Genomic DNA, 72,089 nt, shown 5'->3' with positions numbered 1-72,089 from the left:
ATTAATTCCACATCCATAGTTTTTTTAATATCTTGTTTTGTCTATAGATTCAGTTAACAACAATATCAATACGACCACTCATTTCAAATCCGTTTCAGTAAACAACTATGTTCATGCTTCCAGCAACCATCATGAACAGTGGCTCAAAAGTATCCCTCAGGACAGTTTCATCGTCTAGAAAGAAATTGTTCTAGAGAGAGCGACTTTCTTTGTCAATCGATGACTCTCAGTGATAAATTCACTGCTAAAGGTTTACGAACCAAAACTTATTACAGATTCTCTGAACAAAGTTCTGGCTTTAGATAGGTCCCCTTTGCTTATTAAGTCCAAGCAAAATAGAAAATCGCATTTTGGTTATGGTGAACCTAGGAATTCGGTGGATAACAACAATTCCACGGCGCCAAGGTTCATAACCACTTACAATCAATTCTCCAGGCCCATTGGAAGTATTTTGAATGCTCACTGGAATATATTAAAGTGTGATCCTCATTAAGGACCTATACTTCCGGAGAAAGCTCCTATCATTTATAGGAAAGCCAGGAACATTAAGAGTATCCTGCTCCCAGTAAAATTAGGTCAACTGATTCATTGGCAACTGTGAGCGAACTGGGTAATCACAGGTGCGGCAGAGGTCGCTGCATCACTTGCAGGCATTTAGTCACCAAATCCAACTTTGTTTCTTTCCAGAAAGGTAATACACACAAGGTCAAGGGCAATACTCTTCGCCCCCCCCCCCCCTCCTTGCCTACCCACTTCTGGTTTTCTATTAGCCGTGGGATGTTAAACATGGGCAAGTGTCACATGGGAGGGCTAGGGTATATAATGCAACCGAAAAGTGACAATCACAAGCACATGGGGAGTATTCTACTCACATCCCGTTCCTTTCTTTTCAAAGGAGGTTCGTAATGAGGTGTGCTTTTCTTGGTTAATGTTGTTATATTCCACCACGTGGTCTTATATCTTTTATCTTCTTGTGGTAATGGACCTTCTTATGAAGACATAAAAGTTCGCATAGTATAATACTGTTTTAATATAAAGATAAAAAATAGGGTTATTGCGCGCACAAATGCTCCCCTTGGTTTTTATGCATGAAACGGGACAGAGTTGTTGCTCACAGCGAATGGCTCCTCCACACTTTCCTATGTTCGGTGGATCAATCCATCAGGAATTTGGACAGTCAGCGCACTGTTGCTTTCTTTGCAAGCCTTGACTCCAAGAGATATTTTATCCTCAACTATGATAATTTGTTACAGATTAAATATTGAGAAACATCACATCTTTCAAAATTCCTCAAACAATGATAAATGTAACATTAGTTACTATCATACATTCTCTATTGCATACACAGACTATTGGTATATAGTTATGCATTATATGTGGCATAGATAATTTGCTGCAGTTCAAGCTGCCGTTTAAAAAAAAAAAAAAAATATATATATTTTTTTCCCCCTGTTCAATATGTGCATCAATACAATCTGCACGCTGACAAGTGATTAGCTAAGCTGCAGATCGATCCGTTCTCATGTAATCAATCGCTTGCACGGGTTATTTAATTCAGTACTTGCACAGCATTGTGGGCAATGTAGTCCAGCAATATTATGTGACTGGGCAGTTACTAGATACAATTGGTGCACAGCTAGAGAGAGGGTGGGGCTCAAAAGCCAGAGCCTATCAGAAGGGGAAAGGGGCTGTTACTTTGGAAATGTATCTTACATTAAAAATGTCTTTAAAACATTTTTTTTAGATGCTACAAGTATTTTCTCATAGTACAGAACTGATTTATTTTAAAAAAAAACACACACGTAGGATATTGCCTGACCTGCTGCTTTATTATAATATCTGAACATGTGTTGATGCTTTGAGGGTTGTACTTCCTCCCAGCTTGCCACAGCAGAGGATCTTCCCACATACGCTCCCTTTTTGGGTCAGCAGCAACATTGTGTTGTCTCAGTAGTACGGTATCTCACAGGCTTACTGGTCTTGTCAGTATGTTGGTCCGTAGTTTTGTATATGTGTTGTATTTCTCTGTGTGTGTCATATGTACTTTCTCTTTTTTTTTTTTTTAAATGGAAAAAGATAAAGAAAGTGGAAGTATGTTACTCCGGGTGTCGTTCTTGGTTATTTAATTGTCACAGCTGGCAGGGCGTGTTGGGGGGCGCCAGACTGGGACATGGTGCTGGTGGATAATGCCTTGAGGATTTTGGGGAGGTGACGTAATGCCCAGTGTAGATATCAGGAAGTGGTCGTTATCATGTCGGAACATACCATGATGGCTGAGCCAGTGATCCGTGTCACAAGAGACCAGGTACGTGTAACACGATATATGTATTACCGGGATCATACAATAGGCAAAACAAGGTAGTAAAAACAAATTCTGTTTATTTTGGTAAACCCACGTACAACAAGAAGAATTACACAAGAAACAGTTAAAAATACACTTACTGGGATCTGAGGGAAAATCTAGGCATTCTTGGTGCAGGGAGCCCGCTTGGATGAGCTTACCCTGACCGGGATATGCACCCGGTTCTCCTGGTCCTCTTTTCGGCTTCAGTTCCCAGTCGTGACCGCTATGTTCAATTCGCAGAACTTGGTCCTCGCGTCTGACTTGGTCTCTGCGAGGCAGACTTTCCTGGCTTCAAAACGAAGCCGGTTGCCTTGTCATTCGCAACAGAGCAACTTTGAAAAGCCCGCCTTAGCTTCAGCGACACAAGTCATTGGATGTTCTGGTTCTCTGCCTCGGCTGTCTCCTTACATACACTCCGCTAAGCTATCCTTAGCATGGAGGTAGGAGGAGCGGCCAATCAGAGCGTGGGAACCCTATCCCACTAGCCAATAGAAACAGGGGCTCATCTCTTGGCTGATGTCAGAGGAGGGGGCATGTCAAGCCAGCTCGGGATGCCCTGAGGGCGGGACATATGAATCGACCAATGGGAAACGCGCCGACATTCTGCCGCTTCCCATGGCCATTGCCACCTACTGGGCAGGCTCCACTAAGTCTGGCAGACCAGAGGGTCCTCCCCGCAGGGGGTCTCTGTTCTCCGGATTCTGTACTCTGCCCTGCCCCAGCCACTTAGCACCCCGACACCTCTCAACATCCCATCTCCTCATAACTACGGACTTTCTGGCACCTTAAGCTGATGCCCGGGTAGATGTATCAAACACATAAAACATTTTAATACATGGGGGACCTTGGGGAGACTCATGACTGTACGGGATATAGGACTGAGATATGGGGGCTCGAAAACCAGGAGTCTGAGGGACACGGGCGCAGCCCTAGTGTAATTCCACTCGTGTACCGGCAAATCATGCCTGCTCACCGGGTAGAATTAAGGTAGTACCGGTAGCTCCGGTCCCAGAACTCCTGCAAACAAAATAATTGCAATCTTACCCGAATCTCCCACCTAAAACTTACACACAGCAAGTTCCATTAGTCTGGGGTAAAGGGAACATGGAAAGTGGGAAAGCATGGGGCACTTTAACTTTGCATGTAATGATACCTGGCCCCTGGCTTATTGGTTTAGGTAGCTGCCAGGGGCCCAAGGGCAACCAGAGGGCTTAACCTTTATTGTATAGCCCGGTTACCCTTGCCTGTCACAATCCGGCCAGCAGGAGGGTCACGAGTTACGTGTATACGTGGGCTCAAGACATAGCCACGGGCTGTCCGACACAGTTTGGTTCATTGGTTATAAGATAACGGTTTTATGTTTGGAGTTTAATAAAAGCTGTGCCCTTTATACCCCATATATCGTGCGGCATGCTATGTGAGTCTGTGTCTCTTATTGGGGAGGAAGGGGGAGGAAAATGTGACATCTATAGGTGACCATACATCTCTTTATAAGCCAATTGGATAGTGGCTAAATAGTCCCAACTTATTATGGCTTCTTGGGTTACTGTCTTTTTTAAACTGGTTACTGGTGTTACTTAATTGTGAGCCACTTAGCCACCTCCTTACTCTTCTATGTATGGAATATTCCTTGGCTGTTCTTTTTATCCATCTTCTGAGCCTTAGCACAGTCTCTGTATCTCTGTGCTGAGACTGCTACTAGGTAAGCTTTGATATGTTTCTGTTATTATGTGACTGCTCTTCTGTCCTCCATCAATGATTTATTGTTTTTTTTTTTTTAAAGACAATTACAAAATAGAAGCAGAAAACCATCTTTTCATATCTTTAATATCAGAACGAAAGAGTAATTATAAAACAGGTGCACCAGCAAGAAAAAGGGTGTGATGTCAAATACTATCACACAGTATAGAACAGGGGTGGCCAGTCCTAGTCCTCAAGGGACACCAACGCAATGACGGAGCCACTGATTGAGCCACCTGTGCTGAAGCAGGGATATCCTGAAAACCTGACCTCTTGGTGGCCCTTGAGGACTGATCCGTGTATCACAAGGCCCCGGGGCACTAGATAGTCATGTGACCATGTTGCTGGACGCAGGGAATCACTCCCAGTTTTCCCACGGAGTCTGTGGAGAGCCACACACAGCCAACGCGTTTCACAGCCTTTCATCAATACATACAAAACAGTCCAAGTGTCCATAGATACCATCTATTTTTGACAATTTTTCTTTTCTTTATCTTAAATTGGTTTGGTGGTTCACGTCTACTATTGTGGGTAATTGTTTCTTATAATGCGTTTTTGTTGTTGTTGTGCTTTTTTCTTTTTGATTATCCAGACCATTATGACATCAGCTCGTAACATATAATAGCATATATTGCTATTTAAACACAACATTGTTTCCTTAATTATATTATTGTCACACTATAAACACAAACTGTCTCACTGTTTTACTCCTGTTTATGTTGGAGGAGGGGGGAGGGATCACACTGTAAATACGGCTAATTTAACGGTCTATATTCTGGACACTTTCTTTTTCTGCATATGTTACTCCAGCTATAACACCATTGTCCTGGGCTGACGAGCGACATTGTATTACTGCCGTACTTTTATTGGACATTGCCCTGTTTCTTTTTTTGTTTAACTCTTTTTTTTCTGCCCCCTTATTGGACAATTCCGCTGCTTATCACATTTGGGGCTGTATGTGTCATGCTCGATATGTAATGCACTGTTATATATCTTTGTAGTCCTGATGGCAGTCCCTTACGGGCACCGAAACATCTGTAACTATGCAACTATGTCTTCTCTCAACCCCTTTTGTATCTAAAGCCCTCTCCCGCCTTAAACCCTTCTCACTGACTGCCCCGCACCTCTGGAATACCCTTTCCCTCAATATCCGACTAGCACCCTCTCTATCCACCTTTGAGACCCACCTTAACCCACCTGCTTGAGGAAGCATATGAGTAGCTCCGTGGCTGATACTTTACACCACATACATAAACCTTGGCCCCTTGCAGACGCACTTACCAGAACGCCCGCCTACTGTCTCTGTACGTTCTTCCTACCAACCAATTAGATTGTAAGCTCTTCGAAGCAGGGTCTCCTTTTCCTAAATGTCACTTTTATGTCTGAAGCACTTCTCCCCTTTATGTGTTATTTATATTATTTGTTATTTATATGATTGTCACATATATTACTGCTGTGAAGCGCTATGTACATTAATGGCGCTATATAAATAAAGACATACATACTAATACATCATTTTTTTAATTATTTTTCATTGGTACACTATACAGCTACGTGGGTGTTACTATGTAATCCAACAAGACAAGGAACAGTATTCCTGATTAGATAGAACAGTATGAAGAAGGTCACAGATTCTGAATATGTAATATCTAACCATTCTAGTTAATGTAACACAAGACTGAGTGCTATTAAAAGAACAAATAAGAAATGTTACCTTTTGTACAGTCCTCATGCTGCACTGTTTTGTGTGATTCTTTTGTCTGTTGCAGACTGCATGGTTCAATATGCCTTTAATACAAATTACACTTTATTATACCTTAGAATATTAGTAAGCTACATTATTTGCCATGCATTATCCTCTAGTACATAGGGAATTCGAGCAGAATCACAAACGCCTGAGAAAAGAATGAGTAGTCTTTGTCTTTTTCTTCCTGTTCATCAATGGAACAATACATGAGTTTGATAAATCGCAGCCTGGGTAAATGATAAAACACGTTCAGTCCTAATATGGTTATCGCCCATTTATTAAAAACTGTTAAGCTGTGTAATGTTAACAAGGAGCTGAACTGGTTCAATAATTGCCTCATAGCTTGTGAAATTGGACCAGGAGTGGCCAACTCCAGTCCTCAAGGGCCACCAACTGGCCACGTATTAGGGATATCTCTGCTTCAGCACAGGTGGCTCAATCAGTGGTCAGTCAGCATGACTGTGCCACTGATTCAGCCACCTGTGGATTAGACAAAGATTAGGGTTACCTAGAAACATGAGGGGCCAAACCTACTTGTTATTTTACACGTTTTTCATTAGCTGATCAAAATGACAAGTTAATTCCAATAAATGATTAATCAAAAACAGATAAATAATCTTTAAACAATTTGTCAATCTAAAATGGGTTATATTTTTAATGAGCATGAATAGGTGGCATCAAGCGCAGTGCATGGCGATACCGTAAACATTCCCTAAAGATTATAACAAGGAGTCTTGTGATGTACTAACATAAAACAGCTACAGTATAACAACTAATCAACCAATACATGAACCAACAGGAATCTTTCCAACCTTAAATATCAATATGAATTAAAGGCTGGTGGTGGCGTCTTATATATGTGACACACACCTCTCCGATGAAATAATAACCCGAAATATGTCGTGTGTGTCCTCTTGTTTCTCATTTGTTCACGTCTGTCATTTCTGACTCTTCTGAGCTCTCTTTCACACCTGGAGCCGGTCTCTCTTTCACACCTGGAGCCGGTCCCTCTCTCACACCTGGAGCCGGTCTCTCTTTCACACCTGGAGCCGGTCTCTCTCTCACACCTGGAGCCGGTCTCTCTCTCACACCTGGAGCCGGTCTCTCTCTCACACCTGGAGCCGGTCTCTCTCTCACACCTGGAGCCGTTCTCTCTCTCCCACCTGGAGCCGGTCTCTCTCACACCTGGAGCCGGTCTCTCTTTCACACCTGGAGCCGGTCTCTCTCTCCCACCTGGAGCCGGTCTCTCTTTCACACCTGGAGCCGGTCTCTCTCTCCCACCTGGAGCCGGTCTCTCCCACCTGGAGCCGGTCTCTCTCTCCCACCTGGAGCCGGTCTCTCTCTCCCACCTGGAGCCGGTCTCTCTCTCCCACCTGGAGCCGGTCTCTCTCTCCCACCTGGAGCCGGTCTCTCTCTCCCACCTGGAGCCGGTCTCTCTCTCCCACCTGGAGCCGGTCTCTCTCTCACACCTGGAGCCGGTCTCTCTCTCCCACCTGGAGGCGGTCTCTCTCTCACACCTGGAGCCGGTCTCTCTCTCCCACCTGGAGCCGGTCTCTCTCTCACACCTGGAGCCGGTCTCTCTCTCACACCTGGAGCCGGTCTCCCTCTCACACCTGGAGCCGGTCTCTCTCTCCCACCTGGAGCCGGTCTCTCTCTCCCACCTGGAGCCGGTCTCTCTCTCCCACCTGGAGCCGGTCTCTCTCTCACACCTGGAGCCGGTCTCTCTCCCACCTGGAGGCGGTCTCTCTCTCACACCTGGAGCCGGTCTCTCTCTCCCACCTGGAGCCGGTCTCTCTCTCACACCTGGAGCCGGTCTCTCTCTCACACCTGGAGCCGGTCTCTCTCTCCCACCTGGAGCCGGTCTCTCTCTCCCACCTGGAGCCGGTCTCTCTCTCCCACCTGGAGCCGGTCTCTCTCTACCACCTGGAGCCGGTCTCTCTCTCACACCTGGAGCCGGTCTCCCTCTCCCACCTGGAGCCGGTCTCTCTCTCACACCTGGAGCCGGTCTCTCTCTCACACCTGGAGCCGGTCTCTCTCTCCCGGGGCCACTTTTCCTTTTAAAGACACTTTATTTTCATTACTACAAGAAGAAATAGTTTTAACAAAACTTATGTAAACAACAATATTACAGTGGGGGGGGGGGGGGTACAAAATGCGGTCTAGGATATTTTGACGTGACCTAATGACCACCGGAGCTTGGCCACAAATCACCACGCTGTCGGGATCCTCCAACGCTTCGCCGTTAAGGTAAGCGCCTAACCTTACCCCTAAACCCTGTAATCTTAACCCTGAACACTAATGCTAACCCCTACCCAAAAATAACCTTAAATTAACCCCTTACCCTAACCACTAAAACCCCTAAAATTAACCCCTTACCAAAACCCCTAAAGTTATCCCCCTACCCTAACCACTAAAACCCCTAAAATTAACTCCTACCCAAAAAAACCCTTTAATTAACCCCTTACCCTAACCACTAAAACCCCTAAAATTAACTCCTACCCAAAAAAACCCCTAAAATTATCCCCCTACCCTAACCACTAAAACCCCTAAAGTTATCTCCCTACCCTAACCACTAAACCTACCTTATTGTAGAAGCATCCAGCGACGGATGTTCCCGCGGCAGATCGTCTGCGGTGGAAGGTCCGCCTCCGGCGGTCATTGGGTCGTGGTGAACCGCCCGCGACCAGAAGTCTTACTCTGTCCAAAATGTGCATGAGGTTGAACTCGTATTAAAAGAGTAAGGAAAACATTGTTACAATATTAGAAACAATTGGGGTCAAGCTCGTGTAAAAAGAAAAAGACGAAAAAGACGAAAGCCAAGTTCTGGGCCTGGATCAGTAACGGGCGAGTCAGTGACAATATTCTCTAGTAAATGTTATTGTGGAGTAGGGATATTATTTTAGCGGCACCTATAGAAAAAGAAAATTCCCTATATGTTATATTTTCCATGGACTCTACAAAGCAAATCCCGGCCAAGACCGAGTGTAAGAAAGGCGAGGGAGGCCTTCTCCAGCTTTTGGCAATCTGGCGATAAGCAGCGTTACGGGCCTGACTGATCAGGAAACATGATGTGTCTACCCATCCCCTCCAAGGGTTAATAGAGCAAGAAGCGCCAACCATCCCAGAGCAATTTAATCTCAACAATCTCTTAAATCATCTGAAATTCATCCCCAGAAATGTTGTCATTGGACAAGAGACCACCCGAGCTGCAAAAGAAGAAGCTACCTGGGCACCGGTTCTCCAGGACAACGGGGATGAGCTACAATATATTGTGTTTAGTTGGCACGAGGTACCAGCTGTATAGTATTTTATACACATCTTCTTTAAAGACAATGCAAATTGAGCTTTTAGAGCTACGGTGCCAAATTTCTTCCAAGTCATCATGATCCGGGGAAGTTTTCATGTCTCTCTCGCACTGCTTTTATCACCACACTTCTTTTATCTTTCATCACTCGCCTTCTCCACGTCGTTTGTGCTGCAAAATGAGGTTTATGGCTTATATTTGAAATTAAATGTTTATTATGGATAGGAAACACATTCTATTCTTTATGTGTTCTTAGTAATATGAATATTTAATACAGTAATATCTGAATTGAACATTAACTGGTATTGTATATTGTCACTTAAAATCAGCTGTAAAGGTTTCTGGAGCTACTTAAAGCTACTATATTAATGCAGCCATGTAGCTTGTGCTCGGTACTCTGTAGTAAACTTTTCCTGTGTTGTCTGTTACAGTATCTTCCAGGTGTTGATTTCACAGCTGGGTGAGGTGATGGGGGTGATTAATCCCATGTATAACCTTACTCGTTGCCACATTACAATGTAAGCGACTTTGGATGCCCTTCCTTTGGACATGAGAGAAGATTTCTACCTGCCCAAAGTACATGGTTTATGATTGATTTTTCTATTAAAAACAATTCTGACTTTCAGATTTCTAGTACCACGGTATGAATGATACCCTGCCCCTCTCTGCATCTGCACACTCCCTACACCATTTCCCCTGTGCTAATTCTTTTTAGAAAGTTATCTTCAGAAGATTGGGGCAGGGCATACAAGGGGGATATAACGTTTTGTCTTCTCCGGTGGCAGAAAAATCCACCAAGTAATCCAATTATTTTAAATAGACAAGTTTGTTTAAAAAAAAAAAAATTGTTTTGTTCACATTACAATAACATCCTGCAGGTGATTATTACAGTAAAATTCCTATTGTTTTTTTTTTTGTTTTCTTGCCAGCACCAATTATGGGTAGAAATTCTTATAATTTTACAAAAGAACGTTGTGTCCCACCTCCACTCCCCTGGAATAAAGACGCCGCTTTGACACTGCTTGACAGGGCCCTCTGCTTTTCCCCCCTCTTCTTTTCTTTGCAGGCACAGTGCTTTTGACTTTTCTTTAAGAATTCTGTTGACACCATTGAAATGTGACAGGGCGATATTTAACCTGAATAGAGGCATGTTGACTCCTCTTATTAAAAGTGACAGTTAAGGACATCTTTCTCTTTATTCTTTGTGATACCGGCAGACAACTCTTCAGTAATTACTAGTATACAAAATGAGAAAACAAAAACTACTTGAAGAGGAGATGAGTACCTTATAAACAATATATAAATGACAATTGCAAGTTTAATCTAGCAAAGAAACCTTTTCTATCCATTGAAAAAAATATTCAAGCCCTTTCAAATGAGTTTGATGAAAAAGACAGGCTGCCATTGTTCCCATTCAGTCGTCACTGCTTTCTTACTCTCTTTCTTCCATCATTTCAGAAGAACTTGTATGGTTTTGCTCCACAATGTACAGCCTCTTGCAGGGGTGGGCACCTCCAGTCCTGAAGGGCCACCAACACATCATCAGGTTTTCGGGATATGGAGTAGGGTTGGAGTGCGCCCAAAGTCACTCTCTGCTTTTGACCAGCGGGGAAAGTGTGAGTTGTCCCCTTTTCCCCCCTGTGTTGTTTGTCAATGAAAGTAAAATGTGAATGCCCCATATTGCAGGTATCTGTGCTTCCTTTTCTACATGAGGTTTCTCAGGGAGGAACCACTTCGGAGGATCCTGTTCCATGGAGCTGCAGTATAAGGGATATCAGTGTTTATTTGTATTCACTGGGGTTATTGCACTGTTATATTCACATTCTTGTTTGCGCCACGAACACCAGTTTGTTTAGTTTCAGGATATCCCTGCTTCAGCACTGGTTGGTCAACCAATGGCTCAGTCAGACTTTCACCTGTGCTGAAGCAGGGATATTCTGAAAACCTGACGTGTTGGTGGCCCTTGAGGACTGGCGTTGCCCACCCCTGGTCTATAGATACATGGCCGGCAGTGTTACCATTATTATCCCTCTCAAGAGTCCAGATATAACCAATGGATCACCAAAGCAAGTACATATGGTTGTCAAGAACTCATGCATCTATGTTACAATGATATTCTTTGGCATCTGCTCCCACCATTAAGTTGACAATACTTGTGCAGTCATAGTCATCTTACCATTACAATTACTGTGGCCTTGGTATACAGTTAGAATTATTGCTTAGTTAACTATACAACGGATATTTTATAAGATATTGGCGAGACACTAAACAAACTATCTGCTATTTGGGGTACATGGCCGAACGTAGACCGGTTAAAGCTGGAACGGACACTGTTGCACCTTTACCTCTGTTGTACTTTTCCACACATAACAACCTCTTCTTTGCCGTTATCACTATATAAAGATCATTTGAGTACTCTCAGCAAGATTTTTACATGCTTGTGAGAAGTTCCAACAGCAGCGATTTGTTCCATATCAGGTTGCTTTAGCAGAACATCACTCATTTGCCAGTAGAAATTCAGAGGATTTCTTCCAAGTTTTATAACCAAGTATAAGGACTGCGACTTCTTTAAAAAAATAAAATAAATTAGAAATGGATAGAAGAATGCTTGTTTATCTAATATATGGAATTATCACCAAAATTATCAATATAAAACTTAATAACATTCCATGTGTGTGTGTGTATATGTGAATATATATATATATATATATATATATATATATATATATATATGCAAATACAACTGTATGCTCATCTGCATGTCTTAGGCAGGTCTGCAACCCCGCCTTTCCCCATTATCACCCAGCATACAGCACTTCCACTGCAGCAAGGGATTCTGGGAAATGACATGCAAATGAGCACACAGTGTCACTTTTTATATATATATAAAATATATATATATATATATATATATATATATATATATAGCCAGTCAAACCACTCACAGACATGTTTCAACCTTAATGGGTCTCATCAGTGTGAGGTTGGTTTATACTTGCTTTGCAATATTTTTAGGCTGGGTAGCCTAGCGAGTATAAACCAACCTCACACTGATGAGACCCATTAAGGTTGAAACATGTCTGTGAGTTGTTTAACTTGCTTTCCTAGTCCCATGCTGTGCTTAAAAGCGGTGTAAACAGCGATGCATTTGCTTATTTGGGCTCCATGTGAACGGATATTCCAGGCAAAAGGTGACACATTGTGTGCTCATTTGCTGTCATTTCCCAGAATCCCTTGCTGCAGTGGGAGCACTGTATGCTGGGGTGATAATGGTGAAAGGCTGGGGGGGTGCAGACCTGTCTAAGACATGTGAATGTGCTCACAAGTGATATTCTTTATTGGCTATATGCTAACGGTGGAGGTTTTTTGTTGCCTTTTTCACCCACCATAACCTAAAATGTGTATGATATATATATAATCGCCAATAAAGAATATCACTTGTGAGCACATTCACATGTCTTAGACAGGTCTGCAACCTTGCCTTTCACCATTATCACCTAGCATACAGTGCTTCGTCGCCTTTTTCACCCACCATAACTTTAAAAAAAAAAAATATATATATATATATATATATACACAGAACATTCGAACCTGCTGTATAAAACACCAGCAATGCAGAAACTGTAGACATATTAGTAATACTTAATTATCTTTTCAGAGAGACCAGCGTAGTACTCCTGAAAATAAAGGCAGCTGTCCAACCTGACCGCGGTTATTTGTCATGTTACATTTGTAGCTTTAAAGCAAATAAAATGACCCACGTGTGCACACATTCACACGTCCCAGACAGGTCCGCAGCCCTGCCCTTCCCCACTATCTCTTTGCCTACAGTGCCGCCATTACAGCCAGGGATTCTGGGAAATGACATGCAAATGAACACACAGTGTCACCTTTTTGTACCTGGAGCTTTACAGATTCCGATACAGATGTTTAATGTCTTTTTGTACAAGTCGATAAATGTTATTATAGGCTAAAGCTGGTAAATTCAGGGCATTATTGAAATCCCTGCTCTGATTGGTTAAAATTCCTGGCATTATCCAATCAGTAATGGCCGGAATTTCAGCCAATCAGCTGTCAGGTTTCATTCACAAAGAGTGAAATTTGCACATAGACAGGGGATGAGATTGGACAGTAGGCACTGACTCCTCCCTCACCCTGTCTGCAGAGAGCTCCGCACAGGAGAGTGAAGGGAAAGGTTTGTGTGTCTGTGTGTGTGTTGTGTGGGTGTTTTACCAGGCAGTAATACATTGAGAGTTACCTAGGGGGACCAGATTTTGAAAATGAAAAACCGGGACACAAAAAAAATACAACAAATAACATTACTAAAAAAGAATATTATAGTGATATTTATCTAATAGTGTCACCATTGATGCAGTATTATTCATTCTACCTCTTCCCATTCTCTCCCTACCTTCTCCCCCATCACAGCCGCCAACAGAAATCATGCGCGCCCCCCCCCCAAAAAAAAATCTACTCGCCCAACCAAAAAAATCTACTCACTACTTAGCCCCGCACCTAACCCCACCCATTTAAAAAAAATTGAATAAATTCCTAGTAAGAACTAATAACAGGATTCGTTTTTTTACATAACAGTTTATTTATTGTATTACACTTATACTGTACTACAATTAGTCCGTGTTACGTGTGTGTGTGTGTGTGTGTGTGTGTGTGTGTGTGTGTGTGTGTGTGTGTATGTGTGTGTGTGTGTGTGTCGGATGACGTCACTAAATCGGAAAAAAGTCAGATGTGAATGATTCTGGACCCATTAACCAGTGGTCAGGATGCCCCCTCCTCACAATTTCTAAAGCAGCAATCCCGCCTAGTGTAGTGTAGTGTCCTCTGCTCATACTCTGCCCCCGCCCCTCGGCATTCTCACCCAATCCCCTGCAGCCTAGCATTCTACTATGAAGGAGTATGCCGGGGCGGGGCTTTGTAGAACGCCGGCCGGCACGCAGGGGATTGGTTGAAGGATGTCTAAAGCCCAACCCCCCCCCGCATTCTATTCTACAAGTGAAAAAACTCACCAGCTGAGTCCCGCATCCTCCTCGCGCAGCTCCGCCGCCGCAGACTAGCGCACTGCCGCCCGCTCCACATCACATCTAAGTACCGGGACAAAGGCCAAAACCCGGGACATTTCCGGGACAGGCAGGCAACCGGGACAGTAATGAAAAAACCGGGACTGTCCCGGCAAAATCGGTACAAGTGGTCACCCTAGAGTTACCGCTCGTTTTCAAGTATGTCCTGGGCACAGAGTTAAAATGACAAATAATACATGGTTACAAATACAGTTACATATTTACAGCTTTGGATTCTCTTGTTCAATCTCTTTATTTTTCATTCACTTTTTATTCTAGACTGCATTTTTTTAAAGATAATTGTCAGGCTGCTTTACAAAAGAAATGTGTAGCACGCTGGGTGTGTTGTAAATTTGATTGGCCATGTGTTTTGTCAGGTTTACTGTACGTTTCAGAAGTCACTGCCGCCTTCTCGCTTAACTGATCTACAATTGCCCAACAAGAAACCAGAACAGAGAACGATTTTATCAGCCTTTCCTTCACACCTTTCCAGATGCTGCACTGCGATTAGCCCGGTGTAGCATTTCAGATGTACAATGTTTTCCGATTTAAAAAAAAATAATCAACTGTGATATATGGTTGTTGTGTAATAATATACCGTACTTTGCAAAGCAAATACTCCTTTTTGAAGAGCATTGAGAGTTCTCTTTTCTACATCTCAATGTATTTATAATAGTGAGGGTGAAGCAGAGGAGGGCACTATTCTGATAAAATGAATCCATGTGTGCATCAATGCTGAACTGGAGTAAAATGCTACAGCCCCACACCCTTTTATTGTGATTACTAGTCAGACTATCGGGTTGTGTTGATCTTGGTAAATGTTGAGTTGTGCTGAGATGTGAGGACGGAGTTTTTGCTCGTTTATAGCGGTGCTAATATTATTATTCCTGTTTTGTAACAGTGTTTTTTGGGCAGCTAGGAGCTTTGCTTAAGTTAGAAGTCTGTGTAGGTGCAGACTACAGTAGTGCAGTGTATATTAGTGCAGTGTATATTAGTGCAGTGTATATTTGTGCAGTGTATATTTGTGCAGTGTATATTTGTGCAGTGTATATTTGTGCAGTGTATATTTGTGCAGTGTATATTTGTGCAGTGTATATTTGTGCAGTGTATATTAGTGCAGTGTATATTTGTGCAGTGTATATTTGTGCAGTGTATATTTGTGCAGTGTATATTTGTGCGGTGCAAATATTGAAACCACTGATTAAATCTTTTATCAAGGGCTCCTAAGTGGTGATGCTAACAAATGGTTTTAAAATAATGCAGTACCATTCATTTTGTATTGTGCATATTTATGTAGCCCCCTTTCCCTATGCGTATGGGAAACCGCGGGCGATAACGCATGCTGCTGTATCTGTGAGGCTTACAGGAAGCCAAAGCCTCCGCTCCTGGGGAGCCTGGGATGCTATCTGTCGCGGTGCAGCGCCTCCACCTATGAGGATCCCAGCGTAGGTGGGATTGAGTCCTCATAGAAAACAATACTCACTAATAATAATACAACCAATGTATATAAACACATTTTACTCATACATAATCTAATGACACCAACATAGCAATACACTGCAATGCATAACAATAATAATGGTGGATCCCCCAAAGTACTGAGGGTGTCTTGGCTCAGCTCAAAAAGTTTGATGTAGAGACTGACCTTATAAGAAATCTAATGGGGAGTCAAACAGAAAAAGTGTATGCTGCTGATTATCAATGGATGATTATACTAGATCAGCCAAGTCCAGTCCTCAAGACACCCCAACAGGTTAGGTTTTCAGTATATCCCAGCTTCAGCACAGGTGGTTCAATCAGTTGAGCTAGCTCAACTGATTGAACCACCTGTGCTGAAGCAGGGACTGATTGAGCCCCCTGTGCTGAAGCAGGGACTGATTGAGCCCCCTATGCTGAAGCAGGGACTGATTGAGCCACCTGTGCGGAAGCAGGTGTAGCCCTTTTTCTGAACACCTTCCTAAGGGACTACTAGTGCTGTACTTAACCTGCGGCTCCAGGAGATCTGGGCCTCCGCTAGCTGGGAGCCTGGGGTAAGGATTCTAGCGCAGCGCCTCCACTTACCCAGGATCCCCGTTACGTAAGATCGCCCTGGGCAAGAAACATACCAACAATGCGTGCAACCAAGATTACTGTGTCTAAGTAACCACGTCTTACCCCTATATAACATCACACATAACTTATACTATACGTTGGAGTCCTTGTACTACGCGGCTCGACCGCATCCCTAGTGGAAGTGTCCTGTACAACAGTGGCTCGGCCACGCTCTAGAGAGTGTTGTCCTTGCAAGAGGGTAGCTAATACCTCAGTCCACTAGCCACTTGCTAATGTCCTACTAGAGTTATTCCTAAGGCGGGATCAGCGCCTGATGACCGGTGTTGGTGCACTTGATTTACAATTGTACCTTCCGGTCACGGCGGTGACCGGCGCCTCTTCACAAAGGGCCCGCTGCTCCCGCTCGGATCCTCCGGACGTCGAGATGTCCAGCCGTCTGATCCCAGATGACTGTCCACAACTCCGTGCGCTGTCCCTATCTAAGGTGACAATACTTTCCACTACCGGGCATCCCTACAGTACCGCAGCCTACGGTGACTCGGGAAATCTCCTATGGGCCTGGGGGGGTAATAGTTGGCCTATGCAGGCGGGTCACGGACCCCCTGCACTCACACTACCTCCTCTCGCTCGGTCCCGAGCTCCTCTGCCTAGCGTGGTCGCTGCCCCCACGCTTCCTGTTCCGTCTCCGTAATCCCGCCCTCTCATTGGCTCCTAGCATCAGGTGATTGCCCCAGAGCTCGCGGGAGTTGCCGTCCATTATCAGAGCCTTTCCTTATTGGCCCCGCGTTCGCGCGCTCCCCTTACGCAGGCTCGACCTTACGACCTTGTCAGTGCCCTTAGCGATATTGCGCAACAACATGGCGGCACCCTGTATACCGTGCCGTCGCGGAACCAGCCATACACACGCAACGGGTTTTAGCACACCCTTACACAGGGATAGCCTTAAAACCTGACCTGTTGGGGGGGGGGTGGCTTGAGGACTGGCGTTGGCCAGCCCAGACTGTACTAGATTATTTGAGGAAAGTGACAGCTGATAATGTGGACGTCCCTGTTATTAAAACGCCCTAACATTCTGTGCACATCGCTCTTCCGACTGTTGGCCAGAATTCTCCACGACATAACCATGGCTTCCAACCAGCTTTTGTTTTTTGTTTTTCCGAGGCCTACGGATGGCAAACACACTGATCCCTGTCCTGCGCCAGGACCCTGCTCTGCTGCCGCCTGAAACCTCCTGGGTGGGGAAGAATTAAATTAAAGCAGCAGTGCTCGAAAAGGCAGCTTTAACTTGTCACTTGAAGAGGTCCACACAGGTCACCTTCCGTAATCAAGTCGCGTTACCTATTAGCTGGTTATTTCAGCCACTTTACAAGCCAAGCTTTTCCTTCCAGGCCAGTTTTTCCTGCACGGCAAAAAATAAAATAAAAACCACCCCTGTTCCAATCCCGAAGTCTGTTCCCTTGTGCATTTGCCGGAGAGGTTCTGGAGACTGTGCAGTATGGTTAATAAATTAATTCTCCACATGTGCACAACACTCTCCACCAGAATGTTTCCTTTATTCCACTATATTATTTTACAAATTGTGTTTGATATATTTTAAATATTTTCTTTGAAGTTTTATATTTTTCCTTTTGATTTAGCAGTAAAACAGCGGCATTTCAATTTCACTCTTTTTTTTTCCATACAGTAAAGGTTTCTGTGCTACATAATCTGGTTACCAGCTGTAGACACACTGACACTAATGAAGAAACTGCAAAGAGCTGGTTGAATACGAAACGCAACCTTTTGGTCTACGATTTAGCTCTTAATAGGAAAACCACTAACAGGACATTCCAAGTAAATACACTGTTAGTTCCAGAGAACTGCAGCATGTTGCATTGGTTGAATTAGCAATTGTAAAGGGCTGTGTTACATTTCACATATGCTGCTAACTACGCCTTTTTCATAAGAAAAATGGTGTGGTGTACAGTGTTTTTCAACAGGGGTTCCTAGGAAACGTTGGGTTCCCAGGCATTCCTAAAGGGTGCCCTGCAATTTTGCAAATTGTACCTGTAACAGGTATTCCACCCCACCCAATTGCAGATATAGGGCCTCATGCAGAGAGCATCGTTATTTCAAAATTCGCCATTTTTTGTACAATTTCGCGCAGGATCCGGCAGAAAATGGCGAGTTACGAAAAACGCGCCATTTTGTTTTTTCTATTGCTAAAACTCGCCTCGCGGCTGGCGAGAACCTCCATCTCGCCATTTTTAAAACTCTCCGAATGCAGAGAGGTACGAACGGCATGTAGCGGCTGTTCGCGCCAGGGAAATGGCGCGATTTTCTCAGTTTTGCCGCGCCAGGAAAAGTTGGCAATAAAATGGCACTCGCCGCCTATAGCAAAGGGGAAAAAAAAGCCGCGATTTTTTTTTCCACATTTCTGAAGCGCGCATCTTTCCCATTCAAACTCGCCACACGCATCCATGTTAAACATAGCAGAATTCGCACTTTTCTGCATACGGAGAATAAAACTCTCCAAAAAAGCTACTTTTTATGAAATTCGCCAATTTGAAAATTCTATGCTCTCTGCATGAGGCCCATAGTGTGGGTGTGGAGAACATACAGTGTTACCAGGTGTGGTGCTTTACCTGTTAGGCTCAGAGGAGGGCTGAGCTTCCGCCACGGGGAACCTGGGGCAATGATATTAAGAATAAGAGTAACCTTGTACTCGGTGCAGCGCCTCCACCTGCGATGGGTCCTAGCAGAGCAGGAATTGTTCCTCGCAGGACACATACAAATACCCACACACCATAGGTATGATAACTAACACCTTTACTTGGAAACATAACACACCATTAACATGCACAGAATGACGGGTGTCCCTCTCTGGAGGAGACACTAGCTACTGCGCCTCGCAGGACGCTTCCCTCAACACCGGGTGATCCCACCCCGTGTCCATATGATCCCCACCCAATGTCCCGCCTCTTGTAGAGAGATAGGATATGGGTGACTGCGCAGTCACTATTAAAGCTAATGGCCAGTTGGTGCACTTGTGGCTTTAAAGTACCTGCCCGAGCACTCTAGTGCTCGAATCAGCATCGGCTTCACAAAGGATCTGTCGCTCGGTGATCCCGTCTGATCCCAAGCTGGTTCCTTGCACGCAGACCCCAGGGGCGATCCCACCCTGGAGATAGTCTCTGTGGGTCCCGACTTGAGCCCGAACCTCTTCACGGGAAACGCAGCGTCCGCTGTGTCCCTATCTAACTCTAGCGCTACTGTGACAGGGTCCCTAACCTAGGGCCTGTCCCTGTAGCACCACAAACTGGGGAGTGAGGACCTATCTGGTACCTAAGGGGTTAATAGCCTGCTCCGCTCCCCTAACTCTTCCCAGTCCTGACTCTAACTGATAACTCCCAGCGCCTGCAGCAACGCGCCGCAACCTACTGGGTGCGTACAGCAAACTTGCTGCACAACCACTGTGCCTTCTTGTCAGGCCTCACCGCAGATGCCAGCCGTGACCCTGACAAGACAGCACTCACACACTCACTAAGGGCAGGGTCCCTATCTTGGGCCGTCCCTTAGCATTTACCCACTAACCTGGTGGGGAGTTGGGGCCTACCTGGGATGTGGGGGACCTTACACGGTGCAGGAGCTTCACTCACTCCCTGCACCCTTGTTTCCCCTTCTGCTCCCCAGCTCCAACTGCCGTTCTCAGCGCGCAAAATGTATCTTATCTGTCCCCAGAGCAGTCCTGCAGCCCTATTGGCTCCTATGAGGCACCTGGTGCCTGCCTCGCTATGCCCCATGGGAGTTGTAGTCCCATGGAGGCTATAAACACATTGAGGCCGCGTGCGCGCCTTCCCTGCGCATGCGCGAGTCCCTAATGGCCGCTGCAACCTCTCCTGGGCTGTCCCTAACTGTCTCGCTAGTCCTGCGCATGCACGACTCTGTCGGGCCGCCGGGGGCTTAATGCGCATGCGCGAACTGGCGCAACATGGCGGCGCCCTGCACAAGAGCCGCCGGGGATCTCCAGCGCACCGGAGCGCTCCCGGCTCGGCCCCCACCCTCCGGAAGGGCCGTCGGGTCTGCCGCTTGCCTCCGGCAGCACCCGCCATCGATCCTGGCCACAGAGGTGATGGGGGTCGCAGGGCAAGAGGGGTGACCTGGCTACATCCCTAATACAGAAAAATTTACAATGCATCTGATCTCAGACGCGCTATTAGTGAGTTTTGGGGGTTCCTTACAATGCACCTGATATTAGATGCGCTATTAGAGAGGGTTGGGGTTCCTTACAATGCATCTGATCTCAGACACGCTATTAGAGAGGGTTGGGGTTCTGCAGAATTTTATAATAAATACTATTATAGGGTTCCTTAACAAAAAAAAGTTTGGAAACCACTGGTATAACAGAACAAAATGAATGAGTGTATTCAGATATTAATGCTATGTCTAGGGTTAAAATATATTTAGCGTTGTCTGGACACTAATATCATATAGCTTAGATCGTAAGCTCTTTGGGGCCTTTTTTTCTAATCTTACTTTGTCTGAAGCGCTTGCTTACTTACTTACGCTTTGGCCAAAGGGTTAACTAAACAACCCTTTTTTAAAGAAATATATAGGTATTTCACTGTGTATTTTTGTCACATTGGATGTTGCTCTGGACTTCTATTTTTCTTGTTTTATACAATTAGCCACGTCCAGTAGCACTCCTTTTGACACATACACACAGACACACACACACATATATATATAATATATATATATATATATATATATAATATATATTATATATATATTGCGGTAATTTTTGGGGGGTTTCTGAGAGCTTGCTGTGTATCTGTGTGTCTGAAGCGCTTATTCCCATTATGCGTTATATTATTATGCCGTGTGTATTACTGCTGTGACGCGCTGTGTACTTGGATGGCGCTATATAAATAAAGATATATACATACATAGTTCAAAACTTAGTACTGCAGCATATCTTCGAGCTGTGTGCGTCCTGCACTTCACATCTGAGTATACAGGACGGGCCCCGGGCATGCGGCCGGTTCTGTTCTACGGGCCCGCCGCAAAAATCACTGGAAAGCGGAACCGGCCATTTTCGGCGTGTGCGCATGCGCAGACCAGCAATTTCCTCTTCTGCACATGCGCAACCTCCGTTCAGCGCGTGTGCAACCTTCGTTCTGCGCATGCGCAACCTCAGCACCACCCCCCCCCCCCCATTCTGCCCATGCGTGACCTCGGAATTCCCCATTCTGCGCATGCGCAGACATGGCGGCCCCCTTCTCGGTACCGTCGTATCCCCAAAAGGCGGGAAGCTGCTGTATATGTATTTTACTCTACTCTCTGGTATACCTCTCGTTTTCTCTTCTGGCACATCATGTTTCATAACTCTCGCGTACAGAAGGCTATAAAGTATGTCAGTGTAGAGTGGGGAGGAAGTAAAGAAGAGAATTAAGGGAATAACGCTGGGTGAAGACTCCTGGATTTGTGCGACTACAACAGAGGGATCAAAGAACCCTAAAAGCTTAGCAAGATCTTCCAAATGAGAGCGATAAATTGGAAAAGGAAGTTTCATGATACGAACCTCATGAAATCCTAACCAGAATACTATAAAATCACCTTCAATTAAAACATCCCTCTCCCTTGCAACATGCCTCATAAATGTTGCAACAGTCAGGGATTTAAACACAGCTGCTTTTCTGTTGTAGTCATATTTCACCTAGTGAAATGACCACAGAATCCCAGTTTCTGCCATAAAACTCAAGTTCTCAATGGAAGCATATTCTAGGCCCGGGGCGGCCAACTCCAGTCCTCAAGGGCCACCAACAGGTCACTTTTTGAGGATATCCCTGCGTCAGCACAGGTGGCTCAATCAGTAGCTCAGTCAGATGATTGAGCCACCTGTGCTGAAGCAGGGATTTCATCAAAACCTGACCTGTTGGTGGCCCTTGAGGACTGGGAGTTGCCCAGCCCTGGTCTAGGCACTACTCAGCAGTTCTCAACAAGGTACCCATGAAAATACTTACTGTGCGCCTCTGTGAAAGGAAAACTGGGAACGGCACCCTCCCAGACGCACTTATCATTGTTATCTAATTGTTCAAATACACATCAAACTCTGGTAGAGCCGATCGGGTCACTATTGCCACAGAAACTCCCATTGACGTTAATCGAAGAAACAGCCTGTATTGCATATCCAAAAAGTATGGTACGGGATTTCTTAGAAGCAGTTTTGTTTTCGCTGAGCAGTTCCACACGATCTATAATCTATAGTAAATAGTAAATAAATAAAAGCCTGTCACGGGAGACCAGGCCATTTACACCTTTTTATCCGGATCATGCATCGAGCAAAACAAGATAATGAAATAAATTGTAAATGTATTCACAGCAAAAGGCAGACATACCATGTTACACAAAATACTGGCAAAAAAACACACTTACTTGGGAACTGGGTACACAACTACACTCTCCTAGGTGCAGGAAAACCTACCAAAGTATTTTCCTCTAACTGAGATTTAGTCTGAATGTCCTGGAACTGAAACCAGTCTGCAGTTCCAGACGCCACCCCTCACTTCTCTCCAGATCTGGAATTTGACTTACTTGACTTTGGTGCTTAGAATTTTAGAGAACCTTGAGAGAATCTATAACGATCTTGGTTGCTAGCATCTACCGCCCCCTAAAGCCCCTCTCCAGTCCCTGACTGATATCACCCAGTTTCTTTGCTCCATTTCCTCTCTGAATGAGAAGAGTGAGCTGCTAGTTCTTGGGGATTTCAACTTCAATTGGCTCAACCCTAAAAACCACAAAATCCAGATACAACTCAAGTCACTTAACCTAACGCAACTAATTTCCCAACCTACACGGACAAACCTGAAATCTCACAACCATTCCTTGCTAGACTGGATTCTCTCCTCAAGTCCCAGAAGAATCCAATCCTCTGGCATCCTTCCTGACATTTTCAGTGACCATGCAATAGTATACTGTGTAAGGAAAATTAAACCACCCCAATTAAGCCCTAAAGTTCTCCTCACTAGAACATTTAGAAACTTTAACCCACAACAGTTTCTGGCTGACCTTACCAACTGCCCTTAATTCCCGACCCTGATTCTGCACTCGACTTTTTCCAATCCGAGTTCTTAAAACTCTGTGATACCCATGCTCCACTACGCAGAATAAGTTTACGGGGTGCCCACTTTCTGTGGGTTACAACTGACCTTATAGCACTCTACCAGTTCAGGGATGCCTTGTGGAAAAGCTACAAAGTAACTGGCACTACCAAGGATCTCAATCACTACAGATGCCTGCGGAACATGTGCACAAGGCAAACAAGGCATGCAAAAGCACAATATTACTCTGACAATCTTCACCAGAATATATCAAATCCAGCAAACTTCTGGAAGGTTATCAACAATATATTCCAGCCTTCTAACCATCAACCACCAAAGTAATATCACTAAGGAGGCTATTACTCTGACAAACCCCACTAACATTGCAAATGCATTCAATGATTACTTTGTGGGGTGTGCTACTAACTTATTAGCGAAACGCAACCCAAACCACAAACATGAACCTCATTCTGTGAGTACCTCTATAGCCCCAGCCTCTCCCAACACTGCTCACAATTTTCAATTTGTCCCAGTATCCAAAGAGCAGATTACAACTAAGCATCCAATGTGGACCTGACTTACTACAATCTAGGTTCCTACGACTTGGTGCCCCAGCCATTGCCGAACCAATTGCTTCAATAGTCAACTCTATCCTGTCTGCAGGCCATATCCCTAAGACCTGGAAAACTGCCAGAGTTGTCCCAATCTTCAAAAGTGGGGACAAAAACACTATCTCAAACTACAGGCCAAACTCTCTTCTCCCAATTCTATCCAAAGTCATGGAAAAATGTGTTCACTCCCAATTAAGAGATTAGTACACCAAGACAAATTTCCCTAGCCAATTCCAATCTGGCTTTCACCCCAAACACTCCACGGTAACTACCCTGCTAAAAGTTTGCAATGAAATCCAGTGTGGAATAGAACGGGGACAACTCACTGGTGCAGTATTCCTAGATTTTGCAAAGACTTTTGATACTGTTGATTATGTTATCTTTCTTAACAAACTCCAGTGCTCTGGAATAGGGAAGCATGCTTTAAACTGGTGTCATTCCTACTGTACCGGCTAAGCTCAGTCTAAAGCTTGCCAGGAGCTGGCCGGGATCGTAGCGAGCTAGCCGCGGGTCCATTCTCCATTTAAAAACGGAGCTTTCCTGCGCGGCGGCCGCTTCAAAAGATAAGCGCTAATGGCGCTTACTATTGAATGCACCCGAGGCGCTGGAAAACCGGCCAAATCCCGGCATGGTTTCGGCCGGAGACTGCCGCGCACCGCCCGCGCTATTTTAAAACTGTACCTATCAGGTAGATCCCAACATGTGTCCATCTCAGGCTCTAATACCAACCCCCTGGATATCACCTGTGGTGTCTCACAAGGCTCTGTTCTGGGGCCCCTACTCTTCTCAGTGTTCATCAATGATCTTCCTACAGCTTGTAAGGAAGCCTCAATACACATGTATGCAGATGACACAATCTTATATGCACACAGCCATAGCCTCTCCGACCTTGAACACATACTTCAATCTGACTTTTTGAGACTTGAAAATTGGCTTTCCCAAAACAAACTGTTTTTAAACACTGACAAGACTGTAGCAATGGTATTTGGGACCAAGGCTAAATTTTTAAAGCTTCCAATGACTGAGCTCCAGATCAGAACCAACACTAACACCACCCTAACTCCTGTTACTAGTTTTAAATACCTGGGCATATGTTTTGACTCCCACTTAACATTTGGGATGCACATTGATACCCTCACATCCAAAACCTATGCCAAACTAGGTGTACTTTACAGGAACAAATCCTCCCTAAGTCTGCTGGTCAGAAAGCGTATCGCACAGCAGATGCTAATGCCAATTATCGATTATGGGGACATAGTATATGGCTCGGCACCCCAACCCCACCTTAGCAAACTTGACACCCTCTACAATTCAATATGCCGTTTTGTTCCCCAATGCAACTACAACACACATCACTGCGAAATGCTCAAAGAACTAGTTTGGTCATCACTTGTGTCTAGGCGCAAAGTTCATCTTTCCTGTCTCGTCTTCAAATACTTTCTGGGCAAGCTACCCGTCTATCTGAACAAGCTCCTCACCCCTACCACATGCAGCACTTATCACCTGAGATCTGACTCCAAAAGACTGTTCATGGTCCCAAGGTTCAGCAAAGTATCCGGCCGCTCCTCCTCCTCTTACCGTGCACCCCAAAACTGGAACAGTCTACCGGAGACTCTCAGTGCCGCCACCAGTCTAAGTTCTTTCAAAACGAAAGCTGTCTCACATTTTAATCAGGTCTGTAACTGTTACATACGCTTATAATATATATTATCTCTAACTGTGCACGCAATGTCTTGTATATAATGTATACCCTGTTCACTTATGTAACTGTATTTGTTACCATGTATTATTTGTCATCTTAACTCTATGCCCAGGACATACTTGAAAATGAGAGGTAACTCTCAATGTATTACTTCCTGGTAACACATTTTATAAATAAATAAATAATCATTGTACAGAAGTAAGGGAAACTTGCCAAATTTCATTTTCACAACCTAGCCATGAAGCTACGAGTTGGCAGATGGCCAAGAAAAGCATAGCCAGAAATCTCACATCCCTCAAAGCAGGTGAAATAGGTCTTTTGCTATAAACGAAAGTCGCGATACTTCTGAGCATACCTGAGATACCTGAAAAATATGTTATTTTAAATCATTGTAATACATTTTTAGATTTATCAGATTTTCCAGGTATCTTCGGTGAAGACCTTGAATGATTAACTCAGAGTTAACTTTCATTTGAAAAATACCTATGTTTCTCTGCCTTCTGGGAGGTTACCTAAGTTAACATGGTATCTGCATTAATGGGCCAATAAAGCTATATGTTAATAATTGGAGTGACTGGTCACAGTGTACAGATGTACCAGATATTTAACCTGATCTGGCTTGGAAATCTTCAAAGCAGTCACCCTAAAACTTCCTGAGTCTTCTCTGGCTGGCAGACAGAGGTGAAGAGAGGTTCACTATATTACTGATTAAAGATCCCCAATAATGTAAAAATAATTAAAATGTGGTGCAATTCCCAGGGATAAAAAACAATGTAGATTTGTGATACCCGGTAAGTCAAAATACAGAATTGTAGTAACAGTAAACAAGGCAGGGTGTCTGGGATGGGTGTCTGGGATGGGTGTCTGGGATGGGTGTCTAGGCAGGGTGTCTGGGATGGGTGTCTAGGCAGGGTGTCTGGGATGGGTGTCTGGGCAGGGTATCTGGGATGGGTGTCTGGGCTGGGTGTCTGGGATGGGTGTCTGTGCAGGGTGTCTGGGATGGGTGTCTGGGCAGGGTGTCTGGGATGGGTGTCTGGGCAGGGTGTCTGGGATGGGTGTCTGGGCAGGGTGTTTGGGATGGGTGTCTGGGCAGGGTGTCTGGGCAGGGTGTCTGGGATGGGTGTCTGGGCAGGGTGTCTGGGATGGGTGTCTGGGCAGGGTGTCTGGGATGGGTGTCTGGGCAGGGTGTCTGGGATGGATGTCTGGACAGGGTGTCTGGGATGGGTGTCTGGGATGGGTGTCTGGGCAGGGTGTCTGGGTTGCATATGTCAGATTTTTGAGTCCCTCTGAAAACTGGAATTAGCCCTGTCAAGACAGATGTCCAGGCAGGCATTAAAGAGGCAATCCAAGCCTGCAAATTTGTTTACAAATGATTTAAATATATATATAGGAGGGGGTTTGCTGAGCTGAACCCCATTAACTTCAGCTTCAGGGACCCCCTGCTTCAGGAGATACAGACCTCCAATAGGAAACCGTGACATCATCGGTGCGGCTTCCTATTGACCCATGTGACGCGGGAGCTTAAAACTTTAAGCCTTGCTTGCTTCGCCGGAGCGTATTTAATAATTAATGGGGTTCAGCCCCAGAGACACCTTGCTTCAAACCTGTAATAATTGTTTTTTTTAAATTTGCAAACTAATTTGCAGGCTTGGATTGCAATGATCAGGGTACTATTATTCTAGGGGTTATAGGGAGAGAGTTATAGGGCATTGTATGCACTCATTTGGGTTAATTTGGGTTTAAAATCATTCTCTCTTCAAGCCCATTGTTTTCTTTGTGTTAATTACATCTTTTGTTCTTTTTGACCTTAAACTATTCTTGGTGGAGGAACCTTGATTGAGATAGTAGTGTGATGTTTTTTTGTGGAGTTTTTGCTATTTTTTTAGTGCCCCGTATAGCTGGATGTTTTAACCCCTTTCACATACACGTCGCGTGCATACAGGTGTGGCGTTCATGACAACCCATCTACAGTGAGGTCCTCTAAGGTCTTGAAGGTCAACGAACCCCTGGAGTTACGGTATATGGATAATCCATGGGGCCGATGCCCAACCATAAAAAAAACACACCAAAAATAAATCCAATAAGGTTATAAATGTATCCAGTCTGAAAAAAATAAGCCATGGCATGCAATCCACTGCCATCCGTATCCCGTCATGAACGATTCTCAACTTTGATTGAATCCCTTGCGTCTGTGTTGATTGAAGACTAATCCTCTTTGGATATTTCTTTCAAATCTTACTTTCTTCTTTACAGGCATACCCCGCATTAACGTACGCAATGGGACCGGAGCATGTATGTAAAGCGAAAATGTACTTAAAGTGAAGCACTATCTTTTTCCCACTTATCGATGCATGTACTGTACGGCAATCGTCATATACGTGCATAACTGATGTAAATAACGCATTTGTAACAGGCTTTATAGTCTCCCCGCTTGCGCACAGCTTCGGTACAGGTAGGGAGCTGGTATTGCTGTTCAGGACGTGCTGACAGTCGCATGCGCGAGCTACCATTTGCCTATTGGGCGATATGTCCTTACTCGCGAGTGTCCTTAAAGTGAGTGTACTTAAACTGGGGTATGCCTGTATCTTCTTTTTTTTTGTCACAAACGGACACCTGCCTTCCAATTCCCCACTCTGCCAACGACCGACGTGTTACATATTTTTAACATGTCTTAGACAGTCAGGTGGTAAACCAAATGAATGAAGCCATTAAACACGTGTTCGCCACACTTTGCAACGACGCCAGGTGTTTTTATTTCATTTAACACCTGACCATCAGAGCTGTGTTATTGGCACTGCAGTAAGTCTCAGGAACGGCATGTAATTGAGATATTTATTGGTAGCGACAATCCTTAATACGGTAAATATTCCAGATTTAAATCGCATGCCATGCATGTACTGTATGTTTTTGCATTGGCAATAGCCGAGTTGAATAAATAGGCCCCTAAATCTGTAACCTTTTCCTGTGTCAGACCCATGCCTAGGTTATGTGCATCCCTTAGGCAAGCACTAATAAGGATGCCAACCCCCTCCCAAAAGAAAATGTTTCCCCGCCCCCCCCCCCCCCCCAAAAAAAATTCTCCCCAATTTTTTTAAATCAAATTTCATCTTAGGTAGGAAGCAAGGGGTCTCTGGGGTGGAACCACATTAATTTCGGCTCCGGGGACCCAAATTCCTACGATACTTACCTCTTTAGGGGTGCCGGTATCTTCTGCTCAGGTTTAGCTGTCCCATCACATAGGCCAATAAGAAGCTGCGATGTCATAGGGGCTTTAAACCTGAGCAGGATATACCGTCACCCCCTAAGGAAGTAAGTATGTCGGGAAGCATGGAGTTCCCAGAGCCGAAATTAATGCGGTACAGCTCCGGAGACCCCCTGCTTCAATCCTATATATATATATTAAAAATAAATAAAAGGCAAGCAGCAGCGCTGTTACATTTTCTCTCTTGCCGCCCCCTGACACCTGCCGCCCCCTGAGACCTGCCGCCCCCTGAGACCTGCCGCCCCCTGAGACCTGCCGCCCCCTGAGACCTGCCGCCCCCTGACACCTGCCGCCCCCTGAGACCTGCCGCCCCCTGAGACCTGCCGCCCCCTGAGACCTGCCGCCCCCTGAGACCTGCCGCCCCCTGACACCTGCCGCCCCCTGAGACCTGCCGCCCCCTGACACCTGCCGCCCCCTGACACCTGCCGCCCCCTGACACCTGCCGCCCCCTGACACCTGCCGCCCCCTGACACCTGCCGCCCCCTAGGCGGACCCGAGGTATGACTACAGACGGGCCTGCCTGTGTTTGTCACTATATTCCCTGTACACACAGTGACTGCAGACTTGGCATGTTCGTAGGTTAGGGATAAGTGGCGCGCCTATATACCTCAATCACTTGAGCTATGTGTTTGCTGTGTGTATATATGGAAACATATGTAGCATATATAGTTACAGCATACGTTTTATACACTATGCAGGCTGCATTTTTCTGCCTTGCAGGAATTATAGACAGGATTTGTTAGCCATGGGTTGGCTTAATACATGTGCAATATAGGTCCACGTTTACTAATTGGTGCTAACCAGTTTATGGCTCACTCAATTCTAATGGATCACAAAATACCTTATGGCTTAGAACTGCTTAGTATATTCAGTATGGCCCGTCATATATAAAGGCAGGTTAATATTGTAACATCAAAGAAATGTGGATAGCAATAGTAACATTGCTTTATTTACTGCCCTCTTCATATTACTCCTGAGTATGTATATGTAGCCAGCCATTTGGACAAGAATGGGTTAACCCTATAGTTTTATGAATTAGCCCCGCCCAGTAGACGTTTTTAGCCAATCGGAGCTTGGTGGAGGTGGTTTTAGGTGAGACTATAAGTAGCAGTGTCTGTTGTTTGGTAATATGGCACAACTAGAGGAAATTAACAGGCTATCTAGGGTAGCCCCCCAGTCAGCAAACTGTGCCATAAGCCAAAAGAGCTGACCACAGAAGTGGGCCACAGAGGGAATATTGTGAGTAGGAAGAACCTTGAACGAATAGAAGCTGGTCTCAGTAGAGAAGTATAGGCCTTGTCCAACACATGGGATAAGTCACCAACCCTTAAACACCCTAACATTGAACTGTGCCCCTGGGCAGCCAGACCTGGAACTGGACTGGTGAAAGTTAATTGTTTGCATCCAGTTTAATAAATCCCCATGCGGTTAGGAAGAAGTCATCTTTCAGTCCTTCCACTCACACTGTCCCCGTCCTGAATCCCCAGACAGTAGCACGGGGAGAGGACAAGTTTCCACTACACAGGATATATATATATATATATATATATATATATATATATATATAAATAATATATTTATATATGACTATATGACTCAAAATGTGATGTGCAAATTGTGCAGAGACAGTAGGACATCTTGGCCCTTATTATAGTAAAAATCGATAATGCTTTCTGTAAATTGCTCCTCCCAGAGGAGCTGAGCAAATGCTGGAGAGAAGGATGCCTGGCCTGTGAAATCTGGACCAGTGCAATTAGGAAACTGCTTTATTTTAGCAGCATGAGAAAAAAAACTAAAAGCGAGGGCGCTTTTTAAAACGAGCTGAAGGCTTAAAATAAACTCCTTACTTTTATGAGTAAGGGAAAATGAACAAAAGTTTCTAGGGTATTTGAGAATGGTTGAAAAGAGAAGATTGCTTAATGAAAGGAGAAGAGATTTCTGTGTAATTGTTTATGACAACTGGCAGTTCTGTCCATTAAACTAGCATTAAGTCGGGGAGGCAATGCTTCACAGCCCCCAAAAACTCACAGTTATCTGCTAAAAAGATTGAACCTAAGGTTTAATTAACTGGAAGAATTCTGATTAAAAGAAAAAGAACGATTTGTTAGAGCCACTAATCGCTTTTTGTCTGAAAATATATTTTAATTGCACCTGAAAATCCCATCCAGAAAATTCCCCAAGCTTGATTTAAAAACTAATTGATATGAATTGCAGGTGCTGAGTTTTCTTTCTGTAATTAAAAAGAATAGAAATAAAGAGAGAGAGAGTGGGAAGGATAATTATGAGCAGGGAGTTCAGGGCTGACCCTTCAGTTCGGGTCAGTCATGGATGCAGAGGAAGGTAACATCCATCAAGCTTTTGCCTCTGGCTGAGTAGGGAAGATCTGCTTCTGCTAACACTGCTTACTCTTCAACAACAAGAAAGCTTCCTAAGCAGGGCTGTGAATTGGTTTTCATGCTTGCATTGACAGATTGGGAAAGCAGTTTGTTCTACCAAATTTAACAATGATATATCATTATCACAACTTTGGGGGAAATCTATAAAATCAATAGGTTTGTAGCCTGAACAGGATTTGTATGGCTTGCTCGCTGCGCTGGTGTCAACGCGCGAGCATATGGATTGAGTCACAGCCTGAGATCAATGGAATGTGTGGACAGTGAGCTCAATAACAAGCCCCTCTGAAAAGAAATAGATGTAAAAAGCAAATTTACTAGAGGATAAAAAGCTCCTCTTTTCCACGAGACGGGAAAATACGGCTTGCCTGCCGCTGGCTGCTCCTGTGAAAGTGGTCTGCGGCGTGTGCTCGCAATGCAGAGTGGCTGTGCTGCTGCTGCTGCTCTAAGTCCATGCATGTGCATTTGGGTGCTTCTGTTTGCAATGCTTGAACTAGGAAACTAGCCAAGATAGGGAAGGAGGGGGTAGAAAGAACCCTTTATATTGTAAACTGAATAAAGAATAAAACCAGTCGATGTGTCTGCTGGGGAAAGACCATGGCGGCTTTATTTACTTTGTGCTGGCAGGACTTGCTAATGGAGAAAAATAAAGAGGCATAATTAAATAGTTTGATGAATTTGCAGGCCTTTTGTTTGAGTGGGGCAGGGAACGCTTGTTCCATGGGGCCGCACAAAGAGCCTGGCTGGTCGCGAGTTAAAACGCGGAAATCAGTTCTTTGAAGGCATTTTTATACTTCATTATCCCAGCATGTAAAATGACTTGTACTAAATGATTGAGGATTTTATTCTGCACCCTCCTCCTTTTCTTTTTCTTTTGCTACACAAAGGGGAGCATCAGGCGGCTGCTGCTGCCTAATTCCTCTTGGTATCCTGGGGCCGATATATTAGCGTGTCAGCCAGGTGGCGAGCCAGCCCGCGCCGTTACCCGGCCAATGGCTGGTGCGGAAGAAATAAAGTATCACCCCCAACAATGACATTGACATGCAGGGTTCTATGTCTCCTACACATATCTACAGAGGTGTAAATGAATATGTGCATACTATATACTATTACTCACACCCAGGCACACACTGTTTAGTGATGGGAAAACAAATGATGTCTCTTTTATGTTGCACACTATATACAATGTATACCCTGATTAGGGTTGCCAGATGTCTGGTTAATATGGGATTGTCCCTTATTTCCATTGACTTGTCTTGGAAAGGTCTGTCCAGACACATAATTGTCCTGTATTTTAGATTTCTACTTGAGTGTAATAGTTACCTTTTCCTTACTAAATGATTAAAATAATACAGTTAGGACACTGCCTGGTCATCTCATCATACCATGACACCCGCCCCTATAGGCGTTACTCAGCGCGCGTCTTTCCCTGCCCGGCCGAGCGCAGAGATGGTAAAACCCAAAGAATATAGCGGTCACGCAGGAGATACCATTCAGCGCGAAGCGTTTTAAATCATTCCTCACTCATTCTGATGTCACACTTTCATACTGGATTTCGGCATCCCGTATTATTTAAACTTAAATGTGGCCACCCTAACCCTGATGTGTATTGGGCAGGAAGCCATTCCGTGGAATCTGGTGTCGCTCTGGATTGTGATTTTCCTGTGTAGACACTTGGTCATTATCCAGCTATACAGACATTCTGGTTGATTCTCACTGTGTTGTCAAACCCATTTCCCAATGGCATGGCCACCAGTTGGTTACAGAAATCCACAAGACGTTCCAGTTATGTATTATCACATCTTAATTTGACTACGCCTCAATGTCTGTGCATTTTAGTTAGACCCATGAGAGGAGGAACACTTGGAACAAACCTTAAAAGACAAAAGAGATGATACAAGAAAGAACGAAACAATGATACATAACCCGAGCATCAGCAATGGTGCATAAATTAGCATTCATTTACCAGAGAAACCCAAGTGTTTGTCACAGTTACAACATGTAAAGAAAGACTCATCTGGTTTCCCTAGATCAGGGGTGGCCACCTGCAGTCCTCAAGGGCCACCAACAAATCAGGTTTTCAGGATATACTTGCTTCAGCACAGTCATTCTGGCTGAGCCACTGATTCAGCCACCTGTGCTGAAGAAGGGATAGCCTTCAAACCTGACCTGTTCGTGGCCCTTGAGGACTGGAGTTGACCGCCCTTGCAGTAGATGGAAGGAGTGGATACGTTCATGCAGTATTCTCTCTCTCTTCCTTATTGCTGAACAGCAGCGAAGTGCCAGTGACTGCGTTTATTGATCAGTCTGACGGCCGAGAGTCGGATGCTCACCTCTGCCATTTAAAGTGGGCAGGAAAGCCAGACTGACCAGTAATAAATAGTTTGAGGTTGTGCGGGCCGACTCCCGAGGAAACTTCTTTTAATACTGAGGGATATAAATCTGTCAGTATAACCTTGATGGGCTTAAACCAGGGGAGGCCAACTCCAGTCCTCAAGAGTCACCAACAGGTCAGGTTTTAAGGATCTCTGCTTCAACAAAGGTTTCTCAATCAGTGGCTCAGTCAATGACTGAAGCAGGGATATCCTTAAAACCAGACCTGTTGGTGGCCCTTGAGGACTGAAGTTGGTCACTTCTGGCTTAAACCAACTATTTTGAGGGCGAATCACTCACATGACGTCACAGCCACGCCTTCCCATCGCTGTGGATCACAGGCCACAGATCGCTTGGCCGGCAGGGGCGCGTGACGCCATGCGCTGCCCAAGGCTGAACTGAGCTGCTTACGAGTCCTATAGTTTGCAGTCAGGATAATATCAACTTCGTTGTAAACTGACATTTTCATTTTGTCAAATTCAGATTCCAATTAATCAAATTCAAATGTTTTCAGCACTAAAAAAAAACAATAAAAAAAAGGATACAGTGTATAAATAATTAATGTGGCATTTTTTGTAGTAAGTAGAAATTCCTTCATGTTAGATTCTGGAAGAGCAGCTCAACGTTTTGTCGCCAAGTTCTCAGTGTCACAAGCGACAATCGCATACTGAATCCTTTTCAACTGCATGCTTTTTTTAAAGTTAAAATATAACCTTTTTTGTGAATATAGTTATTTTTTGCTGAATGTGCAAGCATTTGTCTGGGGCTTAAAATATGTATGTTGTCATTTAGTCCCCCCCCCTATCTTAAGGTTTCTGGATCGTGCAACACATACAACAGAAAAGACCTCAGACAGCTGGGAGACAAGTTGATATTTGGAAGATAACACCCATCTCTGCTGCTTTAGCGAATGATAAGACCCATTAAGCAAACATTACAGATCTTTAACGGGGATCAATTACTCAGGATTAATTACCACAGTTAGCTGCTATTTCAATGAAATTAACAAGCCCTAAATTGATTTTAGTACACATTTTACCCTGTCACAACAAAGAACACATCAGCTGTCTATTTAACATGAACCCGTGCCAGTACGAGCCCTGGAGATGTAGCAGAAGAGAATGGCGTTGTTATATCTCTTTCAGATCACATTCTCAGTTTGGAGTATGTAATTGGTGATCCGGGCATGTATTGGCAAGCTGGCAGCGCAGTGTCACTTTCCTGTGTTCTATCAGCATCATTGTGTCATTACATTGAACCCGACATTGAAGGCTTGTTACTGTTGCTACCGCTATTTAATATATAGCCACGCTGAAGAAGCTGATAATGCCGCTGCTTGTTGGGTTGTATTTACTGTATGTGTCGCTATCTCTTTTGTGCACCGTTTAGGCAGTGGTGCTAAAAAGCTAAACGCTAGACAGAAGAATGAAGCTCCAAGCTATTGAAGGAGCTGCAGGCCCCTAAATGAATTTCAGGTGTAGGGGGTGTTTGGGCAGCTTGGAGATAAGTGAGCTGCCTAGTTAGCTGAAATACTCTCACTAAACGTCTTCCTTCCTGTTTATATCTCCTAAAACCTTTCCTTCTCCCACCAAGACTCTACCCTTCTACCTTATCTTCCCTCAGTTCCTGTCCCATCTCTCGCCATCTTTTTCTTTGCCTAATTCCATCTTGTGCCTCTGCACCAATTAGAGCTATTTCTATTTGTACCATTTCCTTCTCTGTGCCCCATTCCCCCATCTGCCCATTCACTCCATGTAACACTCCTACGGTGTCTGCCCCATCTTTTTCCTCTTACCATCCTCACTTTACTCCTGCCACCTGAAACTCTGCCCAGTGTCTTTCTGTATTTTGCCCCATCCCTTATCTCCTCTGTGTGGTTGTTCTCCTCTTCCTTTTTGTATTTTTACCCTTCTCCACTTTTTCTTGTCTGTTCAATCTGCCAGTTTCTTGTTTGTTTATTTGTTTGTATGTATGTCTTTAATTATATAGCACCATTAATGTACATAGCCCTTCACAGCACTAATACATGTGACAATCATATAAATAACAAATAATATAAATAACACAAAGGGGAGAAGTGCTTCAGACATAAAAGTAACATTTAGGAAGAGGAGTTCCTGCTCCAAAGAGCTTACAATCGAATTGGTGGGATGGGAGAACGTACAGGGACAGTAGGAGGGCGTTCTGGTAAGTGCGTCTGCAAGGGGCCAAGGTTAATTTATGGGTTGTATAGTATCAGCCACGGATATGTTTATATTTAAACAAAAATGATCAGAAATGCGCTTACTTTAAAGGAACATGGTGACACACACAGAAAAAAACGTGAGGTACTACAATCTTTCCTTCTTGTCACACTGTAATACCCAACTGTCAGGATTTTATACTCAGTAATTGTTATACTTTTAATATCTCTGTGTATCATTTCTATTTTTACTATACTGTAGATGTTCCTAAATGCTTTCTTTTTGTTAAACTCTCTATTCAGAGCGTGAACGTACAGCAGTTTGGCTAGCACACAATTACAGGTTTAAAGAGGAAATCCGCACGGCATTTAAAAAAAAAAAAGAAAGAAAATACTTTTTTTGCTTTAATATATGCAGCCTTTAATTACCTTTATTGAAAACGAATTACCTATGCTGCTGATCGATTGGTTCTCCCTTGATCGATCAACAAAGATCCTGCTTCCCAGAGTTTACTAAATGGATGCCTATCAATTCCAATCAATTCCAATCAATTCCAATCAATCAAAGGAGCAGTGGCGTCTCAGTTAGTAAACGACACTGATTGGCCCTAAGTTTGAAGCAGGGGATCCTGGTTCAATTCCTGTCGGCTCCTTGTGACCTTGGGCAAGTCACTTTATCTCCCTGTGCCTCAGGCACCAAAAAATAGATTGTAAGCTCCATGGGGCAGGGACTGTGCCTGCAAAATGTCTCTGTAAAGTGCTATGTAAAACTAGCAGCGCTATACAAGGACATGCTATTATTATTATTATTTATTAATCCTTCAGTCAGTGTAACTCAGCAGCTACAATGTATCCTTATATTACTACAGTAACATTATCTATTGTTACAGTTTACAGCTCACACTGCTGGGAACATTGGCAACAAATGATCACAAACGGGAAAGTGTTACTAAGATCTTGCACTGCTGGAGAAGTGTGCTAAAGCCTGCTATGGAAATCAAAGGATGCTCAGTATATGAAAACTCATTAAAAAATGGTATTAAAGCAGCAGTCCAAGCTGAAGTTTTTTGTTTTTCTTTAATTTTATTTTTTTTACCTTTAATATGTGCATCCATACAATCCACACAATGATAAGTAATTAGCTAAATTGCCGATCGATCCGTTCTCCTGTGATCGATCAGTGAAGATTCGGCTCAGGGGGTTCACTAAATGGCTGTCATTGCAGCAGAAGAGGACCAAATATGCAAATTTCTGTGGGGAAGATCATGTGACCGGGCAGTCACTAGATACAATTGGTGCATTGCTAGAGAGAGGGCAGAGCTCAAAAAGGGGGTGTGCCAGAGCCTGTTTCAGAAGAGGAAGGGGATGTGACTTTGTAAAAGGTTGCTATAGAAACAAAAAATGCTTGTTACATTATAATATATTTCAAATGTAATTCAGAGTTGTTGTTTTTTTAAATGCTACAAGTATTTTCTCATAGTACAGAACTGATTTATTTAAAAACACACACGTAGGATATTGCTGGGATTGTTCCTTTAATGTTTAAAATCAGATCAATTGTAAAAAAATACAATGGTAAGTTTGTGGAGAATGGCACATTTGTGGAGTTTGGCAGAGGTGGAGCGCACACAGCACACAGCACACAGCACACAGCACACAGCACACAGCACACAGCACACAGCACACAGCACACAGCACACAGCACACAGCACACAGCACACAACACACAACACACAACACACAAACCAATATAGGGTGAAGGTTAGCACAGCATTTTTTAAAGTAATGTCAAGACAAATTAGCATGGTTTTACCCAAACAAGAGACTAGTGGGTGGAGTAGATTCTTAATAAACAATGCTAGAAACCAGCTCTGAATAAGTCTTGTGCAGTAAGTGGTGAAACTGAGGTACTTGCCGCTGCTATTTGCAGCCGCATGTCCAGAAAATCTGCACTTGCACATCTGAGGCTGTGCCCGGGGAGACTTTTTATTGTTGTGTTGACATTTAAAAACAATGCCCCTGACCTATTTGAGAGTTAATATAACTAAGAGAAACTCTTTGTGTTTATTATTTATAGAAGATTCTCTTCAGATTAGGACCTCTGCTGACGCCTGGATTTTCTCTGGCATCCAGGTGGATATTGCCAGAGAAAGAGACAAGGCAACGACGAACGCTGACGCACTCAGGGGCGGGTATTCACTAAAGCACATCTCCTCTCATCTCCATTCCGAGCCATGTCAGGCGGGGGAGGGGCTCAACGTCAGTCCTCAAGCCCCACCAACAGGTCAGGTTTTCAGGAAATCCCAGCTTCAGCACAGGTGGCTCAATCAGTCCCAGCTTCAGCACTGAAGGCTCAATCAGTCCCTGCTTCAGCACAGGAGGCTCAATCAGTCCCTGCTTGTTGAGTACGGGAGTTCAGCGCCCCTGTCCCAGTACACGAAGCTCCTGGTTTACTAATGATAAAATCAGTGCTCTGTGAGTTGTTTTTTTAACATGCAATAAATTGAATATTTATTAAAATTAGTCTATTGTTTCAAAATATGATTACAGTATATATGGCATTGGCTAAAAGTGATGTGTGAAATAGTATACATGATTAGCATTCGAAAAGTACATCAGGTCCCCAGGGGATTTGGTTCAAATTGCCCAAATCCGTGCCTTGAAAAGGTGTGAGATTTTTATTTGGTGGAAGCTTCGCTGAGTAAAATGTAAGAAGCTTGTTAATCAATATTTATTGCTAATCGAGTTTGCTTACATTTGACACAAAACTTATACTGTGTAATAATAATAATAATAGCAGCGTGTTCTTGTATAGCGCTGCTAGTTTTACGTAGCGCTTTACAGAGACATTTTGCAGGCACAGGTCCCTGCCCCGTGGAGCTTACAATCTATGTTTTTTGTCCTAAAGACGGTGCTCAGGGCTATTGAAATGAAAAGTCACAGAAATAATATCTTCACCACATACAAATTGATGGGTATATACAGTAATAATAATTATTATTACATGGGGGGAGGGGGGGGATAAATTACATTTCTCCCAAAGCAGCTGTTTTGGCCCCCAAAAAAAGCCCATAGACTTCAATGAGGATTTTGGTCTGCTTTGGCGCATACAGAATTACCGGTGTAGTGATGACTGAATATTATGTGATTTCGGAATGAATTGTGTGAAACACGTGAGTGGTAATCTGCATGGATCAGATACAGTAGCAGCTGCGCTGACACAGTTTCCAGGTTATTGTGAGCTAGGAAAGATGCAGTGGGTTTGAACGTATTCAGGTTAGTAAAGCTGCCAGTACGTTTACTGAGAAACTTCTCCATCATAGATCTTGGTCTGTCAGTGTATTGTGTTTACTGATCACCTATATATCACATCAGTTAAGATGTTCTTTTCCTGTGCAGCCATTTACATGTATAACTGTTATCCTAAAGATCTAGAGGCGGTAAAACTGCCAGGGAAGAGGAGACGAGCAGGAAGGATGTGTGTATATAATATATATATATATATATTTATTTTCTGATATAAGTTGCAATATTCAGAGTGACAACAGATATGCAAAAATTCAATTGAACTTACCCATTAAACAATATATAACATACAGTGTAGTCTCCTTTTCTAAAAAAAATATTTCCGTTAAATCAAACTGAAACATACCAGCTAATATACAATAAGTAATACACATCAACAAAAGTACCATAAGTGGTGGGGGGGGAAATAATAATATATATTAATATAGATATTATTATATCCTAAACTACTGTTGAAAAATAGAACTTTGTTACAAACTAATTTTATTAAGAATAAATGATATCCATATCTTCATTTAAAGCTCATGGTATAGATCCCAATGAAAAAACGCTGAACATTTCTCTTAGGTTGAGTAGCTTTATCAGCTCCTTTGATATGAAGCAATATGTTCAAAAACCCGACATTTTAAAAGATTAAAATCCCTATTGTGTTTGAGAGCAAAATGTATTGAAACACTGTGTTTCCACACTTTTACCAATATCTCTCGTGTGTACGTACATATTATTTTCTAGTTGTGCTCCCTACATGCTGGAGGCCACACAAGCACGTCAGTAAATACTTATTGATAAAAGTACTCTCACCGTTCATGAAATTCTTAATTTTCAAGGATTCGCCCGTAGAACAGAACAAAATACGTGTGTAGTTGTAATGCAAAATTGGAATCATCCACAGATATATTGTATTAACCCCTAACCGGTTGCGGAAACAGACCCACTGCAATCCCTCCACACCTTTTCTTTTGGAGAGAAATCAGCTGTTTCAATTTTTCTAAAAAACAAACAAACAGGTAACTCTTACAAATCTCTTTGGGAGTTGACAGTAAGACATGTTTCAGAATGTCAATATTCCTAATTTCCAGAATATTGGTATTAAAAGTAGTTTAAAAAGCAAAATAAAAATCCCTAATACATACTGTACCTGTATTTAATGCTTTTTAGCACACATAGTTTTTTTTTATCCCTCAAGTGTTTTAATAAACTAGTTCTATCCATCCATTTAACTTTGTCCGGTGCTTTTAAAATATTTGTTTTGTATCATATCCCCTTTTTTATATATCATAAATAATTTCACATTTATAGAACGTTTTGTACAATTCTGTTTAATCCTTTTAAATTGTCACAGAGGTATATTATTAAACCACTTTTTGCATTGGTTGCTATATGCGAAAAGGGATTTATTTTGATGTACCAGCGTAATATACATTTTAGTGGATACAGAATGACACTTTCTAACGAACATAATTAGGAAATCTAAACGTTTGATTTGAACATTACAAAATGTAAACCGAAATTGTCATTAATAACTTTTTTTTTTTTTAAGTATTTAAAAACTCCATTTTGCTACCCATTGATATAATAATATTGTCTATGTAGCTATGCCAGGGGGCTCAACTCCAGTCCTCAAGCCCTCCCAACAGGTCAGGTTTTCAGGATATCCCAGCTTCAAAACAGGTAGCTCAATCAATCCCAGATTCAGCACAAGTGGCTCAATCAGTTCCAGCTTCAGCACATAGATCAAACAGTCCCAGCTTCAGCACAGTTGACTCAATCAATCCCGGCTTCAGCACAGGTGGCTCAATCAATCCCTGCTTCAGCACAGGTGGCTCAATCAGAGGCTCAGTCTTTGACTGAGCCAGTTGTGCTGCAGCTGGGATATCCTGAAAACCTGACCTGTTGGGGAAGAGGAGGGGGCTGGAGGACTGAAGTTGAGCACGACTGATCTACGGTGTAAAACAATAGATGAACAAAAAGGCTTTTGAGATACAATACTGCAATACTCTCAGTGCCCCCCAAAAAAGATTAGCAAAACTGGGTGCAAATAATTTACCCATCACAGTTCCCCGGGTTTGACCAAGAGAATAGTCTGGATGTGGCTGTGCCATTTCTCCGTCTGACGAGACACTAATCAGACAGCCTTTTCTGGGGGTGTTGGTTGGGTGATTGAAGAGAGCGAGAACTGAACTGATTGGGGAAGGAAGAGTTACAATTTGGAATGGATGCTCCCGCTGGCCTTTGGAGTATGTCTGTAGCGGCTCTTAGCAAATCCTAGCAATAGGTTTAACAAAAGATTTATAAACCTCTTATGCCTTAAAACAGGGGTGCTCAACTCCAGTGCTTAACCCCTCCCCCCCCCAACAGGTCAGGTTTTCAGAATATCCCTGTCCTAGCTTCAGCACAGGTGGCTCAATCAGTCCCTGCTTCAGCACAGGTGGCTCAATCAGAGGCTCTGATTGAGCCACTTGGGCTGAAGATGGGATATCCTGAAAACCACCGGGTGGGGGTTGGGGGCTTGGGGACTGGAGTTGAGCCCCCCTGCCATAAAATATATGTATTTATCTATGAAAAGAAAGAGAATGGAAGGAGTTCCTCACTGCGGGTTCCCCTCTATCTTTCTGTTTCCCTTCACCCTTTCCCCACTCCCTTTGTTACACCTCCCCTCCTCCTCCCGTATTATCCCTCCCGTTTCTTCCCGGTTCCCCTCTCCTCCTGCGTCTCTCCCCTCCGTATTCCCATTGCCAGAAATTAGTGGCTGCGCTTGTGCGTAGGAAACGAGTGGCTACAATTGTGATAAAAACGTCCCTGTGAAATTGCTTTAGAATTTTCGCCTCCAATTGCAGTGAAATGAAATCGTTCGCTTTCAGAGCGCTTTTGTTTTTTTGACCCCTTTTTGTGAATTCTCAAAGGAAACAAACATATTCCCATCTTTTATAGTAATCACATTTATCTGGCATCTCGCAGGCTCTTGAATTACTTATGCTGCTGTTGGCCAGAGCGGGCAGATTTTAGCTGTTATTTATTTATTCTTCCAAAGTGAGGGGTTTTGACACAAGGTCCCCACATAATCCTTGGGGATTTAAAAAGGAAAATGAAAAGAGCTTTCCTGCCATTAATTGTTATATACTTTTTTTGTTCTGAAGGTAAAATATACTTGCTTTATTAAGAGAAGCAATGCTTTGTAATCATGCTTTTCTGGTATTTGTCTTTATATTTTCTATAATAAGGCTGTCTGTTAATGTGTGCATTGTTTAATACAGTAGCTTTATTTTATATAGCGCTTTCCTCCCAAGGGGACTCAAAGCACATCACAATTACAGCATAGAGCGCGGTACACAGCACATTGGGTTATTAGAGACAGACCCTGCCCAGATGAGTTTACAATCTATGATGTTGGTGCCTGAGGCACAGGGAGATAAAGTGACTTGCCCAAGGTCACAAGGAGTTATTGAACCAGGTTCCCCTGATTCAAACTCAGTGTCACTGTTTACAGATTCACTGTGTTTACTGACAAAGCCGCTTCTTCTCCCTTTAACCCCTGTAGCTCTAGCTGTGCCTGTAACACGTTGGAATGTATGTCTGTAGGATTCATATGTTATGTGTTACGGCACTGACAGATACCCAGGGAGAGGGGACTGGGAACATGTCTCGGAGAACATACATGACACAGCCCACACAGGGCAAGCCCCCCTTAAACAGCTACCTTCAATATTCATTTGTATGTGAAATGTATTGTGCAATGCAATCATTCTTATTGATCTGAAAGCGTAAGTACGGTATTTAGTAACCTCTGATAACCAGATTAACACTTAATATTGCTGCTGGAAACGGTTAACAATACCTCTGCATTAACTAAAGCGGTTTAACAAGTGAAAATGACGTGATATCTGGGTTTTAATACTCAATGGAGAAATATTTGTATTGATCGCTTTGTAAATGTGTATGCAAAGAAGTATTTATTACAATATTAAGTGTTTGCGCTTTTATTCCCGCTCTCTTATCACCGAAATTACTTAATCAATGGAAATGATGTGCAAGGAGGTTACCTGCGGGAGGAAGAGAGAGGCATGGAGTTATATAGGTATAGGAACATACCAAGGGACAGTATGGGAACATACCAAGGAACAGTATGGGAACATACCAAGGAACAGTATGGGAAAATACCAAGGGACAGTATGGGAACATACCAAGGGACAGTATGGGAACATACCAAGGAACAGTATGGGAACATACCAAGGAACAGTATGGGAACATACCAAGGGACAGTATGGGAACATACCAAGGGACAGTATGGGAACATACCAAGGAACAGTATGGGAACATACCAAGGAACAGTATGGGAAAATACCAAGGGACAGTATGGGAACATACCAAGGGACAGTATGGGAACATACCAAGGAACAGTATGGGAACATACCAAGGAACAGTATGGGAACATACCAAGGGAAAGTATGGGAACATAACAAGGAACAGTATGGGAACATACCAAGGAACAGTATAGGAAAATACCAAGGGACAGTATGGGAACATAACAAGGAACAGTATGGGAACATACCAAGGAACAGTATAGGAAAATACCAAGGGACAGTATGGGAACATACCAAGGAACAGTATGGGAACATACCAAGGAACAGTATGGGAACATACCAAGGAACAGTATAGAAAAATACCAAGGAACAGTATGGGAACATACCAAGGGGCAGTATGGGAACATACCAAGAAACAGTATGGGAACATACCAAGGAACAGTATGGGAACATACCAAGGAACAGTATGGGAACATACCAAGGAACAGTATGGGAACATACCAAGGAACAGTATAGGAAAATACCAAGGGACAGTATGGGAACATACCAAGGAACAGTATGGGAACATACCAAGGGACAGTATGGGAACATACCAAGGAACAGTATGGGAACATACCAAGGGACAGTATGGGAACATACCAAGGGACAGTATGGGAACATACCAAGGAACAGTATGGGAACATACCAAGGAACAGTATGGGAAAATACCAAGGGACAGTATGGGAACATACCAAGGGACAGTATGGGAACATACCAAGGAACAGTATGGGAACATACCAAGGAACAGTATGGGAACATACCAAGGGACAGTATGGGAACATACCAAGGGACAGTATGGGAACATACCAAGGAACAGTATGGGAACATACCAAGGGACAGTATGGGAAAATACCAAGGGACAGTATGGGAACATACCAAGGGACAGTATGGGAACATACCAAGGAACAGTATGGGAACATACCAAGGAACAGTATGGGAACATACCAAGGGAAAGTATGGGAACATAACAAGGAACAGTATGGGAACATACCAAGGAACAGTATAGGAAAATACCAAGGGACAGTATGGGAACATAACAAGGAACAGTATGGGAACATACCAAGGAACAGTATAGGAAAATACCAAGGGACAGTATGGGAACATACCAAGGAACAGTATGGGAACATACCAAGGAACAGTATGGGAACATACCAAGGAACAGTATAGAAAAATACCAAGGAACAGTATGGGAACATACCAAGGGGCAGTATGGGAACATACCAAGAAACAGTATGGGAACATACCAAGGAACAGTATGGGAACATACCAAGGAACAGTATGGGAACATACCAAGGAACAGTATGGGAACATACCAAGGAACAGTATAGGAAAATACCAAGGGACAGTATGGGAACATACCAAGGAACAGTATGGGAACATACCAAGGGACAGTATGGGAACATACCAAGGAACAGTATGGGAACATACCAAGGAACAGTATGGGAAAATACCAAGGAACAGTATGGGAACATACCAAGGAACAGTATGGAAACATACCAAAGAACAGTATGGGAACATACCAAGGAACAGTATGGGAACATACCAAGGAACAGTATAGGAAAATACCAAGGGACAGTATGGGAACATACCAAGGAACAGTATGGGAACATACCAATACCAAGGAACAGTATGGAAACATACCAAGGAACAGTATGGGAACATACCAAGGAACAGTATGGGAACATACCAAGGAACAGTATGGGAACATACCAAGGAACAGTATAGGAAAATACCAAGGGACAGTATGGGAACATACCAAGGAACAGTATGGGAACATACCAATACCAAGGAACAGTATGGAAACATACCAAGGAACAGTATGGGAACATACCAAGGAACAGTATGGGAACATACCAAGGAACAGTATGGGAACATACCAAGGAACAGTATGGGAACATACCAAGGAACAGTATGGGAACATACCAAGGAACAGTATGGGAACATACCAAGGGACAGTATGGGAACATACCAAGGAACAGTATGGGAACATACCAAGGAACAGTATGAGAAAATACCAAGGAACAGTATGGGAACATACCAAGGGACAGTATGGGAACATACCAAGGGACAGTATGGGAACATACCAAGGGAAAGTATGGGAACATAACAAGGAACAGTATGGGAAAATACCAAGGGAAAGTATGGGAACATAACAAGGAACAGTATGGGAACATACCAAGGAACAGTATAGGAAAATACCAAGGGACAGTATGGGAACATAACAAGGAACAGTATGGGAACATACCAAGGAACAGTATAGGAAAATACCAAGGGACAGTATGGGAACATACCAAGGAACAGTATGGGAACATACCAAGGAACAGTATGGGAACATACCAAGGAACAGTATAGAAAAATACCAAGGAACAGTATGGGAACATACCAAGGGGCAGTATGGGAACATACCAAGAAACAGTATGGGAACATACCAAGGAACAGTATGGGAACATACCAAGGAACAGTATGGGAACATACCAAGGAACAGTATGGGAACATACCAAGGAACAGTATAGGAAAATACCAAGGGACAGTATGGGAACATACCAAGGAACAGTATGGGAACATACCAAGGAACAGTATGGGAACATACCAAGGGACAGTATGGGAACATACCAAGGAACAGTATGGGAACATACCAAGGAACAGTATGAGAAAATACCAAGGAACAGTATGGGAACATACCAAGGGACAGTATGGGAACATACCAAGGGACAGTATGGGAACATACCAAGGGAAAGTATGGGAACATAACAAGGAACAGTATGGGAAAATACCAAGGGAAAGTATGGGAACATAACAAGGAACAGTATGGGAACATACCAAGGAACAGTATAGGAAAATACCAAGGGACAGTATGGGAACATAACAAGGAACAGTATGGGAACATACCAAGGAACAGTATAGGAAAATACCAAGGGACAGTATGGGAACATACCAAGGAACAGTATGGGAACATACCAAGGAACAGTATGGGAACATACCAAGGAACAGTATAGAAAAATACCAAGGAACAGTATGGGAACATACCAAGGGGCAGTATGGGAACATACCAAGAAACAGTATGGGAACATACCAAGGAACAGTATGGGAACATACCAAGGAACAGTATGGGAACATACCAAGGAACAGTATGGGAACATACCAAGGAACAGTATAGGAAAATACCAAGGGACAGTATGGGAACATACCAAGGAACAGTATGGGAACATACCAAGGGACAGTATGGGAACATACCAAGGAACAGTATGGGAACATACCAAGGAACAGTATGGGAAAATACCAAGGGACAGTATGGGAACATACCAAGGAACAGTATGGAAACATACCAAGGAACAGTATGGGAACATACCAAGGAACAGTATGGGAACATACCAAGGAACAGTATGGAAACATACCAAGGAACAGTATGGGAACATACCAAGGAACAGTATGGGAACATACCAAGGAACAGTATAGGAAAATACCAAGGGACAGTATGGGAACATACCAAGGAACAGTATGGGAACATACCAAGGAACAGTATGGGAAAATACCAAGGGACAGTATGGGAACATACCAAGGAACAGTATGGGAACATACCAAGGAACAGTATGGAAACATACCAAGGAACAGTATGGGAACATACCAAGGAACAGTATGGGAACATACCAAGGGACAGTATGGGAACATACCAAGGAACAGTATGGGAAAATACCAAGGGACAGTATGGGAACATACCAAGGAACAGTATGGGAACATACCAAGGGACAGTATGGGAACATACCAAGGAACAGTATGGGAAAATACCAAGGATGATATGGGAAGAAGAAGAAGAAGAAGAAGAAGAGGAAGAAGAAGAAGATAATGTAATAAGAAGTAAATGAACAAAAGCAAAGGTTAGAGTGGAACATTGGGGGAACATGAAAGAGGAAAGCTTGGGGGAGTGATAGTGCATCAAGTAAATGAGGGAGGAGGGAACTGACTGAGAAATCAATAAATCAAATATGTTATTGTCATTAAATTAAATCCTACATGTATGATGGCTGTAAGTTTTACTCTAACAATATTTCAGTACAGCTACAGTATATAGCACTAAAACCCTCTGTGATGGTAGGCCTTCATTGCTATCATAGCAGCTGTTCCCTTCAGTAGCCTAAGAGTTTAACGCATATAATCAGGACCCCAACAGAAATCATTGGACCCAGGACAAATGTAAGGAGCAGTGTGCCGTGTGGGGAGGAGGTATGGGCATGGGAAGGGAAGATGGTATAGGCTTGGAGGGCGGGGGGAGGAGAAGCTATGGGTCTGGGGAGGGGGGAGGGGAAGAGAAGGTCTGGACCTGGGAAGGAGTGATAGGTATGGACCTGGAGAAGGGGAGATTGATATAGGCCTTGGGTAGGAGGGGGAGGGGGGGGCAGGGAGGTCCATAGCAGAGGGGTCTAGCTACTGGGGCTGCTATAGGCCCAATGAGGGTGCCCTCGGATGCGCCTGCTGGAGCCCACGGAGGGGCAGCAGCTGGCTGAGGGCTTCCCCCGGGGTCTAGCAGAACCCCAATTGCATTGCATTGCAATTGGGAGGAACCCCAACAACCTCTAATACCGCATCTGATGAGATCAGATGCATTATAAGGAACCCCAACCCTTTCTAACAGCGCATCTGAGATCAGATGCATTGTAAATTCTTCTGTATTCGGTACTTTTTTCAAATGTCCTAAGAATTGCAGGGAACCCATAGGTTTCTAGGAACCCTGGATTAAAAACACTGACCTACAGTATAGAGATGTCCAGCTAAGCATTGTGTAGGATGAACTGACCCTTTAATAAGGAGTCACTGTGCCTGTGGTCAAGTGTGTTCTGTACTGCACCTACACGGTTTGTTACAACCGAGGAATGGTCATTGTGGCTGTGTGGTGATTAATCTCATGGAATTCTCCAGTTTTCAACATTTTATTGTTATGGTTGTTCATTAAATGGCATTTTTTGGTAAAAAGTTTCTCTAAGGAAAATGCATAATCAATTTGGCAGTAGACAAAGAAAACAGATAGAATATCATCTCCGTCTGTATTTAGCTTCCTAATAGCACATTTGATTACAGTCCTTAAAAGCTTTTATTGAATTAATTTCCTTTTTTTTTGTTCATAAACCTCACTAAGGGCTTCCCTGCCTGCATTTCATCCCCTCCCTTACAGCTATAGTTTGTCCTAAATTCTCCCTCATGGGGATACACTGCAACAATAGGTAAATGATCAATTTACATGCTGAATCTACGTGCCGACAACAAAGGCTTTTATTGCGGGGATAGAAATCAAATAATTGTCACCCAGAGTGCTAATTATGTCTGATTAATGTGAGATATCTACTAAAAGCACTGCGTGTCACAGCGATGCACCTCCCATTATGGAGAGCCAGCCGAGAGACCGTGCTCTTGTTTTCGATGGTAATAGGATTGACTTTTTGCAGCCGTAGTTCAGACATTTTATTAAACGAGATTCGGAAATCTATCTCCGTTGCGATTTGGAAACGATTTTTCCTCCTGCTCGTCGTTCAAATTCAATACCTTTATTTCGAATGCGTTTTGGAGTTACAAGAAGATTTAGCTGTTCACACAGCTTTATTCTGCTAAATGAATCATTGGCACCCGGTGGAAAATGTGGTGCAATTTCCACATGTTTTATTCTGAAGAACGGCCACTTTGATCCTTACCCCAAATTTGTTACATTTAAGCGCAGGCTCATTTTAAACGTATGAAAATAAAAGAGGGAACGCAGGGCCTCTTGGCTATTTTAGCGTGATCACTCAGATGTACAGTAATAAGCATGTGAGTACGCAGGAATCACGGGGAAAGATGGAACTGGGATTAATCTTTATTGAAAAGCCATTCCTGCATGTCTTTATAGCACATTACATTTCAAATGCAACAGCTTTACTGCAACAAGGCACTTCTGTGCATTCTAAAAGGACGATGCTTAGCTAAAGGTTAGAATAAAATAATAATTATAAATCCTGGGGTCATTGTGTCTCCAGACCACCATCCCCAGTACACTATAATCTCTGTGAACATGTTTTATTAATATTCTTGTTGTGTTCATGTATTGTGTCTATTTTGCATTTCTTTTCCTGGCACAAATGTTCTTTGGGTTTTAGAGCAGATGAATACACTCTGTTCTATGATAAAAGAATGAAGTTTTGGGTACACATTGTTTAATGTACAAGCAAAACACAATAAGATAGCAGAGCAGATGTATATTCCAGTGAGAATTCATTATATCCTGCTATTAAGACATGCCGAAAAAAAAGTATTTTCAATAGAAATGTTTACGACTGATGGTAATCCATTGTGTCTTTTGTCCTGATAAAATACAATCTGGAAAATGTTGCAAAGACTGTAAAAATTAATAAAATGTTCGCCGTACGAATAGGAGGACATGGATTATGTGACGAAAGCTTTGGCCTGGGCGTTATACGGGTCTGGCCTGATGAGAACCAAAAGGAAATGGGTGAACCTTCCGGCCTGAAGAAGAGTTATCCTTCAGCACTCATGGGTGGATACCCCATGGCGTGGTTAAGAGGTAAATCACGGAAATACGTGGCACGTCGCTGAAATGGGGTAATGGATGTATCATTTGAAACTGGAGGAGCTTCATCTGCGGAGATTTAAATATGTACGTTGGAAGCTTGTTCTGGATGCTGATGAATCTGTTCCAATCATGAACAAGTGACCTAAAAAAGTTAAAAGGATTTAGGCCGATACAGAGAAGTTTTCCTACAAAGGAACGAGAAAGATGCTTAGTGGGCTGTGATAACGTATAATGGACCATCATATCAGTCCGTGCAGCCTGCCTGCACCGACTGCCTGCCAGACACCGACTGCCTGCACAGCCTGACTGCCTGCCTGTACCAACTGCTTCAGCACACGTGGCTCTATCAGTCACTGCTTCAGCATAGGTGGCTAAATCAGAGCCCCCCCCCCCCCACATCATGGCCGCGCCCACCCAACCCGGTCACGCCCCCCACCGAAACAAGTTTACTGCAGAGCGCAGATCGCGGTGCAGTGACTTGCACGCACCGCCGGAAGCAAGGCGGCCGTGCGGGCGCGTGCAGCGGGGCCTTAGCCTAAGCCTCCCAACATACCACTTAGATTGTAAGCTCTTCTGGGCAGGATCTCCCTTTGCTTTATGTCATCATTTACCTATTGTGCTTATCCCCAATGTTTGTCATTTCTGTACCTTGTATTGTCACTGTTGGCACTACATGAATACAATTTGACATACATACATGAAGGCGCATCTGATGATTGCCTTCATGACCACTATGATAACCCAGGGGCTAATAATATTGTGTGCGTTTTTCACCTCGTCCAGTTAGGTTTCCTAAATGGCGGTCTCCGGTATGACCCCCTGGACAAGGTGTTATCCGGAGGACAGTGATTGCAGCATGGCAAATCTCTGGGGTTTATTGAATAGACGGAGTATGAGGGATGTCAGAAAAATGGCTCATTTGCATACTAATTTGCATCGCCGAGTTGGGTTGTATACGCAGACATGCATAAACCCCACTCGTGCATATAAATCTTTACACGCGGTGCACATGTGCATCATCATTAAAGAAACCCATTTCTCAACCAATGCATGGAAAAGCAATGACTTCTGATATACAAACTACTTCATGTGATGGCAACCTCACCCCATGTCCCATGAGGAGTCCTGATGGATTCGCAAAGGACAATAGTTCAAGCAGCACTCCAGGTGGTATTTTTTGCTTTGGTTATTTATTTATTGTAGTTCTAGGTTTGAAGCAGGGGGTTTCCGGAGCTGAACTGGGTTAATTTCGGCTCTGGGGACCCCCTACTTCCAGAGATGCTTACCTCCGTAGGGGGTGCCGGTATCTCTGCAGGTAGCAGCTCCGACTGGGCTCGTTGGGGCTAACATAATGGCTGCTTAAATATCCCGCGTATTGCCGGGTAAACAAGGGATGACATCACGACTTCCTATTGGCCCACGTTTTTTTTGCCGGATTTCAGAGTCTGGTTAGGAGTAATGGCAAGACTGACATAACGTGTATGAAGATAATGCAACATTATCTTAACTTTTCGTGATGTGAAGCAATGATACTGTATGTATTCTGGCCATTGTATTTGCTTATAATTGGCTTTAATGATACCACCAATAGTGGCCTTAGTTAAGGGCAAACCAGGCATCTGCCATTGGCCCCACAAAAATATTTTATTGGGTGAAGAAGTTAATATGGGTTTTAACATCCACCTAACAAAATCTGTTGTAACTATTTTTAGTAAGGTGTGTGTTTCTGGGTGTACTCCTATCTCCAAAATAACTTAGGTAAGTAATAGATTTTTTTAACGTATCCTATACTGATAGAATATCATACAATACACTAGAGAAAATATGAATATATGATGAGTTTTGTACCCAGAGAATGTGAGGTCTCCTGTAGAGCCGTCCTCCGTGATCCCCATCCCATGCTGGCTGTTACTGAAGCATCTACAGATATACTCCAGTATAATAACACCCATCTGGGAAAATAATATTGATTTTGACCCCTTCGTCCTTGTGGTCTTTTCATGTCCTGTCCATTCTCTGCTTGGACTATCTATAATGTAATACATTTGGACAAGATTACCGTTTGTATTTTGCTAATTAGGTCTTTCTACTGTTTAGTCAATGTCTCTTCTGTTCTCTTTGGGCGGGTGAAGTAACCTTAACAATCAGACTAATATATATGATTAGAGGATATATTTAGATTTGGATTAGTAATATAATAGAGAGGGGTGATATTTTCACCTGGGGGACCCTAATTGTGAAATAGAGCTGTCATTGGTTGATAAGATGAAACCCTTTGGATTGGGCGCATTCTCTTCCCTCTTTGATAGTGATCAGATTGATTGTTTTATACCATGCGGGCGTGAAGTTCATTCTGTAGATTGGTTAGGTCTGATCTGTGTAAGAAATAGGGATTTATATGCTATAATTGGGGTAGTTGAATAGAATGGAGATTTAGATCAGGGGGGCGCAAACTGGGGGGCAAGAGATTTTTCTGGGGGGGGGAGGGGGTGCAGCGGTTGCAGAGGCCCCGCACTCTTCCCCAAGGCATTTAAATTAAATGCCGGGGGATCGCGTGAGGCCTCTGCAACTCTCTACTTACCATAATTCAGCCGCTCTGTGACGCGTCACATGACCCCGCAGCGTCATTTGACGCAGCTCCAAGGTAGGTGTGAAGGTGCAAGCTCCGAGGCAGGCAAGACAGGGGGGCGCAGCAGCAAAAGTTTGTGCTCCCCTGATTTAGATGATAGGGAGCTAAAGGAGGACTTCATTTCCAATAAGGCTCAAAGTTACATTCCAATAAATATACCATTGAATTTGTTTACTCAATGAACTGGCTATTAGTATATATCCTATTATGATACATTCATGTAACGCTCCTTTTTGTCTTCGGAATAGAATGACATTTGCAAGTAACAGCATGTTACTTTTTGTTGGTTGTAACTTTTGAGTGCAGTGTTGATATAATGTTACATATATTATGTAAATTGTAATATTATTCACTCCAGTTGCAATAAATATTAATTACACTAAATGTATTATGATACTTTCATTGTCGCTTCGACAGGATAAAGTGACATTTATATCAGACTTGCCAAGTTGCTTATAGCTCATCAAATGCAAACCTCTAAGGGGCCCCCAATGACTCTTGCCTTTGGCCCCAAAAACCCCCAGGCTCCCTCTGATATCATGGTCTGGAGCATGACGTTATGTTCCCTGACGGAGCGTTGTGAATCTAGGACTTATCGTCCTCTTTCTAGGTTTCTTTCCAAGAGTTTTAAAATGGAAATGCAGAATCAACAAGAATGTCTGAGGAGCGGAGTAACAGCCAAACTGACTTGTATGTAAGTTTATTTTACTAGACCAGTGGTTTCCAGCCTTGTATTGGTGAAGGAACGCTATGTGAAATTCTGAGGAACCCCAACCCTCTAATAGCGCGTCTGAGATCAGATGCATTGTAAGGAATCCCAACCCTCTCTAATAGCGCGTCTGGGATCAGATGCATTGTAAGGAACCCCAACCCTCTCTAATAGCGCGTCTGGGATCAGATGCATTGTAAGGAACCCCAACCCTCTCTAATAGCGCGTCAAAGATCAGATGCATTGTAAGGAACCCCAACCCTCTCTAATAGCGCGTCTGGGATCAGACGCATTGTAAGGAACCCCAACCCTCTCTAATAGCGCGTCTGGGATCAGATGCATTGTAAGGAACGCCAACCCTCTCTAATAGCGCGTCTGGGATCAGATGCATTGTAAGGAACGCCAACCCTCTCTAATAGCGCGTCTGGGATCAGATGCATTGTAAGGAACCCCAACCCTCTCTAATAGCGCGTCTGGGATCAGACGCATTGTAAGGAACCCCAACCCTCTCTAATAGCGCGTCTGGGATCAGATGCATTGTAAGGAATGCCAACCCTCTCTAATAGCGCGTCTGGGATCAGATGCATTGTAAGGAACGCCAACCCTCTCTAATAGCGCGTCTGGGATCAGATGCATTGTAAGGAACCCCAACCCTCTCTAATAGCGCGTCTGGGATCAGATGCATTGTAAGGAACCCCAACCCTCTCTAATAGCGCGTCTGAAATCAAATGCATTGTAAGGAACCCCAACCCTCTCTAATAGCGCGTCTGAGATCAGATGCATTGTAAATTGTCAATATCAATACATATGTATTTTTATTTTAATAAATCAGTTCTGTACTATGAGAAAATACTTGTAGCATTTATTTATTTATTTTTAAACAATTTTTAAAGACATTTTTAATGTATTCTAATGTACCAAGCATTTTTGTTTCTATAGAAACCATTTACAAAGTGACACCCCCTTCCTCTTCTGAGACAGGCTATTGAGCCCTGCCCACTCTCTAGCAGTGCATCAATTGTATCTACTGTAGTAACTGCCTAGTCACATGATCTTCCACACAGAACTTTGCATCGTGGATACTGTTTTGCAGCAATAACTGAATTAAATAACCCTGAGCAAAGCGATCGATTACAGGAGACCGGATCAATCTGCAACTTAGCCAATCACTTGTCAGTGTGCAGATTGTATTGATGCACATATTGAATGGGAATTTGTTTTGTGTGTAAATGTTACTTATTTGTTGTTGGGATATTTGCTGCTGACATCTTATTGAAATATCTGTTGTTGTTTAGCTCACAGGAGCTAGAACATTCCCCTCTTGTAAGACCCATGTAAATTTGCCTGGGATTGTGATATTCGCAGGAGCTGTGGGGTCTGCGCACGGTGGGTTCAGCGCGTTACAGTTGATGTATTCCTGAGCTGGCTGGAGCCGTTTTCGCCACTTGTTATCTGACCCCAAGGATTAAACTGGCTGACATATGTTTTTATTTTTTCTTCTTTACCAAATTATGTATCTGCAAATCTTTCCGAACTCTATTGTTGCCCGAGTGCAATACATGAAATATTTTTTCCAATCTCTTCCCCCTCCCCCCCCCCCCTTCCTTTCAGCACTCCCGGTACGTGGAAGGTCAGCCTTTAAATTGGGCTCTTGCTGTCTTGCACTCGCCGGTTCCTGGTCTGCTGCTGATGGATGGTCCAGTTTGAATTCTGACATGCTGCCTTACTCCAGTGACCTGTGGAGGCTTACTGTACAGTGCAGTATGTCAGGCGCTTTCCCCCCCCCACCCCCCCCGCTTTCTCTGTGCAGGGGAAGGCGCGTGGCAGCTTGTAACGTGTGCCAATGTGCCTGTATAAATAGGTGAAGCGTACCTTATTAATAGTGCCTCTTACTAGGAGTATTCTTGGAGCTGGAGCGTACACATGTGGTGGCCAGACTGGGGGTATTAGTCAATAGGTTACTTGCAGAATGACCTTTGATGCTGGAATGGTCTTGAATGCATGAGGTTTAATCGTGGGCAGACTGCGCAGGTGCGTAGGCTGTACCATGGGGAGCACGACGGTTACAAGTTTCTATAGGGTAATATTTAATGTCGGTGACAACTGTATAGGGCAGGGGGACTCAACGGCGGTCCTCAAGAGCCCCCCCTCCTCTCCCCCCCAACAGATCAGGTTTCCAGGATATCCTTGCTTCAGCACAGGTGGCTCAATCAGTCCCTGCTTCAGCACAGGTGGCTCAATCAGGTTTTCAGGATATCCCAGCTTCAGCACAGGTGGCTCAATCAGAGGCTCAGTCTTCGACTGAGCTGATTGAGCCACCTGTGCTGAAGCTGGGATATCCTGAAAACCTGACCTGTTGGGGGGGGGGGGAGGGGTCTTGAGGACTGGAGTTGAGTGCCCTGGTATAGGGTTCTGTGACAAATGTACTGCCCAGAGCAGTTGTAAACAGCCTGTGTCACTGGGGGAGTTAGTCCGTTGAACCTCCAGCGATGTGCTGTGTTGGTCATGTTACTAATATTAACGTTATGTTATGCTCCTCCTGCTAATCTGTGATATCAGAGGTTTGCTTTCTTTGCTACTGCGTAAAAGCCAAGATTAACCATATGACACTCATTTACCTTAATGTGGCAAGCGAACTAAGAACTCTCGCCATACTGATCTGTGATTATGAGAACTCTCGCCATACCGATCTGTGATTATGTTGGTTTGCTTCCAACATAAAATACAAAACAACGTGTAAAAAAGATGGGATCCGTCTGGGATATTTCCACAATAAAGTCGTGAAACTGTGAACAATTAAAAGGGTCATTTGTTGCCTTGTTCTCTTGATGAATCTATCCTCCCTGTGTCAATGATAGATGGATACGGACACTGGGGGATACCAATATTCGTATTTTTCTATACTGGCCTTTGTGGTGGTTTGGCTTCTCACATTGCTCTCTTTTGTTCTCCTCTATGGATTTCCTTACCAGTATATATATATATATATATATATATATATATATATATATATATATATATATATATATCGTTTTAAAGCAGCAGTTTTCTCTGATCAGTATTTTTGTGTGCATTTTATTTTACGCAATCACTCCTTGCCCTTTCCAAACGGGGTTTTTATTTTTTTAATCTGATTCTTCGGTCGGCAGATACAAGCGTTTGAAATATTAAGTGCCTGTGAGGTTAAAATGAAGCTCTCCCCAGAGCCCAGTGTAGCCTAAAGGTTACCATGGCAACCTTAGATGCTAAAGATTAATACCATCATCGTTTTAACACTAGAAAAAAAATATATATATATACAGAAATTAATGTGCATGAATCAGATCATACAAAAGATCCCCTTGCATGGTAAATAACAAGAGTTTTAGGCTGATGCTGTGAATCCGATTCCCAGTGCCAGGAAGGCTCTCAGCTCAGGCTAAATGACTATGGCTCTGGTTTCCCTGACATGGAGAAGCAGTTTCACCCCATATTGAATTGGGGCCAGAAAGTGCGTGCTCCTTACCGTGCGATGTATACAATGTTCCCCCAACTTTCGGGCGTGGCGTTTCTGGCTTCTCACGATGATCTGCACCCGATGGAAGAAACCATTTCTTATATTTGATGTCGCTGTGCGATCAAAAATGGCGCCGTGCCAACTCAACACTCGCTTTCCTTCCTCCAACACTGCCCTGGTACATAGCGACCTTATTGTGTGCCGTCATGAAGATAAGACCGACGCTAGGGGGTTTAAAAAGCTCAACATACTATCCCTTTCTCTACGGAGAGCTCTCCAGTTGGGTAAGTAAAAGGTATCACTTCCACCAACATTTCCATGATCAATACAACTTTTTGATCATATTAAAAGGGAAAAATACGTCATCAGGACCAGGCTTGTGTCGTTTCTTCTGTTTTCATTCACATACATTTTAAAGCCAGGTGAGGAAAATATAAATACTTCACAGATTGTGCGCTATCGAAATGTACAGGTAAATAATTTAGAATCTTCTGCTTTGAAATGAACACCAAAGACATTCTTCCCAAATGTGCAGTACAATGGAACGAGGCCACTTTTCTCCGTCTGGGTATATGTTATCAGAAAAGCTTACTCGTCTGACTGCAATCTCGCTGTGAAATAGGAAATATTCAAATAAGATAAAAAGCCGGATATCATGAGTTTAGTAACATGTACGTTGCCATGTGATCATCCTATTTAGGACATAATGTATCAAAAATACACAAATACTGGAAACTGGAACGCAAATGCAGTCAAGCAAATATATCATTGCAATATTGTACCAAACTGTTCAGAGTAATAATAATAAGGGAAATATTTAGAATAGGATTAATAAAAAAATAGATAATTTTTTCCCCTTGTTTGTGAGCAAAGAAATATATCATTATGAAGAGTGGCCAATGTGGGTGAAATCCCTGAGATCAACTCCAGTCTTCAAGCCCCCTCAACAGGTCAGGTTTTCAGGATATCCCTGCTTCAGCACAGGTGGCTCAATCAGTCTCAGCATCAGCACAGGTGTCTCAGCATCAGCACAGGTGTCTTCTATCCCTGTGCTGAAGCTGGGATATCCTGAAAACCTGACAGGGGGGCTTGAGGGCTGTAGTTGAGACCCCTGCCTTAGATCTGTGCTGTTAAAATAGATGTTCTGTGACTTTGCTGTATACTGTGCTGTGACAAACAATGCATCACTTTACTCACATTATGACTATATCCAGTGGTCGACAAATCACCAAAAAATCTACTCGCCGAACAAAAAAATCTACTCGCCACCTAGTACCACACGTGTGCTGCTTGGGCCAATAGGAGCTCGCCACGATGTTAAATCCACTCGCCCGGGGCGTGCAAATGTATAGGTTTGTCGAACACTGACTATATCTATATATGTATATATATGTAGTGTAATAAGTCAGATTGGGCCTTATGGATACATTGAAACACAAGATGTGGAAATAGATGTTTGTTATTACTTTCGAATGTATCGACCTGCAAACGATAGTACAACAGCGCGTCGTTATCCTTCAGCTACAGCCTTCTTCGCTCAGCTGCCGCACACAGACAGAGCGATGTCATTCTGACTGCAGACTTCATACTGTGACCCGTCGCCTGTGCCGCAGTGATAGATGTTCACCTTTGATGACACGTGAAGCCAGTTGGCTATTTATTCTCTCGCTGCAGTGGGGGTGGGAAGGAGAACAAAGAGACGCTCCTTAGGTTATTGTTTAGTAAATTTGTGCGCCTGTTTCATAGAAATTAATAAAATGGCAGCCTCATTATTTTAGAAGAAAAATACAAAAAGGTAATTGTAACATTGTTGGATGCTGTGTGTTTGCCGTGCTTTATGTACGGTTTAGCATTATCCTTTAGTTCAATAGCTTTTAATCACTAGCTATGCCTGTTTGCATTCCCAATGTGTAAACCAGAGAACATTGCTTTTTCTGGGAGGTATAAACAAACAACTGATTTTGACACTGCCGAAAGGTATTGTTCTTATTGTTTTTTAAAGGTGCACCTTTTTATCACAAAGTTACCTTAACAATTCTAATTGTTAATAATAAGAATAAAAATAATAATGTCATCTCTGTAACTGCTGAAATTGATGATATCATTTGAGCAGCAACTTTTTAATCAACGACAGAGTCAGCTATGATGAAAATTCAGCAGAGAAAATGTGAATAATATCGGTGGCTTCATTTTCTTTGCTTTGCCTTTCCCTGCATAATGCGGAGCAGGGGCGGCCAACTCCAGTCCTCAAGGGCCACCAACAGGTCAGGTTTTTAGGATATCCCAGCTGCAGCACAAATAGTGCAGTGTTCAACTGAGCCACCTGTGCTGAAGCAGGGATATCCTGAAAACCTGACCCGTTGGTGGGGGGGGGGGGGGGAGGTCATCTGTGCCGAATTCAATGCCCCGCCTATTTTTATGTAGGCGGATACTCTCCACATTTGAAGAATACTACATTTGGCTTCTTGGTTATCTCACCTGCACACGATCTGGAAGCCCTGGAGGTGTATTCCCTCAGCACCAATTACCTTCATTTGATAGAAATTAGTTACATTATTGCTGGCAAATGTAGTTGTCTGCCAATATGTCACCGCTCTCCGGGGTCTCCTCCTGTCCCTGTCGGCTGCGGGAGGAGGAGGGGGGGGGGGGAGTCCCCTTTGGGAGCCCTGTCTGTCAGGAGGCAGAGCCGTGCAGAATTCCCAAGTTTAGAAGTCACACTTCCAAACAGAAAGAAAGGTTTTCTGCAGCTTGTCATTTGGCCCCGATTTCAACGTTCGGCAATTTATTCATAGACAGCAACTGCACAAACTTCTGCATGTGATGTGGAACAAGACATCTGTGTAGAGTTCTAAAGCCAAGAGGGGAACCTGGCAGACGTGCACTGAGACGCCGTGTCTCGCCGGAAGGCCACAGCATGCCCGTCCTTTCTTTATAGCCAATGATTGCAGACACTGGTCTGTACGTCAGTGGTTTTCAACTCCAGTCCTCAAGACAACCTCCCCCCCCCCCCCCCTCCGAACCTGTGCTGAAGCTGGGACTGATTAAACCACCTGTGCTGAAGCTTTGAGCCACTTGTGCTGAAGCAGGGATATCTTGAACACATGACCTTTTGGGGGGGGGAGGTGTTGAGAACCCCTTCTGTAAGTAGAGACAGACAGTGCACTTAGAAGGTAGCAGGAAGAGGTTGGGTTCCCCGTCTCACTATACTTCCTTTACAGCTGCTTCTCCAGCAGCTCCAGGAGGTCAGTGTGGGGAATCAGATAGAACAGAGCTTTTAGCTCATTTGTTTATTTTGTTATCAGGATCCGTGGTAACGCCTAAATCCATCTGCAAACCCAGTGTCTTTCTTGCCCTGCCTTTGCCCGCCACGGGTATCCAGCTCCTAGGTGCCTGTATGATACCGTGTGACGTTGCACCTCGTGGCTGTGAAGCCTCAGGGCTCAGTGAAAGTGAATGGCGGTAAGAGGCTTCCCTGACACGAAGCGATTTTAAAATTGGCGTTAGCGGTATTTAACACCAATTTTATTTATCGTCCTATTCACTGAAGCCATATTGCAGGAGTGGCCAACTCCAGTCCTCAAGGGCCACCAACTAGTTCGGTTTTAAGGATATCTCTGCTTCAGCTACTTGTGCTGAAGCAGGGATATCCTTAAAAACCTGACCTGTTGGTTGCCCTGGTGGACTGACGCTGGCCACCCCTGGCCATAGAGCAAGCAGTAAAGCAACGATAAGGGGCCTTTTAGCACAGCAAGATGTCACTGATCGCCCGCAAATAAGAATGTCACGGCTAATTCATTGTTTATAGACATTCACTAATCTCCGATACCCGCCGATATCGCGCCAACACCAACAACTATTGCCAGTTTTACCAGGACTAGCCAACCTAGAATAGATAAAAAAAAAATACATAATATAAACTTTATCAACCCAGGACTTGCTGGCCTCTTGGGCTAATAAGTGGTTAATATTTGCTCATTGTGATGTCATGCTTTTTGTATTTGTAGGCGGTTTATGTGGTATAGTAACTGCTTTGGTGCCTGAAGGCGTTGCTTTGCAATGTATTGGTTGCCTCTGACATCAAAGCGGTTAAATCATTTTCTTTTACATGGTAAGAAATCGTATTAGGTATCCCTGCGGTAGAGCAGAGTGATGTCCACACAATTTTATTGCTAGCGCTGATTAACACCAATGTTTAGGAGTTTTTGCGTGTTTTTTTACTGCATCTCGTCACAACCCGATTACAAATAAAAAAAATATTCGTTAATATGGACTCAATTTTTCCCCCATTCCCTCATCTCCGAAACCCCCGTTTTCTTTCTTTTTTGGGGGGAATTGACCATTTTTCCAACACAAATGCCCTCATTCAGATGTCATTTTTATTCCATAACAATCTTGCCTGCTCCTCACAGCATTCATCGTTTTCTAGCTCTCTCTGCTAAAACCCTCCCTGCGAGGAAGACGGGAAATAACAGAACGAGGATAAAAGGCAGTGAAAATATGTAATAAATGGTTTTGGGTGTGTGCAGTCTCTCAGGCAGCGCGTCTGTCGCTGCAGCTCAAGATGGAGGCTTCCCGACTTATCTAGAAAATGGCTGATTGCTCAACCGTCTTTAACCGTCTCCAGCTCTGTGCACAGCGTCTCCGAGAGCCCGTCAGACAGAAGCGACAGAAGATGTGACCTTTCTCAGTCGCGTGTGGAGGGGAGTGCGAGGGGGGGGGGGTAGAATTAACGGGATATGCTAGCACAGGAAACCTTGATGTACTGTATATAGCGCTCCTCCTTGTTACTGATGATATGATGCACCTCGGAAATATGAAAACCTCGTCAGGAAGGTCGCGCAGTAAATGTCAACGCAGGAACCCAGCTAGCAGCCATTTCCATTGGGGCTTAACTGCTTCACTGCTAGTGGAACCAGTCCTTCTTTCAGGGAGTGGGGGGGGGGGAGACATATTCAGCTAACCAAGCCAGGGTTAATATTTAGCGATTGTCACCATCATGGGTGGGTGGGGGAAGGGGGGGGGGGCAGGGGGAGTTTGCAAGAAGCAGTAGAGATTTCACAACTTGGCGAGGGTGAAAATGTCACCAGGATTTACACAGGACCGCGAGCGCAGGAGGCTCTTGAATTTAATGGTCCTTAAAAGTGGATATTAAAAAAGCGGAATGCACTTTAGAAATGGGCGGAGAAGTATTGCTAGAGAATGCTATGCAGGGCTTTGTAGCACTGTAGGCGTGGAAGCAACACGCGTGTTCCATAACCCAGTGTAGGGTCGCTAGGCAGCTTCTCCGAAAATACTGGACACAATGGTGAAAGGTGCGACACGCTCGAGACATACACTTGAGAGACACACACACACCTCTCTCTCCACTCTATGCTCCCTGCCGTTTCCTCCTCTCCTTGGCCTCACGCCCAGGCTCCTGACATCGCCGCCTGAATGGCTGCATTCCCCAGCAGCAGCCAATCAGGATGGAGGAAGCTGCCCAGGCCTCTAGCAATATCCCTGCTCTCTTCCTGCTAAGGGGAATCCCGCGGCCCCCCCAAGCCGGTCAGGTCACTACGTCCAGAGAGGTAATACCGGTATACACATACATGTACAGAGAGGTAATACCGGTATACACATACATGTACAGAGAGGTAATACCGGTATACACATACATGTACAGAGAGGTAATACCGGTATACACATACACACCCAGAGAGGTAATACCGGTATACACATACACATACATGTACAGAGAGGTAATACCGGTATACACATGTCCGGTATTACCTCTAATTTTTTACTGGACAGAGTGTCCAAATACAGGACACCTGGCTCCACCAAGGTGTCCTGGTGTAATGAATTTGGGCCGGTCCACTTTGTATAGGTTCAGCACTCACTGACTGGCACTTATCTTTTATTAACAAGGGATAATTTCCCAATGTAATGAGAACACTGGGCTCATTTCTCTCATTTCTCTCCCCCAAGGGTATTTCCTCTTGGCTCCCCCCATCTCCCCCCCCAGGGTATTTCCTCTTGGCTCCCCCCCATTCCCCCCCCCCCCCCCCCCCGGGTATTTCCTCTTGGCTCCCCCCCCCGGGTATTTCCCCTTGGCTCCCCCCCCCGTCTCCCCCCCCCCTGGGTATTTCCTCTTGGCTCCCCCCCCTTGAGATAAATACTCAGTTCCACGCGTTTCTGTTTATTTTCCCTTTGAATGTCTTTCTCGTGGGAGATTGTTCTATGGTCCGATCTCGTGCGACTCCTTACCAGGGCGAGAGGTTCATTCAATGGCCAGGTTACTCATTAGAAGAATCGATGAACACTCGAGTAGTTGAAAATTGGGGGTGTCAAGGTGGGGGAATCCCGTGCACTGGTGGAGGTTTGTGTATGTATATATGGGTAGGGTTCAAGAGCTATAGGTTTGGTGCATCTTCGGAGATGGGTGCCTTTGTATTAGGGATGCTGTAATACAGGGGTGCTCAACCCTGCTCATCAAGACCCCCCAGCCCACCCAACATGTCAGGTTTTAAGGACATCCCTGCTTCAGCACAGGTGGTGCAGTCTTTGACTGAGCTACCTATACTGAAGCTGGGATATCCTTAAAACCTGACCTGTTTGGGGGGGGGGGGGCACCCCTGCAGTAATAGCTTTTGACCTGCTATACCTTCATCAGGACTGCTGGGTTGCAGAACGGCTCAGTAATGGGCGCTGTCCATATCAATGACACCGCTTGCAATGCATCAATAAACTCATTTGCGCTGAATTATTTATAAAAACATATACTACAAGCTTGATTTGTTAAAAGGCCTCACTGGCATCTTGTAAGATCAAAAATAAAGCTGTGGCACAATGTTCCCGTGCATACTTAGGTGCTTTGCTGTCATTTTAATTGTACCAGTGACATTAGTCTCCGGGGAGGTTGGAGACTAAGTTGATACACATGGTAATGGATGATATCTCTGCGTAGAATTCCCATTTTATCATTTGTTAACAGCATTTAAATGTCCCGTGCTGACGTCACCTGGTCTGCCAAGGAGGGTCACATCCCACGTATGAAACATGAATATTATTTACATTTTGTTTTTGTTTTTAAATCCACTGCATTATCCGTGGGATCCGACCATACAATGACTGACACTATGCCACGGTGTGTCGGGCTGTGGGCTGCTGGAGATAAATGTAAGGTTTTCTAGTAGCAACCAACATAGTAATAACTGATCAAATGGCAGTTATCTGCTGCTATCAAGGTCTAAGGCCTGGACCCCGCTGGCAACTGCAGCGCCCGCTGTGGCGGACGCTGCAGGGACGAGAGCCCTCCCCTCAATGGCGCCGGGCCCGCAGCGAGGGGGGGCCGCAGCGCTGGGGCGAGAGTTGCTCCTGCTCTCAATTCTATCGCGACGGAGCACTAAGCCACGCCCCCCGGCGGTTCAGCCAATGAGGGCGAACCTGCGGGTGACGTCCCGGCCGCGCCCCCGTCCCTCCCGCGTCACGCCCCCCCCCTGTCTGAATCGGCTGCACGCGCCGCCAGTCTCGCGGGCGCGCGTGCAGCGGAGTTTACCGGGGCCTCAGCCTAAGGCAGGGGTGCTTAAGTCCTGTCTTCAAGCCCATCCCCCACCACCCCTCACAACAGGTCCAGTTTTCAGGTTATCACTGCGTCAGCACAGGTGGTTCAATCAGTCCCAGCTTCAGCACAGGTGGCTCACTCAGTCCCTGCTTCAGCACAGGTGGCTCACTCAGTCCCTGCTTCAGCACAGGTTGCTCAATTAGAGGCTCAGTCTTTGACTGTGCCTCTGATTGAGCCACCTGTGCTGAAGCTGGGTTATCCTTAAAACCTGACCTGTTTGGGGGGGGGGGGGGCGAGGGCTTGAGGACAACATCTCATCACCCCCATATAACTATAGGACAAAATATATTATGGGGGGCCCTAAATGTGCAGAGATTTCATGGCCGGTGCCATATTTCACTTAACCATGTTATGCCACAATTTTGTGTTTTTGTATCCGTTCCTTTTAACGACAGGTGTAAGATTTGGGGGTGATGAGCGCTGACAGGACAGATGCCACGTGACACCCCTAATGTGTAAGGTGCAGGAAAGCTCTGTATTCTCACAGCAAATGGATCAGGCTGAATGCAATATTTCTGTTTGTGTGTACATGTATGTGCAATATTTCTGTTTGTGTGTACATGTATGTGCAATATTTCTGTTTGTGTGTACATGTATGTGCAATATTTCTGTTTGTGTGCACATGTATGTGCAATATTTCTGTACATGTATGTGCAATATTTCTGTTTGTGTGTACATGTATGTGCAATATTTCTGTTTGTGTGTACATGTATGTGCAATATTTCTGTTTGTGTGTACATGTATGTGCTGCCGTTTCACATTTCTTTTTCCGCGTACATTTGAATGATTGATGTCTTTTTAGTGATCTTAATCTGTGGCTTTTCGTCTTTCTTTTTACATTTGAAATATAATAGCATGGCGATCAGCTTGCAAATCTCTTGATTTCCACAGATTGCCACCGTTCATTGCCACGGTATTTATGGCGTTTTCTGACGAATTACAGGTTGTGAATAGAGACGGGGAAAATGTTTTTGGCGGATTTGGATCGGCCGGTTCCTGCAGCCCGCGGTTTTCCGTGGATCAATATCAAAAAAAGGGCGGTTTTGTGTTTTGTGGATTTTTTTATTATCACCAATCCGCGCCACGGATTCTGCAATTCAATCTGTGCGGATGTATAAGAATCCGTGGAAGCGGATTTGGGTTTTGTTTCGCCCGTCTAATTACAAACGCAGGGAAGACGGTTTTATTTTGCTGTTACATTTTACTGTGCGCCGTTATTTTGATCACATATTTTACATGTCAGAAGAGATCATTTCAAATGTATTTCACTCAGGCTGGATGGGAACTATTATACGTATTACACATTATACCGAGCAGGCTAAAATTCGCTGTTTTTGACAATAAAATGTTAAATATTACGAAAGAAAGAATATTCAGCGCAGATCCTGTTTTGCGCGTAATTCCTTCCGGAATGATTGTTTTTTTGAATGTTTTAACTGTTTTGAACGTGTTCTCGGCGGTCTGATTCGGACAGTCTCCATGTTGGTGGAATATCCATTGATTAACAAGTTTAACTCAGCAGGAGCTGCCGGGCTGGCTGCCAGGGGTCTGGATTTAGCGAGCATTGGCGTGGGCTGCTACCAGTTTATTTGAATGGCAGGGAACTGGCCTGCTGCCTGGGAGAGAGACATGTCTGGTACGGGTAACTCTGTGGCACCTTTACAATGAGAGCAGGATGAATGTAGTAAGGCACTTCTGGAGGGTGAGTGAGCACTGATATTGCTTGTGTACGGGAGGGGGGTTCAGTTTGGCATTGTGTCTGTTTGCATCACATTTGGGATCGTTGCAAGATTCCACTTTTACGTTGAATACAAATGTTCGTATTTAATTGGTGCCAGGGAAGATTAAAGAAATAGTTTAGAACAGGGGTGGGAAACTCCAGTCCTACAGGGCCACCAACAGGTCAGGTTTTCAGGATATCCCTGCTTCAGCCCAGTTGGCTCAATCAGGGGCTCAGTCATTGACTGAGCCACCTGTCCTGAAGCAGGGACAGCCACTTCTGCTGAAGCAGAGAGATCCTGAAAACCTGACCTGTTGGTGGCCCCTGAGAACTGGAGTTCCCCACCCCTGGGTTAGCATGATCCGTCCCCAAAAATATGTTCAGGGTTTGATATGGAATAGCAGAATCAGGTCAGTTTTAATGGCATACTATTTTGTTCTTTCAACTGCAGATTCTCACTAAACCGAAAGAATAAACATTCATTCAGGCGACTCTTCTGTATGTTAAACATGCTTTGTAATTAGTTGGAGATGAACGAGTAAAGGGAGCTTGTTGAATTACCTGGCTCGTTTAAATATTAGTAGAAATAAACTTTCTGAAACCTTAAAGTGTCAGAATTAATTTGGTTATGTCTTTTTTAAATTAAATTTATTTACCTGCCGCAGCATCTAACATTGCCCACAAAAATAATCTGTGTTTTCTTGTCATTGTAAACATAGATTGTCATAAAAAGAAATCTATTCATGTTTTTGTTTGATTGCAAATAAGCGATTTTTGTATGTATGTATGTATGTATGTATGTATGTATGTTTGTATGTATGTATGTATGTTTGTATGTATGTATGTTTGTATGTATGTTTGTATATATGTTTGTATGTATGTTTGTATGTATGTATGTTTGTTTGTATGTATGTATGTTTGTATGTATGTATGTTTGTATGTATGTATGTATGTATGTTTGTATGTATGTATACATGCATGTACATAGCGCTTTACAGCAGTAATACACGTGGCATAATAGGAATAAGCTCTTCAACATAAAAATAGACATTAGGGAAAGGAGTCCCTGCCCCGAAGAGCTTACAATCTAAGAATGGGTTTTCAGTGCATCAATTCAAAACAATACAAAAGTAATTTCTTTAAATGTCACTTATCACTAGTCCGGAATAAAGGCATCAATTGCTCTACACCAGGGGCGGGCAAGCCAGTCCTCAAGGGCCACCAACAGGTCAGGTTTTCAGGATATCCCTGCCTCCCCATCACCTCCCCAATCACTGAGCACACATCGCTTGGGCGAGAGGCGCCCGCAATGCGATGATCGGACGCGCGCCAGCGCGCTGTATAATCGCTGCCTAATTAGGCACTGAAACTACCCTGTCACAGACCAAATCCATGATTTAAGCATGTTAACAATAAATACAATTACATTACCAGATGCAAAGTACAGCTTCAAATAAACACATCACGTTGATGGTGGGGTTAGGTGCATGTAACACAGATTCAGCTCCATTCCTTGATTGACTTTGATCAAAGAAGCAAGAACCAGCGTGTGTTACTACCTCCCCTTCAGGTGTGCTCTACCTGTGGGACCTGTATCGGGCTCCTAAGTAGTGTGTTTGCATGCACGTCACGCGTGTGTTGTGTTTGTATCTGCCACAGATATAACAACTTTTAGATATTTATCTATATATTTTTTTTTTTAACTCTTTGTATTTCAGTATTTAAGGTGAGATACATTCACCTTTATTGTAAAACTAACACAGGGGCTTTTAGCTAGAGGGGTCTAAACCAGGGGGGCTCAACTCCAGTCCCCCCCAGGTCAGGTTTTCAGGATATCTCAGCTTCAGCACAGGTGGCTCAGTCAAAGACTGAGCCTCTGAATGAGCCACCTGTGCTGAAGCAATGACTGATTGAGTCACCTGTGCTGAAGCAGAGACTGAGTGAGCCACCTGTGCTGAAGCAGAGACTGAGCCACCTGTGCTGAAGCAGGGATATCCTGAAAACGTTACCTGTTGGAGGAGCTTGAGTTGAGCATGATGCTGTGAAAAGAATGACCAATAACATTGGAGATGAAGAACTTGACTCATCTCATTTTTTACGTGTCCAATTACCCCTCCCCTCATCCGTGTTCAGAATGCTTCCCCACCTATAACCGTGATGGAGAAGTGCCGCACAGTTCCGCTTGGTACTCAACCCGCACCTCGGGGGGAGCCCCATATTTTCATTTCTTGAATAGCTTATATAGCCGCGGTTTACACGACCGCTCCCCGCTTTGGTTTAAAAGAACAAGCCAAACAGATCCCCAAATGCTAACGTGCACCTTAACTTACTGTCACTTTGCCTGTGCTGTGCAAAGATCTCAACCCCGCACACAACAAACCCATGTTAGTCATTTGTACACAAGGAGGCAGGCGTTGGCACCAAGACACACAATGTTTGTGGGTAATGTGCATTCTGTAGTTCTAGAATAAAACATGTCATTGTGTCCTCAAAAGAAAGTGGGATCCCCTCTTTCAACGTGGCGTGGGGGTAACATTAGACAGACAGGTATGAGTGATCAGTGCTGGGCACCCTTGCATAACTGGAGCATAGAAGTCTGTACTCACCTTGGTTTGAACATGTACAGGTCTATGGGGCAGATTCACTATACGTGCCTATGCAATTTCTGCCCCAATCGGGTGCTGACTGCCATTATAATATAATAGAAACTTGGTGGATCCCACTGTAAACACACACACACACACACACACACACACACACACACACACACACACACACACACACACACACACACACACACACACACACACACACACACACACACACACACACACACACACACACACACACACACACACACACAGTCCCAGCTTCAGCACAGGTGACTCAAGCAGAGGCTCAGTCTTTGACTGTGCCACTGATTGAGCCACCTTTGCTGCAGCAGGGATATTTACTATCCTGTGCTGCAGCAGGGATATTTACTATGGCACTTTTTGCATTACACATAAATGTACTGTAGAAAAATAAAGGCGTATGCCCACGTAAATACTGGCCTTTATCTTTCTGCATTTACAGTGCATCTCTCATGCCAGATGGGTAAATATTTCTTGTGCTGCCAGTTCGCTGACACTCAGGAATCCAGGTATAGGCCTCTCAATAGATCACATCTGAGACCAGATTTAGTGCCCAGGGGAATTCATCCCAGATCCGGACAAAACTGCGCTTGAGAAAACATTGATCTAAAAGGGGAAATGAATTTGTACTAGATGTAACAACTGTCATCGTTTGTTTATTTTAATCTTTCCCACGTTGTCCTCTTGAATAGAGTAAGTGGGTAAGTTTGGACGGTCTTTATCATGTCTTTTCAATGCTCTGGTCATTGTTAGTTGTGATATAATAGTGCAGAGTGAATGAGTATTTCAGTATTAGGTGATTTGGGCAAGTCATTGATATTATAAGACAAGCTTTCGAGAGTTCCTCCGGTTAGCGATCCTGATTTAGGGATTCCATGAGTTAGTGAGATAGTAGGGAGATGTGCTGATTTAGGGATTCCATGAGCTAGCGAGATAGTAGTGAGATGTGCTGATTTAGGGATTCCATGAGCTAGCGAGATAGTAGTGAGATGTGCTGATTTAGGGATTCCATGAGTTAGCGAGATAGTAGTGAGATGTGCTGATTTAGGGATTCCATGAGCTGGCGAGATAGTAGTGAGATGTGCTGATTTAGGGATTCCATGAGCTAGCGAGATAGTAGTGAGATGTGCTGATTTAGGGATTCCATGAGTTAGCGAGATAGTAGTGAGATGTGCTGATTTAGGGATTCCATGAGCTAGCGAGATAGTAGTGAGATGTGCTGATTTAGGGATTCCATGAGTTAGCGAGATAGTAGTGAGATGTGCTGATTTAGGGATTCCATGAGTTAGCGAGATAGTAGTGAGATGTGCTGATTTAGGGATTCCATGAGTTAGCGAGATAGTAGTGAGATGTGCTGATTTTCAGTGGGACGCGGATTCATTTCACTTATGCGCTGCAGGGAAATGTTCCTGTAATGAGAAAATGATTGCCAGTGAAGCCCATTTCTGCAGGAGAAGGGCATCTGTACTTGTTTACCCAGAATGTCACCGTGTCAAGTGGATACAAATATCCGTAACATAGCATGGGAGGACCAGGAAGTCATCTGAGTATTTTACAATCAGGAAATACATTAATTATAAATCACTTATTGGACATACGATCCAAAACGATTTTTTATATACGTTTCTGCAAAACCAAATATTCTTGTCCGTTTGCACCCTAATCATTAAGTTCTGAAGGAACATGCATGTATGTGATGGATACACAGGCAGAACTGTCTCCCGTGCTGACCCCAATGCTCCGCGAGGTCCATTTCATGTAAAAGATACATCTCTTCTGCCTAATGTGGTTACCTGAGAACTCACCAAGTGAAGAACAGAGGCTTCTGCCTGGAAGAGGAGTGTAAGTGATGCACCCGGGAGCCCGGAAAACACGAGCATTGGGACTTTGCATGAATAATATTCTAGTCAAAGTGAAGAAGGTATTTAAACTTCAAAATTGGTTGAGTCTCTCTCATTAAACACTTTCGGTTACACCCTTTATCGTTAATTAAGTTGTTTTCAACCTTCTTTGTTTGGCATTTTTTTTAATACACCTGATGGTTTTTTCCTTTCATGCTACCCTGTTTTGATCTGTTTTTTTTTTTTTTAGATGTTTTTACTTTCTTATTAATTGTCCCTTTTTAATTTTCTATTCTTTTTCATGGTGCACCATTTCAAAGTTCCAACTTGTAACATTCTCTGTTCCTGGCGGCGTTTCCCCGTCAGACGCGTCCAGTTGTACTTTTGGGTGATCTGCACAGGTTTGGATAAATGTTTAAGCTTTCACAAACGATATATCATCCGACAATAATTATAGCATCAATTGTTACCATTAAAATTGTTTTTATAGGTAACAGAGAATACAATATTTTATTTTCAAAGGTTCACCATTTACTCCTCTGTTTCTTCCTTTCTAATCCTGATATATTGAGTCCTCGGTGGTTTAGTTGTATGTACAGAAGTAAATATTTAAACTCCTTCTTGCAGCTTCCCCAGCTCAGCCCTGGAGTGACCCTGCATTCATTAGGGCAGGATTTCACCGCACTCAATCTGCTCAAATCTAAATATTGTTTTTACAAGTTGATTAAGGTGGATAGATGTGAACTGTTTGATTTTTTTTAACCGACTAAATTATACATTTTACAGAAGCCTGTCTGAGAAAAGAAGTGATTTGGTTTACCAAGGAGAGGGGTCTTTATCAGCACCTTCTTTATAGGGAGATGTTTTTTTTTTAAATTGCATTTGGGTCCTTTAAATGATTTCAACGTTGATATTGTCTACCGTACTTAACACTATTAAAGTAAGGCATCTGTGCTCTAAATACACGATGGGAGATGGTAAATACTGGGGGTTATTCCTTAAACTGCGATAGTGCTGATCATGGCACTATTAAACAAATATTCCCATTAACGTCAATTTATTTATTTATTTATAAAATATTTTACCAGTAAGTAATACATTGAGAGTTACCTCTCGTTTTCAAGTATGTTCTGGGCACAGAGTTAAGACAAATAATACATGGTTACAAATACAGTTACATAAATGAACAGGGTATACATTATATACAAGACATTGCATGCACAGTTAAAGAAAATATATGTTATGGGCGTATGAAACAGTTACAGACCAGATTAAAATGTGAGACAGCCTTCGATTTGAAAGAACTTAAACTGGTGGTGGATGTGAGAGTCTCTGGTAGGTTGTTCCAGTTTTGGGGTGCACAGTAAGAGAAGGAGGAGCGGCCGGATA

At 43.7% G+C, this 72,089-nt stretch overlaps 1 long non-coding RNA gene across 2 annotated transcripts; it reads right to left on the bottom strand.

Annotated features, from left to right (window-relative positions):
- Nucleotides 1-55,731: 55,731 nt before the first annotated feature.
- LOC142469813 (uncharacterized) lies at nucleotides 55,732-59,812 on the bottom strand. Of its 2 annotated transcripts, none has more exons than XR_012789098.1 (3): nucleotides 59,382-59,812; nucleotides 58,370-58,571; nucleotides 55,732-57,514 (listed from the first exon to the last, which is right to left on the bottom strand). It is a non-coding gene; the product is annotated as an uncharacterized LOC142469813 (long non-coding RNA). The 2 variants fall into 2 exon arrangements; XR_012789099.1 differs by having other exon boundaries at nucleotides 58,386-58,571.
- Nucleotides 59,813-72,089: the final 12,277 nt, after the last annotated feature.

Source organism: Ascaphus truei, chromosome 19 (genome assembly GCF_040206685.1).
Source record: "Ascaphus truei isolate aAscTru1 chromosome 19, aAscTru1.hap1, whole genome shotgun sequence".
Lineage (NCBI taxonomy): Eukaryota > Metazoa > Chordata > Amphibia > Anura > Ascaphidae > Ascaphus > Ascaphus truei.
This window is presented reverse-complemented; position numbering and strand designations above follow the sequence as displayed.